The sequence below is a fragment of the Miniopterus natalensis genome, chromosome 7 (genome assembly GCF_054644295.1).
Source record: "Miniopterus natalensis isolate mMinNat1 chromosome 7, mMinNat1.hap1, whole genome shotgun sequence".
NCBI classification, from domain to species: domain Eukaryota; kingdom Metazoa; phylum Chordata; class Mammalia; order Chiroptera; family Miniopteridae; genus Miniopterus; species Miniopterus natalensis.
In genome coordinates, this window is record NC_142087.1 from 79,108,168 (window position 1) to 79,178,195 (window position 70,028).

A 70,028-nucleotide genomic window follows, 5' to 3' on the forward strand; every position below is an offset into this window, starting at 1 on the left:
TAAAAATGTATGTCCTTCCCAGGTCCCCAAAAGCTGCCTGTTTGCAAAGGTTGCCTTTTTGTGTAAACTACCTATTTGCTAGTGCTCTGTTTTATTTCCATCCAGGGAAGAGTGTTCCTGGAAAGGGAACAGCAAGGCAAAGGCCCAGGAGTGGAAGGGCACCTGCAGAGTGTGAGGAACAGGGGTGTCAGTGTGGCCAGGGGAGAGGGGAGAAAAGTGTCTGGGAATAGTTTCAATATTTCCCTAAGATTGCAGATAAGAGTGAATTTTGTCTTGAATCATCTCGACGATCGCCTCAATTTCCCGCTTCATTTTACTTTGACTTTCTTTAGGACATCCTCCTAAGAGGATGGTTGTGAAATTCTTAAAGAACCCAAACCCATACTTGTTTTTTTTTCATGGTAAGTCTTTAAAATGGGTCACTCTGCATGTCAGCTTTTTCCAGACAGAATTTTTAACTGCAGCTATGGAAAAGCAAATGGGCAGAGCCAACAGGAAATCAAACCCACCACAGTTCAGAAACCTGAAATAGTTGGGAAACTATTGTTAACAGGCAGTAGAAGCATTTCTTTCATTTTATTGATTGGACAGAGAGAGAAACATCGATTTGTTGTCCCACTTATTTGCCCATTCATTGTTGATCCTGGCATGCGCCTTGACCAGGGATGGAACCCACAACCTTGGCGTACGTATCAGGATGACGCTCTAACCAACTGAGCTACCCGGCCAGGGCTAGAAGCATTTAAGAACTGGTCCTTCGCCTGGACCTCGGGAGCCTGTGATCGAAACACATACATGCAGAGACTATAGCAAAGTTTCCTAGGTACTCGTGGACATTTCTTGGTGAATAAGTCCGAAGTTTTCATTAAAGTCTCCAATAGGTCCAGTGACTCCCAAAATATTAAGAAATATTGGTTTTTCTAAAGGTGATGGTTTTCTCTTTTATTTCATGGTTTCCTTCTGCCCACCCTTCAAATCCACAGTGTGACTGGGCAACGCTGCCACCAAGGACCCTTGTAAAGGAATAGCCATTATTAGTTCATTCCAAAAAGGCAGCAGAGAGAAGGGGCAGGTAATGGCACCTGCTTCCCAGTGAGGCTGGGAGACAAATGAGTCAAATCAAGTAAAGCACACAACACAGTGCCTGGCAGCAGCCGGCTCTCAGCACAAATTACTTGCTATTGATGATGATGATAAACCATACACGTGTTGGTTGTGTGTAGCCTGTGGCAGAGTTGCCTAGAGACCAGTATTCTAAAAGAGGAAACCAGGGAGGAAAGAAGAAGCATTTAGCTGCTGAGCTTCAAGGCCCACGCAGGCTTCACCGCTGAGTGTCACCAGCAGCTTCTGGGGGAAAGGTCAAGGGACAGGCGTTTGTAGTTAGATGAGACTCACTCGAGAAAGCCCCTCACCTGCGACTCCTACTCTCCTCTGTGTCCCTGGCCCCAGGACACCTTATACATCTGAGTCTCAGGTGTGTCATTTGGAAAAAAGAAGGTATTACAGCCCGACCTCCTGAGGTTGTTGTGAGCACAGAAGGGAAGAAGACCTCCACATCTTCCCCGAATGAATTTGGGGAAGGGCAGAGGTAGTTGCCCAAAAAGAGCACTGGTTTGGGAGTCTGTCTAAAGATCCTTGGGTTTATGCTCTTCTGTGTCTGATTTTCTGTCCAATTGAGGGAATAGAAAATCTTGGAACCCATTCCCAGCTCTCACTTACTAGCTGAGTGACCTTAAGCAAGTCATTTGACCTTTGCAGGCTTCTGTTCCCTCATCTGTAAACGGGATTTGGATAGTACTTATCATTTTCAGGGGCTGCCATAACTGGGTGTGTCGCTCCTCTCTGAATGAATCTGTGCTTTCTTTCTGTTTATGGAAGAAATGACTATGGAGTCTGCCAAAGACTCCTCTAGGCACTGAGGATAGAACAGGGAATAAAACTAAGTCCCTACCCTCATGGACTTCACAATTCTTGTGTCTGTCATAAGTATAAACCATAAGCCAATGAGGGACCAACTGATTAAAGGGTTTATTTTCGTTTAATTCCCATTAGTTGCAATAACAGAACACCCCATCATATAGCCCTTCAAGTTTTCATATGCACTTATTTTCTGTTCCCAAGGGAATAGTTTCAGCTTTTTTATGTTTCACCTTGGTCAACATGGTAACATTCAATTTTAACAGTCTGCCTTTCTCCTGATATTTATAATACTTAATGGAACAAATAGAGAGACTGTCCAGAGAATGAGAGCAGACGATCTTGGAGGTTAGCAGGGTTTTTATGAGGGATTTGAATTCTCCTTGTAGATACAATACAGCCTCTCTTGGAAAGGACATTTAAACATCAGTGTACCTTTCATCATTTTATCTGTGTCTGATAACTATATCTGCTTTTTAATAAAAATATTTTTTCAGCCTTCAGGAGGCTGTGAATGAAAAAATACATGTCCAAACTGTATGTAAAATATCACATATGTACAATATGCCTGAGAGTAACAGACAGTTTCAGGCTTTAAATAAAGGCTCTTACTCTCCCAGAATCACCTATTGTTAGATGGGCCGGGTACGGAAACCTGCATATTGAGAATCACCAGGGCAGGAAGCCCCAAATGCCTAGGAAGGGGCGAAACAGGGAAACAAGAACTTTAGCCCCAGGGTAACCTCTCCTCCTCCAGCACACCACAGTCAGGCGGTAGTGAGACTCCCCTGAGTGGTTCCTCCCTAAAGATAACATCTGTGCCTCAGTTGTATTTCAGCTCCAGGCCCAGATAAGCATTGAAACCAGACAAGTGGCACCACGGCTGCCTCAGGCCCAGCTACATTGACGCCCCCTTGCCCTGGCACCCACCAGTCAGTGGAGACCAGGACCCTGAAAGAGCCCACCTGGAAAGCTGATGAATAGTTTATTGAGACCCTCCCCTGAGGCCTCCCCTAAGAGTTCCACCTGCAAGAGAAAGATAAATGTGCTCAGGACAAAGGACCCAGCGCTCACGCTCCACCAGGGGAGCAGGCCAGTGCCATCTCCATCCCTCTGACAGGACGCCAGGAGACTTGCAGCCAGGGGAGCAATGGGCAGCGCAGCTCCTCCCAGGGGGGCAACGGGCAGTGGCAGCTACTCCCGGCTCCCCCCTGAACCTCTCTCCAAGGCCCCCTCTCTCTGACCTCTCAGGGGGCCAGAGCAGCCCAGCCAGGCTCTCCTGCTGCCTCTTCTATGCCCTTCCTTGTGTCACTGTGCCAAGTATGTTTTTGCTGACATCATGGACCGGATACCCTTTGGCTCAGTGCTTTGTAGCCCTTCCCTTTGGATACTCCCCGCCCCTTTTAATAAATTTAATTTTTTCTTTATTCACCCTCTGAGCCGGCTCTCCAGGCTGCACCCCGCGCTAACCTTTCACCTGTTACTTCATTTCACAGGATTTGCTGTGAGCGCTTAGGTCGCAGCTGGCGCTCAACAAAGATGCATTCTTCTTTCAAAAGCAGATCCATGTTAACTGAATAATAGGCTCCATTCCTATGCAGCACTAACTGCGTTATAAAAGCGGCCCCTTCCCGCGAGGCGCTCGCCGATGCCCAGACCGGCTGGAGTGGGACCGGGACCCAGAGAAGGGTGCTCCCGAGTCTCCCCGCCCCGGAGGGTGGGCGAGCGACCCCGACGGCGCAGCAGGAACCCGCGCCCACGGGAGAGAGGAAGGGCTGGGCCCGGCGGGAGCGGGGACACACTGCGCACCCAACTTAGCCCGGGAGCACCGCCGGCGTCCCCGCAGCCGCGCCGCGGGGCCACGCCCAGCGCTCTGCGACGCTCTCCATGGCAACCACGACTGGGCCACCGCCCCGCCCCGCCCCGCTGCGTGGCGACGGGCGTGTTGCGTCACAGCGGCGCGCCGGAAGTTACTGCAGCAGTCGCCAGAGACTCCGGAAGTTGAGTCCGCGGGGGATTGTTGTTGACTTTGACACCGGCTTGAGATGGGTTGTGACGGCGGAACAATACCCAAGAGGCACGAACTGGTGAAAGGGCCCAAGAAGGTTGAGAAGGTCAGCGATGTAGGCCCTCTGGACTGGGGGGGGGGGCCGGGAGCGAGGAGAGGTGGGGGTGGGGCCAGCGGGTTTCCAGACGCGTCTGCGCTCATTTATCCCATTTGTAGAACTCAAAAACAGTATTAACAATGGGCCTTTATTGCGCGCTTGCTATTGCCATTCACCCGGCAGTACCTTCAATATGGGGTGTTTCATGTAATTCTCACCTCGCGACATACCGCCATCACCCTCACCTTGCAGACATGGAAATGGGGGGGTGAGACGCTGGTGACAGCGCCAGATTTGATGCCTGTCTGCCACGGCAACCACGATACAGTTCGCTGCTGTTCACCGCGCTTTGTATATACATTAACATCCTTTCTCAGGGAAGTCTTCCCAAAACGTCCCCTTATCCCCATGAGATTAGGTCCTTCTCTTAAAACTGTATTGCCCCCCTGGACACTGCGTTCCTGTTGGTTGATGTCGGTCTCGGGATAGTAAGCTCCCGGCGGTAGGGTCCGTGCCTTTCCGCTCTCTACAAGTAGCACAGCTCCTAGCACACTAAGTACAGTATAATGAATTAGTGAATGAGTGAATGATTCCTAATTCTCACAGGTAATTGATGAAATTAGATGTAATTTCCATGCTACTGGCAGGGAAATTGATCCAGTAACATGACCAAGATCTCACAACCTGAAAGGAAGGAAACCAAGATTCCCATTCACTTATGTAGGATTTCAAAGTTAGGACTAGTAACTGCTTTTTAGTAATAGAAGGCACGTAAAGCACCTCATACAGCAAGCATTTCACTGGTGGCAGGTCTCTCCCTGCTCCAATAACTTTGATAAAAGCTATTTAAATTGCTCAAGTGTGGCTTCGGATCTGGGGAATGGATAGAATAACAATTGCAGGAGTGTGGGTTGGTTTGCTTTTGTATGAAATAATAGAGAGTCGTGATTAAAAGCATGGTCTCTGGCCCGGCCGGGTGTGGCTCAGCGGTTGAGCGTCGACCTGGGATCCAGGCGATCGGGCTTCAATTCCCGGTCAGGGCACATGCCCGGGTTGCGGGCTCAATCAATGACTCTCTCATCATTGATGTCTCTATCTCTCTCTCTCTCTCCCTCCCTCTCCTTTCCTCTCTCTGAAATCAGTAAAGATATATTTAAAAAATAAAAAATAAAATAAATAAAAAATAAAAGCATGGTCTCTGGAGCCAGCCTGCTCTTACTCTAGCTCCTTCATCTACTTGCTGTGTGACCTCTTGGTGTCTCACTTTCCTCAACAACAAAGGTAAAAATACTGACTCATCGGGTCTTTATGACGGCTAAAGGATTAAGTTACAGAAACTGCTTAGCATAGTAGACTCTTAAGCAGTTGTTGCTGCTGCAAAAATCAAGTTTAAGGGAATTTTTTTTCTATTTCCATTTTCTCTCAAATGTGCCATTGTGTTACATTATTCAGGTTTGGCATTTTAGTAGGGGGAAAGAATGGGACATTAAATATTATATAGGTAAAAATATCATTTGAAGGTTATGGAATGTCTTACATCTGGATTTTCATATTGTGGATAAGGGTTTGATGTGCCCCCAGTGAACAGTTTGCAAAAAACACATATGTTAAGTTGAAGATTTTATAAAGAATTAAATAATCTTTGTGCTGAACTTTTAAATAATAATGTCTGTCTTCTCAGTCTTTAAATTCTGCTAAAACTTTGGAGCCTTTCCCATTGTTAGAAATTAACCTGTACAGTTTGCTTTTTCTGTATGGCTTCCCTAACTTACTTTAAGATACAGATATTAATATTTATATGTACCTTGCATAAGAAATTTAATAACTTTATGTACACTGTTTCATCGTGGGTGTCATGTTTAGAGGGAACTTTATTTGACATACATAGTATTAATTACTTTTACTTTTTAAATCCCAGCTTCTTGTGTCACTATCTTTGTAAAAAACAAAAATCATGAGTATGATATTACTGAATAAGCCTTTCGATGTAGAACTGTGGACCATATGTCTTTCAGAAGTGAAAATTAATTAAAAGGATTTTTCCTTCTTTTTGTAGGTTGACAAAGATGCCGAATTGGTCGCCCTATGGAACTATTGTGCTCTAAGTCAAGAAATATTAAGGCGACCAATAGTTGCCTGTGAACTTGGCAGGTATGGTTTCTTAATCAAGATGTTTTTATTGAATGATTTTTAAAAGAATTTTAATGTGTAAATGCAGTACTTGATTCATCAAATGTGAATTATCACAAGCAGAATGGTGAAGCCTAGGTTATCATTCCCTGTAAACATAATTCTATACAACCTATTCAGTTTGGTTTATTTAATCCATGGGTTGAAAACTCGGGGGTTGATAGGAGTTGAGTTATAAACATAAATGCATGAAGGAGCCATGTGGGCATTAGGGAATGGTGGAGACTGGGAGAAACTGGAGAGTTCATGTCCTGTCTAAAGTGGTAGCTGCTCCTCAGTTCCAGCCAGTTGTTGCAGTTCAAGAATGTGGGCCTAGTGATTCTAGAACTTCTGGTTTTATTTTTTTATCCCGGAAAAGTTGAAAATGTGTACTTTCATTTTAAGTTTCCCAATTTTTGAAATCCTTGTTAATGTGACATTCAGCCCTCGGACTGACAGTTTGCAACCCTTGACTTTAAATTAGTTTCTTTCTTTGTATACTCTGGAAATAGTTGAGAGAGGATTAAGTTTACTTTTTTAATAAGGCTGGGCATTTCTGTTATCAATTTAGTACTCATCCTTTGTGCGAAGGTTAATTCTTGCCAAAATGTTTTGACTAATTTTATTGTTGCAGACTTTATAACAAAGATGCTGTCATTGAGTTTCTACTGGACAAATCTGCTGAAAAGGCTCTTGGGAAGGCAGCATCTCACATTAAAAGCATTAAGGTAAGACAGGTGATTCTGAAGTGCTCCAAGGGTCTCAGTGGTTAAGGTTTATCTTATAGAATTCATGTTTGTTATGAATTTCTTGTATGTCGTGAATTTCAGTCCCACCCAGCCAGCTATTAAAGATGTGATTTTGTAGCAGTCACTTAAAGCTCAAGCTGGAAGGTCCCACACCTGTACTTTGCATTATAAATCTGTTATGACTTAATATGGTGAAAGAGCTTTGGAAACTCTCAATGTGCTGTATAAATGTTGGGATGCCTATTTTTGTAGTTAAAACTCAGCTACTTGAATTTTTTATTTGGAAGACAATTTTAGAGAATTAGAGAATTTTATAGGTAGACCAGTGTTAAATCATTGTAGTTATCTCCTGCTGAATAAAAGTTCTGATTGGCAGTTAAGTTCTGTCATAAAAGTGGAAAAACAAGTTTTTTAGTAAAGGAAATTTGTTGAGGGGACAAAATTTTCAAATTTGGTCATTGGGAGAAAAATCAGAATAGTGAAGAATTTAAGAACCATCAAGCTTGTCAACCACTTGCTCTCACCCTCGCTGTAAATATCTCATTGGGGCCACATGGCCAGTTGGTGGGGCTTGCACAGGACCAGAGCCCTTACTTACCACAGGCCCTGGGTTTTTTCCTTTTTCCTTCTCTTTCTTTTTAACTGTTTTATTGTTATATTAGGCTTTTTGCTTGAATTCTTGGAGTGATTTAGGATACAGGATATGTTTATTTCAAGCAAATTAATAATTTTGAAATGTAGCTAATCATAGTGCTATAGAGATAACCATGCTGATTCTTGTCGTCTTTTGCCTTGGGAAGAGAATTCACTCCTAAAAAAAATCTTATCTTAAAAATGTGATTTTCATTGAAATTTACTTATATAATTTTGTACTTAAACCACAGTATTCCGTGTATGTGGTTGAACTTTTCATTTTAATGCTAAAAAAACAACCCTCTTTACTATCAGCTAATAGTCCACAAATACTCTGAGCAGAGAACTTGATGAGACATATCACAGCCGTAAACCAGCCCTATGCATCGTGGCTTTCCTTCTAAGGTACTTGGCTGCTCTCCAGAGTGTTGCAGTCAAAGTGTGTGATTAAATGTGGGAAATGCCTCAAATGCTAAAGTTTGGCTAAGTCGCTTCTTGAAAAGTTGAATTTTTTGAAAACCTGAATGGCTGATTTGGAATACAATAGTGTTCTCTAGCTTATATTGTGCCTTGGACTCATTAGACCATGGCCTCACATTTTACTATCTCCGACTATTCAATAAACATGTGTGGTCAGTAATACCGAATAGCCTCAGTGAGGATTCACGAGCAGGGAAACAGTGTTCCTCTCTGGATGAAATGGTTATAAAGCTTTCTCTTAGTGGAGTAATTTTTCATGTCAGGATTTGCTTTTCCTTAAATAGCAAAATATTTGTGAAATAGAAATTAACTAACTTATTTGCTGGTTAGTGAATTTTTTAAATCGTGTTTTCTGTCAGGATTTATGGTTTAATTTTATATCCATGTTAATCGATGGCCACAGGAAAGTAGCTAGGAAGAAGAGGTTTGAGTGGGAAGGGACTAGAATAACAATTTCTCTGTTGATTTAGGTGGTTATTAAGGCTAAGGGTGAGCCACTTATCAAATTAATTCTTAAAATGTGGGTGGTTTTTCACAGAATGTGACAGAGCTGAGGCTTTCTGACAATCCCGCCTGGGAAGGGGACAAAGGAAACACGAAAGGAGACAAACACGATGACCTCCAGCGAGCACGTTTCATCTGCCCAGTCGTGGGCTTGGAGATGAACGGCCGACACAGGTGAGTCTGGTTAAGTCACACTGGTACTGTTAGGGTTTGTGCTGGAGCCTGGTAATCACACAGACTTCTTTAAGGTGGTCTTCAGTTTGGATAGTTCACGCCTCATCAGCCATTTGTAACATGGTGTCCAAGTCCACTCACCTTTGTTGTCTGTGTCCTTCTGTTTTCAAGAACAGGAAAACCTGAAGTAAAGAGGGATTTTAACATTTTCTCATGTGATGCTTATGAGATTTGGGTTGGGTTATCTGATCTCTTCTGATGGAAGAGAAAGCAAAGGGCAAATGTTTCCTGTCAGACATCCCATTTCCTTGTCATTGCTAAAAATTTCACAGTGGAAACTGTTACAGAACATATCAGCTAGAGGTCCAGCTGCTAATAACTTCACTTGAATTTCTAGCTAAAAATCCTCTGGCCAGAGCACCAGAAACCTTAAGGTTGAGATTTGTATAGAAAAATATAAGTGACCTGTATGTTTCTCCCTTAAAAAATATGAAGTTGAGCCCAGCTGGCATGGCTTAGTGGTTGAGCATCAGCCTATGAACCAAAAGGTTGCTGGTTCAATTCCCAGTCAGGGCACATGCCCTAGTTGGGGCCTCAGTCCCCAGTAGGGGGCATGAAGGAGGCAGCCGATCAATGACTCTCATTGTTGATGTTTCCATTTCTGTCTCCCTCTCCCTTCCTCTCTCTGAAATCAGTTAAAGAAAGGAAAAAAAGAATGTTGAATGGGTTAGTATATGTCTTTGTATAGTATGTCTCTTAAGCCAAAGCTCTAAACTCTTTCCCCACCACTTAGAAATATCTTCAACAGCTGGTAGTCAAAACAGAATCTTTCATCTAACACACTGCATGTTGAAAAGTAATTTTTACTATTTTCGTTCAGGAAAGGGGGTAAAAGCACGTCAAGTAAGTGAAAACTTTTACTGAGCTGTAAACAACCACATTTCATCTGGAGCTTTCTGGCACACCTGTAGTATACATTCATTTAACAGACGTATGTGCTACGTGTGGCCAACTACGCCAGAGAGCATAAGCACTATGCTTTGAGATGGAATGACCTAAAGATTCTGTTCTTCACGTAGTCTCAATTTAAGTCACGTTGGCCTCGCTCTCCAACTTCAGCCATTAGTGGAGACTGTCAGGTGATGGGTGTGTTACTTAGCTTGATTGTGTTGATCATTTCACAGTGTATACGTGTATCAGATCATCAGGTTGTGCGCCTTAAATATGCACAATTCCTAGTCATCAGTTACACTTAAGTAAAGCTGAAAAATAATAAAATAAAAAGCTAAAATTCACCATTTGGGTCAAGCAGGAACTATTTGTGAAACAGGCTCACGTACCTAATTCCTCTCTTCCCTTGGCCCTTCGCAGCTACCAGCCTGCTTTCTGTCTTAATGGTTTTACCTCTTCTGGATATTTCTTATAAATGGAAGCATCCAGTGTGTGACCTTTTGTGTCTACTTTCCCACTTCTTTTTGAGAATACCATGGTTCACCCTAAAAGAGGAACTTAGCATAAACAAACTCAGCTCCAGGGTCCCAAGTAGAGGTTACCTGGAGCCTGTTGCTCTGGTTGTGGCTTCCTCCAGTTTTTCCTCTCTCATTTGTTCTTCCTCTTTCTCTCTTCCCAGTTCATTGGGCTTCACCTATTTTGGCTCTGCCCTCCTATTAATAGGGCCTTCACACTATAAAATAGATTTGTTTGTACATTTAGTAAAGTTTGTATAATAAAGATATAAATACATAGAAAAATAGAAATGAATTAATAGTATAGTAAGAACATCGAGCCAAATAGTTTCCTAAATCACTAATAATTAGTAAGCGTCCATAAAATAGGACGTTTTCTTTGGTCCTAAACAACATTTAATGAACTTAGTACGATGTTATGAATCCGATTTTCACTAGGGCAGTCCGCGGCACTAGTCCCTAGGAAATTGGAGAACCTTTCTATTGTGGCGCTTTTAGAGGAGTATGTAAAGTAAAATCTGAAAGTGCTTTTTGCCCGTTCCCCCCTATCCTCACCTTCAGAGTAGCAGGATTAGTTGTTCGGCGTTTAATGGCCCAGCAGCCCTCCCAATACCCATGTACCACGCTTCCCTACACCTCTGCCGACAGAAATATAAATATGTATTATTCCCATAGTCACGGAATCACATTATACATCTTGTGTAACTTCTTTTTTTCCTACTTCTCTAATTTGAGCATGTTTTCTTGGCCTCACAGATTTACTGTATTCTCCTTAGTCCTCACAGCCTACTCAGCCACCCCTTGCCGCTGGCCAGTTAGGTGGGCTCCTCTTTTACCCTGTCCCAAGCAGTGCTTTCTGTGCTGCACAGCTTCACAGGTATGTGGAGAAATTCTGGAGTGTGATGCTTACCTCACACTGACAGATGGTCCTCCTACGTGTTGTGCCGCATCGTATGCCCACCCAGCAAACGTGCTGTTTCCTCGGACACTTGCCAACTGCAGTCCTTCAGCCTCTTCCATTACTGCCCAAGAGGGAACAGGTTCTGTTGTTCTGAAGGGCATTTCTAAGAGTTGAGGTTGAGCATCTGTTATATGTGTTGGCCATTTATATTTCTTTTATGAGACGTGTTAATGCCTTTTGCCCATTTTTCTATTTTATTGCTTTATTATTGCTTTTTGATACCTCTTTTAATATTCACAAACTCTGAACCACATATATATTTAAAATATTTTTCCCTGAGTTCCTTTTCTGTCTTTTGACTTTAATGTTTGTTGTTTTTTTTTAATGTGTTTATTTTTATTTATAGGAGAGAGTTTATTCCAAAGGTGTGTGGGAATGGGACTATAGCCTATGTTCATGGTTTTAATTTATATATATAAATACAATCAAATGGAACCATTTTTCTTTGTGGTTCTTGGTCTTTGTGTAAGCTGAACAAATGTTAATTGATAATGTGGGTAATCGTTTTTTAATTATCATGTAAGTCATTGTCCACATTGGATTATTTCTCCAGGTTTTGCTTCCTGCGGTGCTGTGGCTGTGTGTTCTCTGAACGAGCCTTGAAGGAGATAAAAGCAGAAGTCTGTCACACAGTGAGTTGTTGACATATGTCAGTTGTTACTTCTTAGTGGCTGAGGAAACATGTTTGGGGTCCTTTCCTCCATGTGTGATTTCAGCATCCTCTACTTCTTTCTGAAATGTGGGTCTAATTAGTTTCTAATTAGCTGTTTCTCTGCTTACAACCCTTCCAGCAGCTTGTCACTGATGGGAGGACAGACCCAGGTGCCTCATATGACATGTCCTGGTGACTGCCCTGCTCAAAGCAAGCTGGGGCCACTCCCTGAGAGCCCCTCTCTGTCTGGGGCCTTTGTTCCTTCTGCCCCAACCTGCCAGCCTGGAGGATCCTTTCCGGGAACCTTAGTCCAAAGCGATCTTCCTTCCCTGGGCGCCGTCCTTTCCCACTGACCTCATCAGAATGTTGGTGGTGGCTGTGTGGTGGCCTCCCCATTGGACTGTGAGGGTTTTTCTTTTTTTTTAAAATGAGACTATTTTTTTTAGAGCAATTTTAGGTTCACAGTAAAATTAAGAGGAAAGTATGTGATTTTCCATATTCCCTCTCCCCCCACACATACATGCACAGCCTTCCCCATTCTCAACACCCCCACCAGAGTGAAGCATTGGTTACAATTGATGACCCTACAGTGACACATCACTATCCAGGGTCCATGGTTTCCATTAGGGGTCACTCTCGGTGTGCATTCTGTGGGTTTCGACAGATGTGTAACGACATGTGTCATCCATCATTACAGCGTCATACGGAGTATTTTCATTGCCCTGAAAATCCTCTGCTCCTGCTGTGCGTGTCAGAGGGCTGACTCTAGGACGTAGTGCAGGTCCTCAGTAGATGGTCAGACGAGTGAGCAAATGCTTGATGTGGGAGCTCTGCCCAGCTCAGCTGAAGGAGATGCTGGTGACTGCTTTCATGTGTTGCTGCTTAGCCAGAACATTTATGTGTCTGGTGTTCTGCTGGTTCATGGAAAGCCTGGCATTTAGTTTAGTATCATGGATGCCAATGGCTGTGGGCTGCACTTTCACTCCTGTTAACCCTGCTTGGACTTGGTTAGGCTTCCCTGTACTGTTTCTCCCTCCTGTGAACTATTCTTTCCTTCAGCAGCTTTTGTTGAACAGCTGACAGGGGCCAGCCCTGTCCTCAGCACTGTTTGCTGGCTCCCACAGTGGATAAGACTGAGCCCCTGCCTGCATGGGACCCACCGGCCCATTGGAGAGGTAGACACTCAAATGACTGAGCATGGCAACATCAGTTGTGACAGATGCTAGGAAGGAGTCACAGAGGGTGACTTCCCATAGGGAAAGAGGCCACCTTAGTGGCAGTCGGCAAAGGTACCCCTGGAGGTTTGAGCAAAGACTTTGAGGGTGCAAAGGAGGCAGCCAAGCAGAGTTTAAGCAAAAGTTCAGAGGTGACAGGGGTCTTTGCTGGTTCAAGGAACAGGAAGTATGGTGGAGGAGAGGCACAGAGAGGAAAAGTCAGGCAAGGGTCACCTCACATAGGGCCCGGTGGCTACATTGGGGCTTGTGGATTTTACTCTGAGGGCAATGGGAAGCCAGAGGCAGCTTTAAGCTAGACCAGATGGCATTCATTTTAAAGCGGTCCCTCTATAAAAGAAGCCAGGCATGAAGAGGACATCCTGGGTGATTCCATTTATCTGGGACACAAAGACAAGCAAAAGGTCATTGGTAGGAAGAAGTCGGTGTAGGGTGATTGTGAATAAAGCCATGGGAGAATTTGGAATCTGTGCCATTAAACTTTTACCAGAAAAAGTTCAAAGAAAGCATTCAGGAATTGATTCGTGCCATTTACTCACCAGTTCTTGCTGCATCTCCTGTATTGATGATGTATAGGTGTCCAAGGAAAACAAGGGTGTGGTGACAGTCCCTGTCTGTGCTCATGAGACTGCAGTCCTGCAGGAACATATGTTACCTGAAAAGTCTACCCTGTTCTTTGAGGCCAGGTACCAAGTGGATGGTAAAGATATCATTGGAGTTTAGGGGCTAGAAAACTCTTTTTTTAAATTTCAGAGGGCAGAAGTGGGTGAGGAGAGAAACATCAGTGATGAGAGAGTCATTGATTGGCTGCCTCCTGCACGCCCCCTACTGGGGATCAAGCCCCGCAACCTGGGCATGTGCCCTGACTGGGAATCCAACCACCATCTCCTGGATCCTAGGTCAACGTTAAACCCTGAGCCATGCCGGCCAGGCAGGAGAACTTACTTTTTTTTTTTTTTTTTGCCTGGCAATAAATATTAGGAGAACTTTCTTTCTTTTGACTAAGCTGGTAGAAAATGGCTTTATGAAGGAGGAGGTGTTTGTTCTGGGCCTTGAAGGCAGGGCCTGTTTCTCATCAGTCAGACTTGCCCAGAGGTTGGGACGGGACATGCCTGCTGGTGGGAGGAGTGCTGGTGTGGGGTGGTCCACAGACACTACAGCAAATAGCTGTCAGAGACAACACATTGGGATATAGTAACTCCCACTTCGGTGCTCCTTCGGGTCATCTACTTGGCCTTGAAGAGAAAGTCTCTGTTTGGTCCTAGTGTATTTTGGCGCCCCTCTAACTCTCAAGCTCCTGAGAGAGTGGACCTTGCGCTCAGAGCTGTGGCAGGCAGGTCTAGCGAGAGTGTGTGTGTTCCCTGCATCGTTATGCTTATTTTATATTTATTGCAAAGGGTACTTTTTTTAAATTCATGGTAGGAATATAAAGTTAACTTTTGAAGTAAATTTAAGTAGAAACAATGGGTAGATTTAGAGAAAAATGCTAGGATACTGTCAGTACATGTAGCAAGGGAATGCCTGAAGTGTGAGATGCTGTTGTCCATGGTATGCAGTGGGGGAGGGGAATGGGTGGGGGTTTTGTGAAGCGGAGGAGAAAGCAGCCACACTTTGGGGAGGAAATCACCCAGGCAGCCCAAGGAGATGGGGGACAAGGTGTAGTCACTGCAGGGGCTGGGTAGGACTGTGGGGCAGGGAGTGCAGGAGCTGGGAGACTGGGCAGAGATGTGAGTTGGACAGGTTGATAGAAACTTCTAGTGCCAGACTGAGGAACAGGTCCAGGTGGGAATAAGGTAGGGAGCCACTGAGGCAAGAATTTGACAGCAGGTATGAAAAGGGAGCCTGTGTGAGAAGCACTGTGAAGGAGCGGGAACTCGGGGAACCTGGTTAATGTGGAGCAGGAAAGGCATGGCATCTGCTGTGTTCACACGTGTATGTGTCAGCAAGCAGTGTGTAAGGTGGTGCTTCCGCGTTACAGCCATTTGCAAGTACACTCAGGAAGTCTGCTTGAAAGAATGTAAGTAAGAGAGGGGGAAATTAAGCTGACATTTATTACAGAAGACAAATATCCTAAATCAGTGGTTCCCAAACCAGGCTTTCCCTGTAGAATCACCACAGTAGTTTGATAACTACTCAGACCCCTACATCAAAGTCTTTAGGTGGATGTAGACCCACATGGATTCCTCCTTTTAAGAGTTTCCGGGATAATTCTAATGAGCTGCCAGTTTTGGGGGACTCTGATCTAAAGCAATGAAACGTTTTTCCTTCTACCCGTAATGGTGACCATCTCCTGGATCACTAGGCAGTTTTTCTTTGCATTGGCTGACACCACACATATTAGTAACTATGCAGACAACATGCATAACAGAGCTTTTACAGAGAACTTGACTGTATTTCATGAAGACGCAACATTACTCAGGAACTCAGAAATTGTTTTCTTGGTGCTTGGGAAATCTTACTGAACACCAGCAAACTTGAAAGTTCGTACCTTGAGCCTTTCAAGGGAAGGGAAGGAAGCAGAGGAAAGGGGAACCGACTGCGTCAGGGTTGCACAAGGAGCAGTGACCAGGTGAGGAGCAGGAACACTGCTCAGCCTGTCTCCTGAGGGGCCTCCTGCAGGCAAGACAGGCTGGCTATAATTCAGGAGTATCTCAGGGAGGAAACTGTTTTAAGCATAAATCTGTTGCCAGAAGAGCACTTTTCACTTACATAATCTACATAAATATTCCCTTTGCTTAACTAGATCGAATACTGTACATAATTAGCTTGCTAGGGCAGCCATAACAAGGTGTCACCAACTGGGTGGTTTGACAGGAATGTACCATCTCACAGTTCTGAAAGCTAGAAGTCTGAAATCACAGTGTCGGCAGGGTGGTTCTTTCTGAGGGCTGGGAGGGAAGGAGCTGTTCCAGACCACTCTCCCAGACTTGGCTTTGCTCGTGACACAGCAGGAATGGCCTGTCTGAACTGCTCTGGTGTTAGATTTTACATTTTTATTTGTCTGCGGCCTGTTTCTTTTAGGTGAGACTTTTAAATATCTCAAAAACTGGGTGGATCTGGTGTATTTTTGTATCTCTGATCCACAGTATTCAAGTCCGAGGGCCACACACAAGCGCACTATTGCAATAGGTTTTGTGTCTGCAATGGCTCCTGCGGTGGTTGGGAAGCTCCCAGCTGTCCCTGGAGGGAGGTGCTCAGCACAGGCACCTTCCGGTGCGGATTTGCTCTTGCCCTCCTGCCTTGTGTCCCGTGCGGATTTGCTCTCGCCCTCCTGCACTGTGTCTGCCGTGATTCAGGCGCGCGCGCACACACACACACACACACACACACACACACACACACAGCCCCCCCCCCCCCCCCCCCCCCCCCCCGCCTGTTTGTCCTTGGCTGTGACTTGTTCGTCACTCTCTGTTTCTTCTCCAGACTGTCTGCTCCTCTCAAGCAGCCATCTTCACGCTGGGGCCCAGGTGGGTGGGGAGTGGGCATGAATAGCCCCATAGGAGCCAAGGTCTAGCTTTTCAGCTCCATAAGTATTTCCCCAAAACTGTTGTCCTGAGAACTCTGCTGCAGTCAACCAGTTCTCTTCCAAACTTCTCACAGAAAAGGGACACTGCTCTCCCCCACCCCACCTTGCTTTTGTCTGTTGCCCTGGTAACTAAAACCCCTGGGACACCAGACAAAGGGGCAAAAGAATTCACAGTTCTTCAGGGAGAATCCCTGTGAGCAAGGCCAAAAGACCTCCCTCCCTCCGTCCCTCCTTCCCTCCCTCCCTCCTCTCTTTCCTTTCAGCAGGAACTACTTAAGAAACACCTTGGGGGCCGGAGTGCTCTGTGCCTTATCTAAGGACCTTAAAATTAAGGTTTCATTGCAAGAAGTTTGCTACAGGGATGCATATTAAAACATTTGAATCTTAAAATGTCTGATTTTTCAGAGGAAAAGTCAGTCTTCGGCTTGATGGGCTTGGCCATGAGGACTGCCTTTGCCAGTTAGACAGAATGACAGAGGTTGCCCATGAACTGAATGAGCTAAATTAAATCTGTGGCTGCAAGATGTCAATGAAAAACTAGTCACAGCACATACACAATGTATAGTAGGTTGGAAAAGACACCTTTGCAACATTTTAATCTATAATAAAAATATTTCCAGTTTCTTTTAAGGAACGCGCAGGCAGAACAGGTACAGATGTGAAGTTTGTTGCATGGCAACCTTCCTGTAAAGGCCAGGTAACTGCGATTCTGCCCTTCCTTGTCCTAAACTGTACAGCGAGTGGGCATGGCTGTGTTCAATGAAACTTCATTCATAGAAGCAGCAGCAGGGAGCCTGCAGGTGGTGTTGGCTGACCCCACTCCAGAGCAGATGCCCGTCTTGTTCAGTTTCTGTTTTAACAGAGAGACCCAGGGAGACACAGCTCATTTCTAATTGATGTTTGAGTTTGAATTCTAGGAGCAGGTGGAAAATGCTGATAGCTTAGGTACTTTCATCCTAAAACTTTAAGAGTTGCAGCCCTGTTGCATGTTCACTTTGGGAACCTTTATCAACCCCAATACTTAAGATTTGTGCACTTTTCTGGATGGATCTTATACTTAAATAAATAATTTTTAAAAATTGACACCATGCCAATTGGATCACCACTAATCCCAGCTTACTTTAAATGTGTTGGTCTTCACCCTCCGTTACCTAGGCAGTGGTTGTCTAGTTTTTGTAAAATTTGAAGGCTTTTTTTTTTTTGGTTTATCCCTGTGTTTACCTTTACATCCATCATGGACATTTTCCTCCTCTTTCCTCCACCGAGTGGCTCAAACGTTGCCTTTTCAGCCTGCGTTCGGCGTGGCTCCCGGGGCGTCTGTGCGGGGAGAAACCGACATGCAGTGTGGGCCCAGCTTCTCACTCTGTTGGTACAAGTGCTTATGCACTGTCATTTCCACTTCCTCTGATACAACCACTGCTTGACTGGTGGCAAAGCAGCCTTGCTGTCGTTGGGTGAAAGGCCCACTCTTGGGGGCTGGAGGCAGACACACCCTGGTGGTGGTGTTGGGGTGGACCCGAGCCTCGCCTCTCCATCTTCTTACATAGATTTCGTTTTCCATCCCTTCCTCCATCTCTCGTAACTTTGTGTGCACAGTGTGCTCTTCATGGTTATGGTGGGTTTCTCTGGATTCTGTTTTCCCTCTAAACCCTCTGACATGATTTGAAAATGAGATTTTTCTGTGGATATGAGAGATTATAAAAAAGTGCTAATCAGTTTCTGCTGGATTTATTGTTTGTGCTGTGTCTGGACTGATGAGCTTAGCTTTTCAAGCTGAAGCCACGGGATGTAGGAGCCAGTCAGCTTTTCACAGAGAGAAAACAAGACCATGTAAAGGAGGGCCCTGGCCTCCCCCCGCCTCCCAGAGCACCTCTCTCAACTATCCAACTTGCCACCAAAAAAGCAATAATTTTAATATAATTTTTCATTCTTTTTTTTTAAGATTTGTATTAATTTTTAGAGAGAGGGGGGAAGGGAGAAGGGAGAAAAACGTCAATGAGAGTGAAGCATTGATCGACTGCCTCTTGCATGCCCCCAATTGGGGATCAATCCTGCAAACAGGGCATGTGCCCTGACTGGGAATCCAACTGGCAACCTTTTGGTGCACAGGCAATGCCCAACCGAGCCATGCCAGCTGGGCAATATTTTTCATTCTTAAGGAGCCCCTAGCACAATGCCTAGTACTAGCAGGGTTCCACTAGTGTTTATTAAGTGAATGAAAAACTTTCCAAATATTTGCACTTAGAATTTTCTAAAGGCTGCATTTGATGTGTAAAGTGATCCTTTCTGGAGGGGGAACAGAAGCAGCCAGGTTGGTTTGGGGACAGGGTGCTCTCAGCCAGTGTCAGGCCCTGGAAATCAAAGACGCTCCAATGCTCCCCAAGTGGAAGGTCTTGCAAAATACAGAGCTATCGACCAAGCCACACCAAGTAGCTGGAATAGAGAGAATCCTCAGTTAAGAATTAACTTATCCTATTGCTACCTCTACTCTAACACCCAGCGTATTGCCAGACTGTTCTTACCTTCCAGTTGGTTCAAGGTCACCCAGTAGTGCCGCTTGGGGCTGTGGATATCTTTGTACCACTCAAGCATGTCTCTTGCATGGATGTCAGTCAATACAAGCTGTACAAACTTCCTTGTTAGTACAAAGCAAGGGCTTCCAAGATAAATTGTTACGTTATGGGTGGTTCTTCTTTGAATCCTTTGTTTGGAGATGCGTAGATATTTCCTTCAGGGGTGGATCCAGGATGATTTGGGCTTGTTGTGGATTTAATGTTTGCTGGTTGGATTACTCCAGGACTGATATTTTTGTCATTCCACTTACTTCTGATGTAGTGTATGATTTCTTTGTTGGTTTTGATTGGAAAATCCTGTCTGCAAAGGTTAATGACATACTTCCATTGAAATTTGGAATGGACTAGATCCTTCATATAGTTATTATCAACCTGTAGTCTTATAAAGCCCCTGTTTTGAAATATTTTCATTTCATCAGAGAGAGAGAAGGTGATTTTTCCAATCAAAACCAACAAAGAAATCATGCACTACATCAGAATTAAGTGGAATGACAAAAATATCAGTCCTGGGTTAATCCAACTGGTAAACATTAAATCCACAACAAGTGGTTATAACATATGCCATACAGAAATTGGCCTTTTCTGCAGACTGGGTCTGGCTGTGAAATGCAACCCCTGGGAAATCCAGGAGCATTTTCCTGGTGTGTGCAGTGGGTGAGTATTTCCTATCCATGAGGGCTTTTACAAAGTTGTGCAACTTGGGGGCCTGCCTGTTTGCCTTCAAAGAGAGCTGAACACAAGTCATCTAGGTAGAAGCCACATTCCACTGCTGCTGGGCAGGTGGGCTCCTCCTCTGCCTTCCTCCTGGGTTGGATTCCTTATGTAAAGAAAGATGGAGGTGCAGAGGGCCATGCCCACAAGGAGCCCGGGCTTGGTGGCTCGCAGCTGACTCGTGCTGTGAGCTCCAGCTGCCTCCTCATTGCCATGGTTTGAAATGGTTTTCTTTAGGCTCCCGAAAAGAACAACAGGTAGACTTTAGGGTGTTGCACAACCCACCCAACTTGATTAAAGTGCACATACTTGAAGCGTATGATTTAGTCAGCTTTTACGTACGTATACCCCCCGAGAGACCATTGCCACCATCACTGTTTCAAGCCTGACCCTTACCCCTCCCCAACCCTCCTCTTCAGACAGTCACCAGTGTGCGCTCTGTCACTGGATCCGTTGGCATATTCTATAACTTTACATAACCGGACTCCTATGTTATGGACTTTCTGCCCGGCGTTTTTTACTTAGGATACTGGTTTTGAAATTCTTCGCGTCGTTGGGTTTATCACCACTTCCTTCCTCTCTTGCTGGCCGGTATTCCATCGTGTGCGCTGGCCAGTGTGCTTATCCGTGTACTGTTGGTGGGCCTGAAGCTGGTCCCCGTGTTAGGATACCACGAGGCGCTAAAAGCATTTGTGCTTAAGTCTTTGTATGGACCTGTGTTTTTGTTTCTCAGGGGGTAAATGCTGGAAAGTGAAACTGCTGGCCACGGTTTTCCAGAGTGGCCGGACCATGTTACATCCACCAGCACATACAAGAGTTCCCATTTCCTCTGTAAACAGAACTTGGTTTGGTTATTAAACGTTCATTGATTGCCCCTAATACGAAACATTATGGCATAATTTTATAAACATTTCAATAAATTATGACTACTTTTTATCGACACAAAACCATCATTATAGTTAACACATTTCACATCTGGTCTCTAAACAAAACTACCCTGGCGAGTTTGGCTCAGTGGTTAGTGCGTCAGCCTGTGGACTAAAGGGTCCCAGATTTGATTCTGGCCAATGGCATGTACCTTGGTTGCAGGCTCCATCCCTGGCCCCAGTCGGACAAGTGTGGGAGGTAGCCAATCAGTCTCCCTCCCTCCCTCCCTCCCTCCCTCCCTCCCTCCCTCCCTCCCTCCCTCCCTCCCTCTCTTTCTGAAAAGCAATGGAAAAAATATCCTCTGGTGAGGATTAAAAATAATTTTATTAAAAAATAATAAAACCTTTATTATATAATAAAATTTTTTTATCATAAAAATAGAAATTTAGTAAGAAGGCAATACCTGTCGAAACAAAATGAAAGTAAGTTTTTAACTACTCCTCCTTTGAGAATGTTGGTGAACATGGACCATGGGCTGTCATTCATTACATTTGTTCTGTACTGTAGGTCAGTATGGGGAGGAGGGTGGGAGGGTTTTTGGTTGGTTCTCTTGGTTTTGCTTTTAAGCTTATGGTCAAAGTAAAACATTCTGGTCCCATCACAGAATTGTTAGCCCCATTCACTGACAGATTCCCCCCCATGTAATCCCAGAGCCCAGGGATTAGATATTTTCAGTAGTTGTAATGATTAAATGAAGACAAGCCTCTTGTGTAGCACACTGCCCTTCAGGGTGAAACACGGGCTAAGTGTGTTTCCCTCCCTGATGCAGACAGGCATGTGCGTGCTTGGGTTCACCCGCTGCCCTTCCCCTCCAGTTCTGTTAGCGCTGTGCTCACGGTTGCCCAACCGAGCCTTCCTTCCAGCTCAGGTTCACTTTGACATTTGGAAATAAGTGCGTGCTGGAACGCCAAGTAGCGTGGGAACTCGGGCTACCCGAGGTTCAGCTCTGTTATTGCCTCACCCGAGCTTCCAGGGCAGCCGGGCAGCCTGTGAACGCAGCCTCGGAGGCTCCGCTTTGTGGAGCGTGAACACGCAGGGCTCACGGCCACGCAGAGCGTTGGCGGAGAGTGGGGAGTTCCCGTGGGAATCCACTCTGCAGGGCCGGGTGGTTTTCCCTCTTGCAATAGTGGTGGGCACCATTTTCAGTTTTGCAGACATTTCCTAGCCTTGATTCTTGGTGATGTTGTTGTTAGTTTCTATATTGTGAAAGTCAGCTTTGTAGCCATAGTGAAAGTATGTTAAACGTGTGACTCTGTCACTGAATTCATTTTTAGGAAATTGAACTGTTATTTTCCAGGTGTGGGGAATGTGCAGCTCATAGAAAAGTAGTTCTACTGGTGTTTGAACAACTTTTTTCCTCCACGAAAAGTTTATTTATTTTAAAGGGCTGAGAGAGAGTGGCAGTTCTCTTGGTGTGTTACAGAGCAGATAGAAAATCTCTGCCCACCCAGACCTGTGCTCACCACCCCAGTGTCCTATTTCCTCGTGTATCACAAATGGTTTAAATGTAGATTGCGGAGGGGGGGCATTTAAGGCTTTTTTGTGTACTGTCATCCCTTAAACTTCCTGGGCTTTTATATACTTTAATAATCTTTAAATAATCATATGAGCAGCATTATTAAAATATATATAATGTACAGTAAAATTAAATGGCTTCCAAACAATGAATGACGCTTTGAGGATATCCATTCAGTTCACTGAAGACAGAACATCCGAGAGATAGTGTAGACTCTTTTTAGTAGAAATAATTACCAAAGTTATGGTTAAGGGTGGTGTTTTAAGTATTTTTCCTTTTTATACTGCTAGAATCTCTGCAGTAACAGAAATGGTGTCCAATTATAGTTCTCAGAATGGAATTGTTTTACATTTTATGCTTTTGTCCAAGCATACAATACTCTCAAGGGTCGTTTCAAAACATATCACTATCTTCATTACAGAGGCAATGAGTATGTTCCTTTCCTTTTCTTTGTCCCTCTGCAGTCTCTCCCTGCCCCCCACAAGCCTTAACTGCCAGAAACAGAAGTCAGCAGCATGGGTTTGGTGTCGTGTATCATCACCAGAACTCCTCATTTAAGGGTAGTCATTTCAGTTTTGTTAAGATAGGATTTAATTTGTTACAAAGACTTTTCAGGGGTATACGTATTTTTTAATTTAATTCCCATAAGTAAATAGATAATGAATGAGCATCTTTAAAGACAAACTTAAAATATTTTGCCATAGCTGGCATGGCTCAATGGTTGAACGTCAGCCCATGAACTTGGAGGTCACAGTTCAATTTCTGGTCAGGGCACATGCCCAGGTTGTGGGCTGGATCCCCAGTAGGGAGGAGTATAGGAGGCAGCCAATCGAAGATTCTCTCTCATCATTGATGTTTCTCTCTCTCTCCCTCTCCCTTCCTCTCTCTGAAATCAATAAAACACATTTAAAATATACATATATATTTTATCATATATTCTGGAATATTACTGTTTAAACCAATAACCTTAGCTTAACTGGATTAAACAATTTATTCTCTGTTTTCTGGTCTGCAGATAGGGTTTATGACAGTGTCTGCCTCACAGGGACACCAGGATGGGGGTGAAGGAGCAGATCAGTGTGAGCTTCCATCTTGGTCCAGGGTGGGGGGCTGCTTCGTGCCCCAGAACAGTGCGACCTCCAGACCAGGAGTGTCAGGTGCTCTCTCCATATACTGTATGTTTGTCCTAAAAACAATCACTCTTGCCCGGCCGGGCGTGTCTCAGTGGTTGAGCGACGACCTAGGATCCAGGCAATCGGGGTTCGATTCCCAGTCAGAGCACATGCCCAGGTTGTGGACTCAATCAATGACTCTCTCATCATTGATGTTTATCTCACTCTCTCTCCCTCTCCTTTCCTCTCTCTGAAATCAATAAAGATATATTTAAAAAAACAACAAACAAAAAAACAATCACTCTAGCCACAGCAGTGGAAATTCTGTATTGGTTATTTTCATTGGGCTCTGGGCTCAGAATGATGTCAAAAGCACCCTGCAAGCTAGCACAGTATTTTCTTGAGCTGTTTGGGCTTATAATATCAGACTGATTTTGAACTTGAAGACTGCCCTGTCCAGTGAAAGAGACATCTTCATCACAAATGCTTAATCCTAAAATGCATTCATATCTCAGCCACTTTGATGTGATATCCACTCAAAACCACTACAACAAAAATAACACCTTCATTACTGGCACAAAATTCAAACTGAGGGTTTAGACGTGGCCTCAAGGCTGACTTAGTTATTATCTCCCACGTAAGGAAGGACAGACGATGTCATTTAAAATTGTAAACTGCCCAGCCCCCTGTGCAGAGTTTGAGTGTCGACCTATGATCCAGGAGATTGCAGTTCAATTCCTGGTCAGGGCACATGCCGAGGTTGTGGGCTTGATCCCTGGTCGGGGGCATGCAGGACGCAGCTGATCAGTGACTCTCTCATCATTGATGTTTCTATCTCTCTTTCCCTCTCCCTTTCTCTCTCTGAAATCAATAAAAACATACATTTTTTAAAAATTAAAATTGTAAACTCTGACCTCATACTTGAAAACATTCCACTTTTCTATGGCTTGAATGAAAAGTGACTGTTTTTGAGAGAAAAAGATGCCTGCTACCCCTGCATTTTACAGCATTACTGATGTTCCAGTGTTTCTATTTAAAATCGTAAAGGGGGCAGAGAAAAGCATGTTTTATTTTACTAGCAGTGCCTCCTCAGCCCCTGGTAGGTAGTAAGACTTACAGAAAGATGCCTCTCCTACTCCGGTGGAACCCTGCCAAGTCCCGAGCTTCTCTCCTGCCAGTTGCTCCTCTTGCAGATTTCATTCCTGTTCATCCTGACATGTAGATTGAAAGGTAGCTGCTGCCGTGGGTCTGAGTGTTTCTTCAGGACCAGGTGGCTCCTTACAGATCAGAACCAGGCGACAACAGAAAACCCCTGTCTCAAAGGATGGCTGTGCAGAGGGCTGATCCTGTTCTGTGAGCTGGGCAGAGCCCCACAGTCCTGGGCCAGACTATTCAGATGCTTTTACAAACGGGAGGCCAGGTCTGGTTACCCGATCCTCTTCTATAAAAGGGATAATTAAAAGTTATTTTTAAATTTGCTTGCTTCCTAAATAGTGTTGGGAACAATCCCTGTGTCAGTGTGCTTTCCAGGGGGCCTGATCTCAGGGACATGGGAGCCTTACCCTGCCCCTGTCCTCCGGCTCCACTGAGGGTGCACCTTGTAGGGGCAGAGTCTGCGTACCTCCCCTTTGTCAGTCTTAGCATCCTTCCCTTTTCAGGCTTCGAAGGTTCTCTCCCTTGCTGGCACTCTCATAGGATTCTCACAGACACATCTGTTAGCATAGTGAAGCCAGGAGACGTGACCCACACCATAGGAGACTGCTGATCACTGACCCGAAGGAAAGGGGGCAGTGAGGAGTGCTGGGAAGAAGCTGCCGGAAGCCCGGAGTGCCCAGGAAGGGAGTGCGGGGCTGACTGAACCACTGGGCACAAACGCAGGACTCCTTCCTGCCTCTGGCTGTGTTCTCAGGAGCCTTATTGATGCCATCGCCCCAGCCCCACGGGGCCTTATCTACACTTGACTCCGTTCCCACAGGTCCCCTGTTCCCCCTCCAAGGATACCCTTCCCTCCGTGGAAGGCTCTGCCCCAGGCTCCCACAGTGTAGGGGGTCCCTGGGGACCTCCCTCCATCCTCGCTGTGTGATGGCAAAAACAGCTTTTCTTGAGAGGCAGTCCTGGCTGGATGCCGTATTGGGCACCCCTGTCATTGTTCTTATACCTTCTCTGTGGCACCGACCTCAAGATCTGTGGGTCAAAGGAAGATTTCTTCAATCGCGAGAATGTACCAGGCCCGCCCTAGAAAAGGAGCTGACCCAAAGTAGTGGGCTTTGGAGACAGAACCACAATAAATAGCCCAGTAAGGCAGCGGACTCAGGAGCTGGCTAAGCCATGATGCAGGCAGGGCAGCAGTGGGAATTTCCTAGAGCCGAGAGGGGGGGTCCGAGGGGGCTGCTGCCCTGGTGACAGTCTGTCTCGCTCTCTGCAGTGCGGGGCTGCCTTCCAGGAGGAGGATGTCATCGTGCTCAACGGCACCAAGGAGGACGTGCAGACGCTAAAGAGCAGGATGGAGGAGAGACGGCTGAGAGCCAGGCTGGGAAAGGTAACCGGGTCCCGCACGTCCCTCACCTGCCTAGTTGTGAGCAAGTCTTCAGGTCCCGCCTGCTGCTCCTCTGCTCCAGAGCCGATGCAGTGGATGCAGACCCCTGCACAGCGTTGCTGGCGGCTGCTTCGGGTTTGCAGTGACTGAGGCGTTTTTTGCAACCAGAAGGGCCTGGGCTCTGGAAAGATTCCAGGGCCTGCTTGGCCTCATGCTCTCTCTTCCTCGCTCATCCTCTTGTTCAGTGACTACCCCTGCATAGGATGTGGCGGGGGCGGGGCGGGTAACGGGACCTGTCAGGAGGGGGGGACTGCAGCTGGTGAGCCACCACTCTTACTGACTTTTTAAAGAGAGCAGCTGGCCCGGCCGGGTATGGCTCAGCCGTTGAGCGTCAACCCATGATCCAGGCGATCAGGGTTTGATTCCTGGTTAGGGCACACGGTCAGATTCCCAGGTTGCGGGCTCCATCCCCAGTCGGGGGCGTGCAGGAGGCAGCCAATCAATGGCTCTCTCATCATTGATGTTTCTCTCTCTCTCTCTCTCCTTCTCCTTTCCTCTCTCTGAAATCAATAAAGATATATTTAAAAAATAAAGAGAGCATCTGGCCCTCTGTATCTGCAGGTTTTCATCAGCAGATTCAGCCAACCACAGATCGAAAATATTCAGGGGGGAAAAATCCCAGAAGGTTTTAAAAAGCAAAACTTAAATACACTGAGTACTACACTAAATCCACACAAAGGAAGTGGTGTAGGCACTCCCTGCTGTAGCCTCTGTGCACATACAGGTTAAGTGCAAATACTTTTTATATAGATGGCATTTTTATAAAGGACTTGAGCATCCTTGGATTTGGGTACTGTGGGGTGTCCTGGAACCAATGTCCTGTGGACACCAAGGGAGGCTACCTACTCATCGTTCACAACTTGTGACATCAGGAAAAGTGCACCCGGCACATAAGCAGAGCCGGCTGCCAAGATCTGAGTGTTCCAGGTGTCACCCGGAGACCTGGGAAGCCCAGGAGCCTGTGTTCCCACCCACCCCAGGGTGCAACTCCTCCAGTAGTACCTTGAGTAGCATGGAGCTAAGCAACCTCCCCACAAATGGGAGCTGCCTCTCTGGTCTTCCTTAGCCCTAGGTTCTCCAGAAGGGCAGCCGGGGGTGGACACTGGCTCGTGACTAGAGCTCTGGGCGGACATGCAGGTAAGGGTCTTGTTCTGTGGCCCTCGGCTTGGATCCCATTTCCATAAGCAGTGACCTGACATTCCGAGCAGGCTCAGAAAAGCGTATCAGCTTAAAAATCTTCCAATATGCCATTGATTCTGGATCCAGCAGTAAATTTTGTTATTTCTTATGTATTTCCAGATGGTAGCTTTGGTCTTTTGTGAATGGCAGAATTTTCGTTTTTAAAAAAGTCACGTGTTAAAGACGAAGGCAGAAGAATGTAGTGTTAAATACTAGCTCCAGCATCCCAAGGACAGAGGTGTGTGGAAGGTGGCGTGTGTTTACAGGAGGTGTCGTGATGAAAGATTTTTCAGAGTTTATTTTTTTAATCATAATAGAGGAACAGGCAGGACCGTATCACCCGCAGGAATATATGTTCTTAGTCATGAGGCTTCGCAGGCGGATGCTGGGGACTCTGGCAGCAGTGCTGTAACCATGTAGGGATCCAGGGTTCTCAGAAAGAGCCAGCCTGTGCACTTCCTCCTCTTACCATTTTTCTTAGTGTATAAATGGTTCTGTAGTACAAGGAATTGTGCCCAAACTTTGTCCTCAGATTTAATACAAGTGTTCTGTGAAGCAGTCTCATAAGTTGTTAATACAACAATCGTGAGAAATATTTAAAGGGATGAGTGCAGGTTTAAAAGTAAATCTACATACGTGCATTCATTCCAAGTTGATTTTCTAAATTGCTGTGATTTCATTATCATGCAGAACACGACAGAAAAAAGCTTGAGATAGTTTTGACAAAGGACAATTACTGAAAAGGATCTGCCTGTTCTTCATTGATCAAGCTCAGTTTTTAAAAAGTGCAAAAGGGGTCCTGACCAGTGTGGCTCAGTTGGTTGAGTGTTGTCCCATGCATCAAAAGATCACTAGTTCACTTCCCCATCAGGGCACGTGCCCAGGTTATAGTTCGATCCCTGGGTGGGAGCATGCAGGATGCAGCTGATGTTTCTCTCTCACATCGATGTTTCTTCCCCCCCCCCCCCCGCCTCCTTCTCTCTTCCTCTCTCTCTAAAATCAATAAAAACATTTTTTTAAAAAAAGCACAAAAGGGAAAAATTGTACATTAGCAACAGCTCCTGGAAGATGTCCGAGTGGTCATTAATTTAACACTTGACTTTGGTGAGTTGTCTCCTGTCTTTCCCAGGCTTCCTGGGAAGTTGTTCATTGCCCGGGGGACTCACACACCCCTCTCCTCAAAGAGCTCCCCAGACCTTCTGGGAGTGCCTCTTAGATACTGCGACCAGGACACCAAGATTTTCCCCACAGACGCTCGCAGCTGGAGACAGACACAGCATTTCTTCCCGACTCCTTATTGCTGTGCTTTTCAAATAACCTCAGCTGTGAGCCGAGGGCTTGGAACTCAACAGTGGTCTCTATTTCTTTTTTCTTTTTTTTTAAATATATCTTTATTGATTTCAGAGAGAGGAAAGGAGAGGGAGATAGAAATATCAATGATGAGAGTCATTGATCCGCTGCCTCCTGGACGCCCCCGACTGGAGATCGAGCCCGCAACCCGGAATTGAACTCCAGTTGCCTGGATCCTAGGTTGAAGCTCAACCGCTGAGCCACACCTAACTGGGCTTTATTTCTTTTTTGAAGGACTAGGTATTATCCTCAGGTCTGAATGCGTGCCTTGTGTGTGTGGTGAACAGTTTTTATGTCTTGTACAAGTGTTACAAACCACATCACAAGTGTGTACTATAGGTTCAAGGCTACTGCCAGAGAAATGTCTTTTCCCTACATTGTCTAGTGATGGGAACCTTCTGCAGTAATTAGGCCATGTGTCTGTAGCGCCATCTTTTGGCCACTTAGGAAAATGGCATTTTTAAAGGAAATTCTCTGAATGAGTGGGGCCCTATTTCTCCTGTGATTGAATCAGTTCTAACACAGCTATGTGGTTGTAGGGTGTTTATTTCATTTCTAAAATTAAGAGCAACATAATCCCAGTGCTTAAAACTCTAACAGCAGTAATTCAGAGGTTAGGAGAATCGGCTAAAGTAGCCTTCATCATAAGCCTCAAGTCCTCATGGTTAAATAAACAAATATCAAAGCAGTTTGACAGCTGTGGAGGGTCCTGCTAGAGTGTATATCCTGGCTGGACTGTATGTGCCATGTGTACTTACGTTAGTATTCATTTAGCCGGTCTTCTGGGGACATAGTCACCATCAACGTCGATTTATCCCTGAAACCTGTTATCTTCATTAGAATTTTTGAGAATGTGGTTTATGGAACATACACTTAAGCAGATTCTACAGATACCATCTTGTGTGAGGCAAAGCATATACCTGGGGACATGTGCAGAGGGTCCAGGTCTGGAATTCATTACACGTTGGGCTGTCTTCAGAATGAGCACCCGCCGTGTGTGAACTGGACGGCCTGGCATTAGGCTCTCGGGGTGGCGGGCAGCCCGACACCAGTGTAGAGGGCATGCGACACATCTCCAACTCCCCCTTTCTCTCCACAGAAAACAAAGAAACCCAAGGTGGCCGAGTCTGTCTCCAGTCCGGACGTCAGGGAAGGTAAAATGTTCCTTGGGCAAAACCAGGTTGTAGGGCTATGTGCTGAGTGAGTTCGTGTCTGTGTTTTGGTTCTGTTTTGCTTACTTTGTTTCTCTTACAGAGCCTGCAGGGCCATCCAAAATTAAGATGGGGAAGCCTGAAGACTCCAGTCTTGACTCAAAGGAGAAGAAAGTCAGCCTGGCTCCCAGAAGTGCAGGTGGGTCCCACTGAGCCCACAGCAAGCTGCCAGAAAGCTGGAGGCCCTGGTGGCTACGCCACAGTTTATTGGCGTGAACTCAATAATTGAGGCTCATCCTAAGTCCTGTCTCTTGGTAGTTTACTGAGCTCTCTTGGGGACTAAGAAACAGTTAACATTCCCCAAAGCTGGAGCCTGTCAGGATGGATGGGTTCTGGGCATAAACGCTGATTGTTCACTTTTCCTGTTGAGCATATGCTTGGTGCCAGGCTAACGAGGCTTCATAGAACTGGACCTGACATCCCAGAGACTGGGCAGAGGGCGAGGCTCAGGTGCAGGGCAGGGATGTACCCCATCCCTCTCAGGCTGGGTTTGTGTGTATCCACATGGCGCTCAGACAGTCATTCAGCCTATAGTCCTGAATTCAGCGCATTTCTCCTGAAACCTACTACCTTTAACTAGAAAAAAAAAGTGTTTATTTCACAGAAACAACACGGGTTCATTAGGTTCAAGAATGTGTTACCTTGTGTTCCTTGTGTTGTGAATAGATCCACAGTGGTTATGGGTTCCAATCCCCACTCTATGTAGTAGCACCAGGCAAGGGGACATCACTCAGCTTCCTGGTGCTCCCTTTCGCCCCATAAAACAGGCAAATCCCACCACTTGTGAGGAGGGCCTGACTCATGTCAGTCACTGAACTGGGGTCAGTGTGAGCACATTGCAAGTAGTTAAGTGGTGTGATTTCAGGCAATAGATTTAAATGTTGTAGCTTCCTCTGTTGTAGGAGTTGGTGACTGAAACGATGAATTTCCACCTTCATCCCAAAAGAGGAGGAGGAGGAGGGAAATTCCCGGGAGTGACAGACTTTTCTCCCCTGGAGAACGTGGTGTTTGGAATGATCTTTAGTCCCAGCCGTAAAGTGTCTGGCTTTTCATTTTCCCAGCAGCTAATGGGAGCTCTTCTGGAAAAGTCGGGAAGCCTCCCTGTGGTGCCACCAAGAGGTCCATCGCCGACAGCGAGGAGTCCGAGGCTTACAAGTCCCTTTTCACGACCCACAGCTCCGCCAAGCGCTCCAAGGAGGAGTCAGCCCATTGGGTCACCCACACATCTTACTGCTTCTGAGCCCGGGCCACACAGGCCCCGCCCCGCCCCCCCCCCCCCCCCCAGGCTCGTTCAGGCTCCTGGAGGCAGGGGGTGTGGGCGCAGCCTGTGCCGGAGCCTCTGCACGGTCATCAAGTGGTCCCCCTAAACCTTGGTGCCAGCGTGGCCACTCTTTCCTCTGAGGCACGTGGGTTCCTGGAGAGGGCATGCTGGGTGACTGTGCTGGGCCCCCACGACCCTCCCCCCATCTCAGTGCCCCCATCCATGGCCCCAAAGGCCGTGCTAGCTGCACTTTCCATGCTTGAGATCATTAAAGATTCCAGATGCCTCGTGGATGTGTGGTTGGCTCACTTTGAGTAAAGTCCAAACGGTTCTGCTGCCAGCAGTTAATTAAATAGAAGGGATGAGCTTCAGACACACTCTGTCCGCAGGTCTGTTTGCAGGAGCACCTGAGAAGCTGGGGCTCGGGGTCGAGTACTTAGGGGCGGGGTGTCCCTTAGTTTATCACTTTGAAGATGGAAGAGATTGAGTTGGGCACCTGGCGTTTGATACAAAAATAAAGCAGTTGGCCTTTCTCTCATCTGTCTGTATTTTTCTTCTTTCTTCCATTCATGTTTTATAAGAAAATTTAGCAACAGGAGTAACTCCGTGACACCATGCACTTCCTGTCTTTAAATACATGTAAACGTTCCCAAATAAAAATCACATGGGACTAAACTTCCTGAGCGTTTCTGTGGTTTGGGGTCCTCTCTAAATCAAGGCTGCTTGTCCCTTACTGCATCACACCGTAGCCACCAAATGTTAGATCCCTGTCAGGGCACACGCACACCTGGTGCAGCTCAGAGGACTCCGCTGGTGTGGCTCAGCATCAGGAGCGACTCTCCCACAAGAGCGCTGGGTATGAGCAAGGACGGGGGACAGGTGTGATTGTAAGGACGAGCCCCCGAAGGTCACAGGCACACCCTCCACTCTGAGCCGTAGAAACCAGGCCAGCTGCTTCCCTAACGCGTGCATTGAGTCTCCTGCCCAGGTGTCTCCTGCAGGAGGCCCACACCGCTCCAGACGGCACCCGCCCCTGCCGCAGACACCTGTGCAGCACAGACCAGCTCCCCGCCCTGCCCTTCGCTTTCAAGTCGTCTTGCAGAACTTTTGTCACTGCCCAGAGCTCTACAGTTTGAGGGTACCCAGTGGGCCCTTGATTATATTCATCAGAACGTTTTATTCCTGGAGAATGAGTCTGAATCAGGTGACCCAAGGAGACAAGGATAAGTCTGTGTTCCATTAACTAGGGTTTCTTGTTTCATGTCATTTTAAAAAGCTGATGGCTTCAAACACACTGGCCAGTGAGCCCTAGTTAGATTCCTGGCATCAGCCTCGGCTGCCATACAGGCTGTGTGTCCTCACCTCGGGGTCCTCTCACACATCTAGGTGTCAGCTCCCTCTGATTGTCCCTCAGACTCCTCCCAAATGTCTTTTTCAGGAAGGCCCTCCTGCTGAACCTAACACCTTGTTCTGTGCTCTTAACACTCCTTGCTCTAATCACAGTTTTAATAATCCCCTTAACCCAGGGATTGCACACTTGGGTAAAATCAGTGAGTGCGAGGCGACAGGGAGTGGTGGGGACTATGGAGAGGACATGGCCACCTAGAGGGGCAGGTCCTATTGGGACCAGTGTTTTCAGATCTTCCATATATATGTATATTTATGCTCGCCTGAGGATATGTTTTCATTGGTTTTAGAGAGGAAGGAAGAGAGGGAGGGAAACATCAGTGTGAGAAGGAAACATTGATCATTTGCCTCGCATATACTCCCGGCCAGGGATGGAACAGCAACCTTTTGGTGTACCGGACGAAGCTCTGACCAGCTGAGCCACCCACCAGGCTCCTCTGGCTTAGGATCTTTCTCACTGGGCTGTCAGCTCCACAGGGGCACCTGCCATGTGTCCAACAGGATGCCTGGATTCAACAAACCAAAAAAATAAATGCCGGCCTCAGCCAACAGAGCGCGGGCGTGGGCAGAGATCCACCATGCCACCCTCTCTATTGCCCGCTGGGAACATCTCCATCTCCCTTTAAGTTTCCTCCTGGGCCACTGTGGGCCTCACTCTGCCTGGCGTCATCATAATGACCAGGTCCCCCCTGGCTCGGGCCTCTGTGACATCAATGATGGCTCGGCCTCGGGCCTCCTCCAGGAGCAGGGGCAGAGCGTCCCACCATGAGCAGCTCCCCGCCCCCTGTCGGCTCACCATGCGGACGCTGAGATGGGCCCTGTTCCTGCCCGTGTGCCTGTCGTGTGGCTGCGCCTTCATGTTTTCCTCCCTGAGGGAGCCGGTGAAAGAGCCCCAGGGGAAGGTGCCTTGCGGGGGGCACTTCCGGATTAGGCAGAGCCTCCCGGAGCACGCGCAAAGCTGGCTGGTCAGCAAATGGCTCTGGTTCCTTTTTGTGGTCATGCTGTACATGGTTCTAAAGTTTCGAGGAGAGAGTGCGAAGAGTAAGGTAAGGCGGCTCCGTTCCTCACCCCCGCTGCCTCCAGCTCAGGAACCTCGCTCCGAGGAGGACGCCCCGGTGCAGCAGGGCCTTAAGGAGAGGGATTTGAACGCAGAGCACCCAGGGCCTTAATTAAGGGGAGGGATTTGAACGCAGAGCACCCAGGGCCTTAAGGAGAGGGATTTGAATGCAGAGCACCCAGGGCCTTAATTAAGGGGAGGGATTTGAACGCAGAGCACCCAGGGCCTTAAGGAGAGGGATTTGAACGCAGAGCACCCAGGACCTTAATTAAGGGGAGGGATTTGAACGCAGAGCACCCAGGGCCTTAATTAAGGGGAGGGATTTGAACGCAGAGCACCCAGGGCCTTAAGGAGAGGGATTTGAACGCAGAGCACCCAGGACCTTAATTAAGGGGAGGGATTTGAACGCAGAGCACCCAGGGCCTTAAGGAGAGGGATTTGAACGCAGAGCACCCAGGGCCTTAAGGAGAGGGATTTGAATGCAGAGCACCGGCCTCGTGGTCCTGGGAAACCGGCGAACTGCTTTCCCGACGTAGCCCGAGGGAAGGCAGCAGCCCCCAGACCCGAGGCTGGGGCTGACGGTTGAGAACACCGTCTGCTTATTGGGTGAAGGGAACCTCGACTTGATATTTAGCCTGGTCAATGAGTTCGTTCAAATTAAGAATAGATTCAGGCGTGTTTCGGGTCCAAATTATTCACAGAGCCAGAGTCACTGCCCGATGTTTAATTTCCCTCGCCTCGGACTTAGTACAAGTTGCTGAACCAGATGCAGATGGCAACACTATCCCAAGTAAAGGCGAGGCCTGTCGTAAAGGGGCAGAGGTGTGGAGGGGTAGCAGCCCCTTCCGACAGCGCTGGACCTCCCCGTCGGGGGAAGAGACAGAAACGGGGCAGCTTGTGCTCTGCTAGGCGGGCCCCGCGCCTCCTGAGTCCGCGTCGGAGCCGACCCGAGGGGCTTGGCAAGCCTTTCTGTGCGGGCCCAGAGAGCCGACGTTCCCAGCTTTGCAATGAGCCAGCTCTGCCGCTTTAGTCCGAAAGCAGCCCCAGGCGCCACGCGTGTGAACGAGCAGGGCTGGGTTCCAATAAAACCTGATGTCCAGAAACAGAGGGTGGGCCACATCTGGCCCTTGGGCTCTGCTTTGCCCATCCCCGGACCAGGGCAGTGCTGGAACCATCTTCTCTTAGGTGAGCCCGACTCTCCTGGAACTGTGTCAAAACCCTGCCCCTCTCTGTTGACAGGAAAAGAGTCCTCCTGGCCTTCGAGGCTCTTCGGTTCGTGCTCCACTGAAGAAAAACCAGTGTGTTTCCCCCAGCAAAGAGTACGCCTTCAACACCTTAAGCCAACTCGAGATGGACCTCGTGCAGTTCGTGTCCAAGGTGCGGGATCTGAAAGTCGCCGTGGCAGCTGGCAGCAACCACAAGGCGCAGGCCGTTGAGGTGCCTTCAGACCCGCAGAACAATGTTACAATATATGAAATATGGGGCGACGAAGAGTGTGAATAAGGGGGGGTCAGAGTAGGACAGGGAAAGGCGAGGGTTCACACGCCGTATGCAAACTAGTAAAACTGTTCTGAAGAAAAATCTCGAATTTGAGATTTTTTTTTTCCCCTTTCGTTAAACTTGAAAAAATAAATGTAAGACCAGTGGCCTTGGCCGTTAGGGTTCTGTTTTTTGCTCGTCTCGCTCCCGCTAGAGCTATGGGTGGTGAGGCGTGTAACAGAGACGCAGCTGCATGGGTGACTCTCGGCCAAGATCCAGGGCCCCTGCAGGACAAAGTTTAGGAAATTTGGGATAAGATGTCAGTATCCTTTTCATATTTGCTGCCTTTAGATTAGCTATTTGTGCAAATGATGGAACCGATTATCTTTATGATTTATTACATTATAAAGGACAACTTTAATTATAGGTTTAAAATTATTGAATTAGGAGGGCTCTGTGTGTGTGTGAAGGGATGATGGATGGATCCTAGCATCACATGATTTTCTTACTACCAGAAAAGTCTTACTCATTTCATCTCATGATGCGTTGACTTTCTACTACCAATTATCAGTCCCATACGTCTAACTGGATTAAGAAAAATGGAGACTTGACTCATACTATCAGTGTAATTTGGGTACAGGTGAGCTAGCCAGGGCTTCCTTCATTACTTGATATGAATAGGGATTATTTTATAATACCTATTAAAAACATGGGTGTTTTGGCATGTTAATATGGCTAATGAAAACGACATTTGCTTAATAAGGCTGTTAAATTAGCTTACTGATCCCTAATCTAGGCCACCCTGATAGTCTTGTAGACGAGCCCTGCAGGCCTAGAGAGAGAGGTTAGCTGTGGGGCACCGAGGAAACTCTGTTTCCACTTCAATCCAGTGTGCCCGGCTACAAAAGGTCATTCCCACCCTGGCCGGGTGGCTCAGCTGGTTGGGCGCCATCCCATGCACCAAAGGGTCGCTGGTTCGATTCCCATCAGGGCACATGCCCAGGTTGCAGGTTCAGTGCCTGGTTGGGTTCACACAGGAGGCAGCCAATTGATGATGATTCTCACATCAATGTTTCTCTCTCTCTCTCTCCCTCCCCCTTCTTCTCTCTAAAAATCTATGAAAACGTGTATTTTTAGCAAGTTCATTCCCATTGTTTGAGCCATGTCTTCAGCATCTGTCCCACGTGCGTGGAGGAGTGAGACCTCGGATGAAAGCTGCCGGTCTCCTCCCCTCCTGTCACTGTTACTCATCTTTGAAAGGAGGCCCCGGAGCATGACTTTCTGTCTTCACTTTGACTTACAGGATGGAGGGGAAAGGAAGGAGCTGAGGTTACATCTGGGCTCCTTCTGTTTTTGAGTGAGACTCAGAGTTATTTTCACAGGACACTCTGAGGAAACTCAGAGAAGCAAAAAATAGTTTGGTTGGAACCTGTGAAGTCAACATGGGGCAGGTTTTAGATTAGGATGGGACCATCTAAAAGGCCAGTGGTCACCAAAAGCCATGGCTCACGGGCCAAAGCCAGTCTGCTGGCTGCTTTTGTAGGGCCCAAGAGCTAAGAATGACTTTTATATTTTTAAATGGTAGGAAAAAATCAAAGAATGAATAATATTTCAGGGCATGAAATTCAAATCTGAATTTGAATTTCATAAATATTCATTGGCATAGGGCCACTCCCATCATTCACGTATCATCCGTGGCAGCTTCTGGGCCCCAGTGGAGCGGAACAGAAATCGAGTGACGCAGAAGCTGAAAATATTTACTCACCGGCCCTGTACAGGGAAAGCTTGCCAACCTACACATATGCTAATCTCACGGATTATGTTCGCAGCCAGGAAAGCGTTCAGCCGTCAGCTTCACAAACATCCCATATTTGTTGAATGGGGGGAAAATGTAATTTCATAAATCATATTTTTTGTAGTTCTGTCCAGGTCACTGGCAACCAAAGACAGGGACCCTAAGAGCAGAACATCACAGTTGTTTTCTATGTTTTTGTTGAGTTTTAGGGAGAGGGGAAGGGAGGAGAGAGAGAGAGAAGCGTTGATGGGAGAGCAGAGTGTCTCCGGCACGACCCCTACGGGGGTTGAGCCTGCAGCCGGGCCTGTGCCCTGATGGAGAATTGAACCAGCAACCCTCTGGTGCACGGACGACGCCCAGCCACCCGAGCCACACGGGCCAGAGCCGCGTCACAGTCCCTCACAGCGAGCTGACCAAGGGTATAAGTGATAACAGAACTGGCTGTATATTTGGGTTTAGCCGTCATTCCCGGGCAAAGAGTGTCCCCGAGTCTTTGCCTAGCCTCAGGGCTCGGCCTGGAGAACCTGCTTCTTCAGCCCAGTCAGCGTCATGCAGTGTTTTCCGCCAAAATGCGTGCGATGTGGATTCAAGAGCCGGAGCTCCCCGGAGCCCCTCACTTCTGCTGTTAGAGCATAAAGTCAGATCGAACGCCCTCATGCCCCGCGGCTTCAGCCGGTCGCCGCAGGCGTCTACTCCGTGTCCCCCAGGAGGCTCGCTCGGCGCCGGGCAGGCTGCTTTTCCTGGCGGCGGTGGGGTGGTGGGAGCGCTGCTTCTCCAGAGCCAGCGAGGACAGGAAGACCCTAGAGCAGGTCTGCGCCGACTCTTACGGGATGTAAGAAAATCGTAGGGCTGACGGCCCATCGCCTCCGCCACGTCCACTGCTTAGGAAGAAGTCATCCAGGGGAGGGGATGACACCAGGGTGTGAACGTGAGGCCCGAAACCCAAGGCAGAGAGGGAGGGGATGGGGGACTTCATGGCGATGCTGCTGCAGACGAGTGGAGGATGGGGGGCACGTGCCTGTGAGGGTGACAGGCACAATTCCAAGATGAGCCCCAGGGGCACCCACCTTGTCTAATCTCCCCCTTGAGAGTGGCAGCGCCGTGGCCGTGGCCCAGGGACCTGTGATGGAATCGGCCCTCCAGGGGTTACCTTGCCCTACAGGAGGCTCCGTCGCGGCCAAGAGAGCCCCCTGGTGGCCCAGAAGCCGGGTGCCACACTGTGAGACGAGGGGTCACGTGGCAAGGAGGGGACGGCCACCTCTGGGACCTGAGAATGGTCTCCAGTCGACAGCTAGAAAAAAAGGGCACCCCCCCAAAACCAGTGGCCTGGAAGAGGCCCCACCGGATGGGACCCCAGCCGCAGCTGACACCTGGGCTCCAGCTGCGCGAGACCCTGAGCCGGAGCCCCGGCCTGTGCCCCGCCCTGACCCCGGGAACTGAGGGAATGAGTGGGTGTCGGCTTAGGCCGCTAAGTTAACGGTCAGCACGTCGGCACGCCCGCACCCGCCACCCGCTGTCTCGGGTGCCTCGATGCCACGGCCACTTCCCTCGGACCCAGTCGCCGGGCCCCTGGACCAGCGACACGGGCCCCAAGGAACGCGAGCCTTGAGCGAGGAGCGGAACGTCCTGCTCCTTCAAACCCGGGGCTCCACGCTGCTGGCTCCGGGACTAACAGCTCCCCCCCCCCTTGTTTCTTTGGCCCACAGTCTTTTCTTTTTTACTTTAAAAAATAATAATAATTATAGAGTCACGCAAAGTTGCAAATGTAGTAACAGTTTTGCTTCCTATGGTTTTAGACAATGGTCATCCAAAAATATTAAATGGAAAATTCCAGAAATAAACCATTCTTAAGTTTTAAGTTGCGGCTGTTCTGAGCAGGGTGATGAAACCGCGAGCGTCCGCGGGGGGGGGGGGTGATTTTCCTGCGTCGGGGTCTCCAGGCTCCAGACGCTCCCGCGTCGGCCACACGGCGGCCGCTTGGGTGTCAGAGCCACGGTCTCGGCGTCAGGGACAGCGTTGCTGGCGGTTCACACCCACAGAGGAGCCTGAAGGTGCTGCTTGCGGTGAAAAGGTGAAAGTCCTCAAAGTAACGAGGGAAGACACCGCGGCCGAGCTGCTGAGAGCTGCGGTCGGGACAGGCCTCCTGTGGGCGACGTGACGAAGGACAGAGCCAGGGCTGGTTTTCCTGTCGCACCTCAAACCGCGAACGCCTCTCCCGCGTGGGCATTTTATCATCTCACCGAGAAAGGGCGAGACAGCAAGACAGACACACGCGTGATGCAGACACGGGGACGCGCCCGCAGCCTGTCAGAGCGCCGTGGCTGCTCCGCCGTGTTGCTGGTCAGCGCTGGCGGCCCCTGACCGATAAATTAGCTTTACCCTCGGTAGGCGGGTGGACGGCGCGGCCCTGCCCGTGGTTCCGGGCGCCCCCTGGGGCCTCAGACCATGTTGCCCGTGGATAAGGGGGGCTCCTGCACAGAGGACCTCCTCGTACCCTTCACCCCATCTCCCCCCGGGGTCACATCTTACATAACTACAGCCCCCAGCCATTTTTTTAAAATTTTGGATTAGGGGCCGACATTTCACAATGAGGTTTCACGGTATATTCTAGTGAGGAGACAGTAAACCAAGAAGTTTCTGTAACATGCAAATAAGCACAATGTGAGCTGCCGCCGTCCTAGGCTTCAGCCTCCGGGCTTCCCTGCCGTCCTTGGGGCAGCTTCCGGCCCTGACCCTGGCCCACAGGTCCTGTGGGTTCCCACCCCGTCCCAGCTCTTGTCCTGCCTCCCGCCAGCTACACCACACCAAGCCCGTTTCTGCCTCAGGGCCTTTGCATGTGGCCTCTCCCCCTGGGTAAGTTTTTCCCCCAGATGGCACACTGCTGGATGCCATGCTGGATGTCTTTGCCCAGAAGTCACCTCCTCGGAGAAGGCTTCTCTGTCTGCCTTCCCCTGGCACTCTCACCACATCACCTGCCTTTGTTTTATTTTTTGGTGACACCATCACTGTGTGATGTTACGCTTTTTATTGATCTGTTTTCTGTTTCGAACCCAGACCCCACCAGGAGCACACTGACGGACTAGATGCCAGCATTCACGACAGTTCCCTGGCCCCCAGTCCTTCAGCACCCCTTCCAGGCTCCTCATGCGACTTTTCTCACCCGCCCCCTTCTGTGTGGTCAGCGATTCCTTGGTCACGTGCGAGACCCACCTGCTAGCGTTTCTCTTCCGTTTCAGGCCCCCCCACATCCTGGTTGGTTTTAACTGTTGGTTTACTTTGTGTGTATGTGGAAGGACGTGTAATATCACAACGGTTCTGAGTCAAACATTTAGAAAAAGACACACCAGAGAACTCCTTCCTCATCCCTGCTCCACGGGTCCCATCCCGCCGGCCCCCGCCTGTCCCACCAGCAGGGAATCAGCCTGCCGCTTGTGTCATCCTCCCTGGATTTCTTTTGCTCAAGTGAACAGATACGTGTGTATTTCCTTGCACCCCCTCTTTCTTACGGAAAGAATAGCATGCCACTGATATTCTTTCTCCCGCTTAACAGAATGTCCTGGAAATCACTCCATAGTGGCTCCTAGAGATCGTCCTAATTTTTTCTGGCAGCAGAGTACTCCGCTGGGTGGGTGGACTCTCTCCTATGCAGACATTCAGGCGGTTTCCGATGGTTTGAAACGACCCGTAATGATGCAATGAGTATGACCTAGTGCGTAAGAATTTCTGTGCTGTCGGTGGTGTTATTTTCAGGGCCGACACCTAGAGGCGGGGCTCCTGGGTAGAAAGGTAAGTGCACATGTACTTTGTGAGGTATGGCCATTCTCCAAAGGCTGCACAAAACAGATTTTCAAACCAGTGTGTGGAGAGAGGGCCAGACACCCCCGCCTGAAACGTCAATCTTTACATGTCGCGTGGCTTGCAGTTACCAGGATGCCCGCTAGGTGGCAGCCACAGCCCATCACAGAGAACAGCGTTTTTTAAAGATTTTCTGTCGGGGGCCCTTGATAACAGTAAGGTGCAAGTTGAAGTAATAGAACCCTCGACACATAATCATTTTATATTGAATGAGATTCTCGATTGTACCCTCTTAAAAATTTCCCTTTCGTCCTGGCCAGTGTGGCTCAGTTGGTTGGGCAGTGTCCTGTGCACCCAGGGGGTGCCAGCTGGATTTGGGTCCAGGCGCCTGCGGGGTGGGGTGGTCCCCTCTCCGTTCTGGGGGGGGGGGCAGGAGGCAGCCGTGGATGTTCTGCTCTCGCATCAGTGTTTCTCTCCCTCTCCCTTCCTCTCTCTCTAGAAATCAATAAACTACTTTTATTTTTATTTTCCCTTTGGCAGTGCTGTGGGCCTTCCTCAGAGGGAGCAACTGTAGAAACAGATGCCTCCAGCACGTTACTCTGGGACATGAGGAAATCAGATGCCGCTCGCTTTTGAAAGCCTATAAAAGGGAAATCTGATGAGAAGGAAGGGGACTCTGGGGGTGGGAGGACTGGGCTGAGGCCAGACCCCTCGAGGGGCATTCTCCCAGCATCACCCGCACCAAGGCGAAGCCAGGGTGACCTGTCCGCAGGTGGTGGTGTGGGCCCCGCAGCGAGGTGATGAAGGGGAGTGAGACTTGGGAGGCAGCAAATGAGAGACTGGCTCCCCGGGCAGGGCGTGTCCCCAGCACACAGCCTCATTGTCTGACCGCCTCAGCCCCCCTCCCCAGGTCCTTCACCCCCTGTCCTGGCCCTGCCAGCCCCTCCCTTGCTCCGGGCTCTGCTGACAGCCAGGCGTCCCCACCCCGGTGCACTCCTGGGGCTCGCGGGAAACAGCCCTGCCTTGCTGGGCAAACTTCTGGATCCATCAAACAGGGGAACCCGGGAGGCTGCTGGGCTCCTCCCCATCGCGTGTGTGGATTCAGACACCAGGCCCACAGCCGAGGTTTTGACTCTCTCGGACCAGCGCCATCAGCGGCCACCCCACTCGACCTTCTTATTCCAGAAACACCGTGTCCCGCTGGCTCATTCATTCTTCCTTCATTCAGCCACTTACCCGCTCATCACTCAGCTAATACTCAGCGGGCATCGCTGAGCGCAGCGGTGCCAGGCGAGCGAGCGCAGCGGTGCCAGGCGAGTCCACACAAACCTGGGCCCAGCCTCCCACCCACGAGAGGTTACTGTCACGGAGGCAGAAAATAAGCATGGGCGACGATGTGGGGGAATCGGAACCCGGTGGACGTGAGGTGGGAATGCAAAATGGTGCAGCTGCTATGGAAAAGGGTAGGGAGCCTCCTCAGAAACTTAAAAATAGAATTTCTGTAGGATCCAGCAGCTCCACGTTTGGGTTTAGACCCCAAAGAGTTCAAAGCAGGATCTCGAAGGGATGTTTGTACACCCAGCAGGAGTCATCAGCGGAGAAGTAGAAGCAATCCCGATGCCCACAGAGGGGCCACTAGACACACAGTGCTCTGCGCATGCAGTGGAATATTAGTCGGCCTCAAAAAATGCCGAGCACCCTCTGGGCGCGGGGAGTGCGGAGGTGACCGAATCCCCAGTGCAGCTGGGGCTGCCAGACCATGGGGGAGGCAGTGGCGAAGGTAAATACAGGCCGCGGGTCAGGAGGGGCGAGTGCTGTGAACAGAAACCCGCTAGAGGAGGACCCTCGCGAGCCAGGGGGTCAGGGAGGGCCTTGTGGGGACACTTTTTTTTTAATTCTCACCCAAGGACACTTTTCCATTGCTTTTCAGAGAGAGTGAGAGGGAGAGAGAGAAGCAGCAATGTGAGAGAGACGCATCAATTGGTTGCCTCCTGCACAAGCCTGGACCAGGGCCAGGGATCAAGCCTGCAACCCAGGTGCATGCCTTTGGCCAGAATCGAACCCGGGACCCTTCAGTCTGCAGGCTGACGCTCTGACCACTGAGCGATACCAGGGCTGGAGGACACTTTTGAGCAAACCTGTGTGAGGCGGGGGCAGAGCTATGGAAAGAGCCCTCCAGGCAGTTGGAAGAGTGTGTGCAAAGGCCCTGAGGCTCCCCTAGAAACCCGCTCCTTCCTTCTGAGAGTTGATCTCCGCCTCTCACCACACCTTCGTTTTCGTGGTGATCCGGTCCCCATGAAGGGGATGAGGATTCGCCACCACAGTTGCCGTTTTGGCACGAGGAGCATCTTGACCGAAGGCCCAGGAGCAGGAAAAGTTTTCTTCTAGGCTCTTCTACCTGAAGGCAGTGAGCCAGGCAGTGAGCCAGGGCAGGCGGAACAGGGAAACAGAGTTAAACAGTTTTGTGGCCGCCCAGTAAATCCTACTTTCCCTACACCCAGGACACTCATGAGTAAATGGTTTGCACTTCTCCTCCCAGCCAGAGGGTAAAGAGCTTAGATCACCCCACTCAGGGAGACAGACAGAGAAATCCAATTAGTGCCATTGCCGACCACACCCACGGACAGATATATTAAGAGAATAAGCCTCATTTTGGTACGTCAGCATAAAGCTGATGAATATTCTATTGAAATCCTCCCCTAACCCCTCCCCTAAACTCCCAGCCTTTCAAGCCCCTCAAAATAGAGGTCCCAGTGTGCACTCTCCCTCCCAGGAGCACGTCCCCTCCCCCCTTCTTTCCCCACAGGTGTGCATCTCCTAGACTCTAAGGGACCCCACGAGGCTTGCAACCAGGGCAGCAATGGGCAGTGACAGTGCAGCCCAGGCAAACCCCCCAAGCCTGTCCCCAAGGCCCCCTTTCTCTGGCTCCTTAGAGAGCCAAAGCCGCCCAGCCTCGGCTCATTTCCCCAGCCTTCCCTGTTTCACAGTCCCCAGCCTTAATGAACGTCCTCTAAAATTCACCTGGACTCGCGCTGTGAAACTTTTCCTGCACAAAGTCGAGACCCGACACACTACCCGCTGGCCCTAGGCAGACCCTCCAAGGGTCAGGTCGCCTTTCTGGTAACAGCAGGACATACATTTCCCACTGAGAAAGGAGTCTCCTCCTGCCCCTACCCGGGAGAAGGGTGACAGGTCTCATTAAAGGTGGTGTCCCCATCGGGGCGACTTTGCATAGACCACCTTACCAAAATAGCCCTTACCTTGCATTAGTCTCCCCCCCACATTTCCTAGTCTCTTCCCCACAATTCATCCCTGGAAACCCAAACCCCCTTCCCTTTGTTAGGATGGTATATAAGTCCCACATCTAACTGCTGCTTCGAGTGTCCCTTTTTTTCTGTAAACTCCAGTGCATGTCAATATTAATAAAAATTGTAGCCCTGGCCGGTTTGGCTCAGTGGTTAGAGGGCCAGCCTGCGAACTGAAGGGTCCTGGGTTTGATTCCAGCCAAGGGCGTGTACCTGGGTTGCAGGCTCCACCCCCGGCCCTGGTCGGGGCACGTGCGGGAGGCAACCAGTCGATGCGTCTCTCTCACATCGATGTTTTTTTTACTCTCTCCCTTCCACTCTCTCTGAAAAGCAATGGAAAAAATATCCCCAGGTGAGGGTTAAAAAATAATAATAATAAAAATGGTATGCCTTTTCTCCTGTCAATCTGTCTTTTGTTTAATTCACAGACTCCCGTTTACTGAGCCTAAGAGGGTAGAGGAAAAACTCACCCCCTCCATTTTCAATCCCCCCCTCAGTGCGTTTTGTCTGTTATTATTCTAGGGTTTGCGTGCACCGTGATTGAACCAGTTCTCTACTGATGGATGTCTGGGCCCTCCCCAGTGTTTCGTTATTACAAACACACACGGTACGTATTTCCCCAGGTTGTCAGGATCTGATGATCTCCACCTGTAGCAGCACGACCACCAGAGGCCCCCTTGGGTTTACTCTGTAGTCAGCCCATGGAGACTCTGACAACAAAGAGCCTGGGATGGCCGACACTTGACGGGCTGAGAATTCCCAAGACCAGTTTATGATGACTCATCCCATTTAAATTCAGAGCTGTTTAATGGGCCATCTGGTTCATCAGAGTATGAAAAACTTTGCCCAGAAACCTGTGAAATGACCCCAGAGGAAGACGAAAGCATATTTAACCCGTGAGAGTAAGTCCCGGGGAAGATCAGCTGCCTGTTAGCTCCGTGAGGACAGGAATATTGTCCAGTAATTCAACTATATCATTTCTGAGACTACTTTCCTGTGGATTAATAACTTTGTTTTCTGATTACAAAAGCATGAGCAACCAAAGAAAAATAGGTAAATGGGACTTTATCAAAATTTAAAACTTTTGTGCTTCAAAGGAAATCATAACAAAGTGAAAAGACAACTCAGGGAATGAGAAAATATTTGTAAACCATATGTATGCAAGGGTCTAGTATTAAGAATATATAAAAATGTACAGCCCGGCTGGGCGTGGCTGAGTGGTTGAGCGTCGACCTAGGGTCCAGGAGATTGAGGTTCGATTCCCGGTCAGTACACATGCCCAGGTTGCAGACTCAATCCCCAGCTGGGGCCTGCAGGAGGCAGCCAATCAATGACTCTCTCATCATTGAGGTCTCTATCTCTCTCTCTCCCTCTCCCTTCTTCTCTCTGAAATCAATAAAGATCTATTTAGGGGGGGAAAAAAGAAACATTAAAATCAATAAAAACATATTTTTTAACTGGGCAAAGGACTTAAGAGACTTTTCTTCAGAGAAGGTACACAGATGGCCAATAAGCATGTGAAAAGATGCTCACTGTCATTAGCCAACAGGGAAACTTAAATCAAAAGCGTAGTGAGGCCGGGCTTATCCTCACAGCCTGGCTGTCATCACAAGGACAGACAACAGCTAGTGTTGGTGAGGATGTGGAGACGTCGGAACCCTCACGCATTGCTAGTGGAAACGTGAGATTATGCAGTTGCTTTTGAAAAAGGGGTCTGGCATTTCCTCAAAATGTTAAACATATAGTCACCATATTCCATTCCTAGGTGTTTACCCGAGAAAAATGAAATGTGTCCACACGGAAAACTTGCATGTGAATGTTCATAGCACTGTTATTCATAACAGCGCAAAGTGGAAACAACCCCATCAGCTGATAGGTTGATACATAAAAGTGGTGCATCCACACATCAGAATATTATTCAGCCACAAAAAAAGAATAGAGGCTGACAGATGCTACAAAATGAATGAAGCTTTATAGCATTATGCTCGGTGCAAGAAGCCAGACACAAAAAACCACGTATGGCATGATTCCTGTTGCAGAGAAAAAACCTTCTCTGCCACCCTCTTAGGTTCAGTGCTTGGAGCCTGCGAATTAAACTCACAACTGTTCTGCAAAGAGCTTTGGGCTCTGGAGTTGGGCAGGGGGACTGGCTCTCTCACTTCCTGTCATGGGAACTGGGACTAGTGACCCACCTTCTTGAATTTCCATTTTGTCATCGGTGAAATGGAGGTGACAAGGGGGGGCCCTGAGGATCTGCCCTCCACCTCGTACCTATCTCTGTATCCTTCAACACCCCTAAATGGGAGTGGGGGCCAGACAGCGGCCAGTGTTGCTAAACCAGGAGTTAGAGCCAGAAAAGGAGGAAGGCGCATTCTTTCCCTTCAGGTTTTATCTTATCTGCAGTTTCAGTGACAATTTCAAAAAGGACTGGAGGTTCCTCATTCCTTCCCAGCAGGACAAGCTACAGTTGTGGGGCCTCTTATTCAAAATCCATGAATTTCACGACCACAGCTGAGCATTACATCAGTGCAGGGCCCTTCTGAGCACAGGTCCTGTGCGGTGCACACCCGTGAAACCAGTCCTGTCCCAGGATGTGACACAGCCCCTTATATTGTCACCTGCTCTTCAACAGGCATATTCTCAGTCCCTCGCCCAGGCTGTCAACAGGACAGCAAGCAGAACAGTTCCTATGCAGAGACTGATGTCGCTGGAAATGACAGGGACCGGTGTGGCTGGGAGATGGGAATTCCCTTCCCCTGGCCCCATTGTCGCCCCTCACCCTCTTAGTCCCTGGTACCTTCCCTGGGTGGAGCTGGGAGGGTCCTCAGAGAAGGGGCCAGGCCGTAGAGACAGCAGTGGTGAAAGGGGAAGTGTGGGCTCCCCCCTTCTGCGCTGTGTGGAGAGATGTGCCACCCAGGGACGAGGGGCGATGGAGACCCAGCTCTCCACTCCAGGCCGGCTCCATGGAGGCACAAGGCTTCGCCACAGGACGGTCGGGGGGAGGGCCGTTGCTGTGGCAGTGTGGGGCAGTGGTTACAGGCTCAGACATTAGAATCGGGAGGCCCTGCCTCCCTAAACCCTGCACTGCCTCTAGCCAGCTGTGTTACCTTAAGCAGGTTCCTTAACCTCTCTGAATCTCAACAATGGGGCTTGCAAGGTGGGGTGGCAGAGCAGGATCACTGGAAAGATTCAACAAAATACCACAACAAAGCTCTTAGCAAGATGCCTGGCACACAGTAGGCGCTTAGCAATAGCACTATTATTACACTGAAAAATGCACTGTGGATGCCCAGGGAGACAAAGTCCTTGAGTAAAGGGTTAACAAATTTGAAACATGAGCTCTACATATGACCTATTTCCCTGCCTTTGGACAGAGTCAACTGGCCATCTTTTAACCTTTTCTGACGACACCGGGTTGTTACTTACAATACAGAAACCCTGCAGCCCAAAGCCTGCCTGAATATAAAAATGAAAATTAGTCTTCACCTGGCCTCCAGCACTTGCCCCAGTACTCACGACCCCAGGCCGCCGGGTCCCCTGAGATGCGTGAGAGGCGCCGGAATCATGGTGAAACCTCGGTCAGCAGTCACTCCTCACAGGAGCAGGGGGACACTGTCTGCTCTCACTGCACCAGCTGCAAACGGCTGTTTCTGACCTGCTGGGGAGAAATCCAGACACCCCGCCGGTCATCCCGTCACAGCCGCCAGGGGCCGGCCCCGCGCGAAGGCCAGGGAGGGTGATTAGCTGGCCTGAGGACACGCACCTGAAGCGCGTCACCAAGGCTTTGAATCAAAGCTCACTCTAGACTACGAGCTTTCCACTTGGGGAATTTAGCAACTAGGCGCCCAGGGTGCCCACTGAAGCTTGAATTTCTGATAGACAGTGACTAACTCTGGGTGTGAGCATATCCCACGCAATGCTTTAGGCGGGCTTAAACTTGTCGATCTGAAATTCAAATTGATCTGGGCACTGCGTATGCCACCCGGCAACCCCGCTGCCCCTCTCCGGCGCTGGGCGGACACAGAAGCGGAACCTTGGCAAAGGGGGAGTGGAACAGCCTGGAAGCGGCGCCTGCTGGTCCTGCGGATTGAGGGTGAGGTCCCTCCGCAGGGAGGCCGTGCGAGCCGGGGCAGGAGGGCTCTCTGCTCCCGCTCACCCGCAGCGTGCAGGTCACCGGTGCGTTTTACACATTCACTTATTCACGCATCTGTGGTCGATCCTTGTACGTGCCCTGACCTGGGACTGAACCAGCAACCTTGGCGTATCCGGACGGTGCTCTAACCACTGAGCGACCCAACCAGGGCCATTTTAAACGTTTCCATCACCTCACGTAGAAGCCCCATGCCTGTTAGCGGTCACTCCAGGCCTTCCCAAGCCCGGGCACCGCTGACCTACTTTCTGCCTAGATTCCCCTCTTCCCGCCACCTCATTTAAAGGAATTCCTGGAAGATGCGGCCTCTGTGTCCGCAGCAGGTAGCAGGACTTCGCTCCTTGCGGCTGAACCACGCTCCCTCGTGCGGACAGGCCACAGTTTGTTTATCCATGTGGCCACGGGGAGGCCTTTGGCTCGTTTCTGCCTCCTGGCCACCCCCGCCCCCTGGCGACCACGTCGCCCTGCTTGCTTCCCGCCGCCCGGCACGCTCGTCCTTCCGTCCGCAGGGCACCTGTCCCTTATCTGCCTCCCCCTGCGCTTGGTTCTCTGAATCACCGCTGCATGCCTGGGCCACCGCTGATGAACGAGTGACTGGAAATGGCCCTGCTGCCACTGACTCAGGCCCTGGGACCCGAGGGCATGGTGCACGGTCCAGAGGAAAGTTCCCGTCATTTCCAGGTAGGAAAACCCCTCAGGTGGCACCCTGAGACTGCGTTCCTCTTGGCCGCGGCGCTCCGGGCTGTCCCTCTCATCCTCTGAATCTTTCACATAAAAGGGAGGCGTTGGGACAAGTGGTGGAAATGGGCCTGGGGGGGTGGCCAGAGAGTTGGGGTGGGAAGGGCCACCGACTTCTGGGAACCTGTTCTCCACATTTGCTGGTTCCCCCAAGCTGCAAATCCTGCAACAGCCTCGACGGCTGACCGGCTCTCCCAGCCCACTGGACGCCGACCAACCCCTCCGCTCAGCTTTTTGTTTATTTCTGCAGTTTGGGGGCATTTTCCAAGTATACACTCTTCTGGCAAAGGAAATTTTTATCTGCCCGTGTGAGTCAGGATTTTAATGTTATTCATTCCTTCGGCAGTTCTTTAATCCCACCTGTGTTGGATCATGACCAAGTTCCTTACACTGTGTGGCTGGACACCCAGGCCTTTGCTCCCTCACGGCTCTGAAGGCTGGGTGTCCAAAGCCAGGGGTTTCTGCAGCCGTGCTCTCCCCGAGGGCTGCGGGAGGGTCTGCTCCCCCCTTTCTCCCAGCCTCTGGCGGCTGGCGGCTGGCGCAGGAGAGCCTTGGCGTTCCCTGGCTTGTGGACTCCTGGCTCCAACCTGTGCCTCCGGCCTCAGGTGGGGCTCCCCTCACTGCGTCTCTTCTTTTCTTATAAGGACCCAGCATATTGGAGCAAGGGCCCACCCTACTGCAGTGTGACCTCCTCTTAACTTACATCAATCACATCTGCCAAGGCCCCTTTCCCAAATAAGGTCAGATTTGCAAGCACTGGGGAGCAGGACTTCACCATATCTTCTTAAAAGATATAATTCATCTCACAGCATACTCCCTCCGAGAAAAAGGTCCTGCTGGAATTTGAATTAGAATTGTATTTGATTTATATGATAACTGTTACTTTCTCTTACTCAAGGGCATGGTAGGTCTCCTTCTTTGTTCTATTTTTGTGTCTCGTCATCAATAAGATTTCATTGTCTTGCTCATAAAGCACCCTGCCTTTCTTAATTAAGTTTATTTCTAAGTATTTCATTATTTTTGCCTCTCTTGTGAATGAAAATTTTCTCTTCTTTTCATTCCTAAATGTTTCTTGCTCGGGTGTAGGAAAGCTGTGGTTGTGTGTTTGTCTTGAACCCAGCCCCCCAACCAAAACCTTTCATTTATTCTGGGGTGTACGTTGTTATTGTTGTTCTAATACTCACCTGAGGATAGTTTTTCCATTGATTTTTTAGTGAGAGAGGAAGGGAGGGGGCGAGAGAGGGAAACATCGATGTGAGAGAGACGCACGATCGGCTGGCCCCCGCACGCACGCTGACCCAGGGCGGGGGATGGAGCCTGCAACCGAGGTACGTGCTCGTGGCCATGCTCGAACCCGGGACCCTTCAGTCCGCAGGCCGATGCTCTAACCACTGAGCCAAACCGGCCAGGGCAGGGTTTTCTCCTTTTTAAAGACTGAATAATACTCCATCGAATATACATTCCACATTTCCTTTACCCATTCATCCGACAGTGGACACCGAGGTGCTTTTCATGTCTTGGCTTCTGTACATAATTTTTAAGTTAACACAGAAACGAAGAAGTGAGACTCTGATGGGGTGCGCGGCTCTTCAAGCCAGGTCGGGAAGGGGAGACACGAGCGGGCCCGGAGGACACGGGGAGGACCTCTGGCTGCTGGCGCCTGGGGTTTTGTTTGCAGGCACCCGGGTCCGTCTTGGAAGAGCAGCCCAGTGTTTCTTCAGAGCCACCTCTCTCCCCCCCACCCCCTCGCCTGCACTGCCCTCTTTGTTTTTGTGTCTTTGTTTTTACTGATTTGAGAGAAAGAGAGAGAAACGTCGACTCATTGCTCCACTTATTTGTGCATCACTGGCTGCCGCTTGTGCGCGGCCTGGCAGGAATGGAACCCGCACCTTGGCGGGTCTAGCCCGCTGAGCGACCCGGCCAGGGCCACTGCCCCCTTCTTGGCGGGACCTTCAGTGAAGACGCCCTGTCCTGCTCCTCTTGAAGTCTGACCTTGAGCCAAGGGCAAACACATCGGCAGCCCTGTGAGCCCTGGACAAGATCGCTTCTTACCTGGAGATACGTTGGCCAGAGTCCTGTCTGAGGGCGGTGAGGGAGATCTTCCTTTTCCTTTGCTATTTTCAGCCTTCCAAATATATTCCTTTCTGGCCTACATTAGCCAGAGACTGTTTCTACTTACAAAGTACTGTAAGTGGTCTTTTTTTTTAAAAAACGAAACTGAAAATCTTCCACCATCTTAAGCACCTTGCACAGGACATAATAGCTCTGTGGGTAGATGCTGTTTGCCGTCCCATGTTACAGAGGAGGCCCGGCCGGCTGTTGCTTTGCCTGGCGAGCGGCAACGCTGGGATTCAAACTCGTGCCTGTGGGACTCCAAAGTCCATGCCTGTGGTCACTGTCCTAAGACTACTCTGGGATAGCAGGGAGTACAGAGACCTAAATGGGTGTCACAACCCAAACACAGTTAAAAACCTGTACACAGTGTTTTATGCAAACACCAAAATGGAGAGTCCAAACAAGCCTGGCATGGTGGGGGGGGTTCAGGAAGGCTTCCTGGAGGAGGTGGCTGCCATCTGCGCTCAGCCCTAGAGAACGAGCAGGGGCGAGCCACGTGAACCACATTGGGAAGGGCATTCCGGACAGAGAATTGTGTGCGATGTGCTGAGAACTGGAGGCGGAGCGTACCAGTTAAGACTCGTAGTCACAACCCAAATACAGCCAAACAGAATGAAAATTTAATTGTCTCAAATAACTGGAGAGTTCAGAGGTGGGCAGGCTCGGTGCCAAGGACACAGGTTACCGCATGCTGTCCTCTGGATCTGGTTTCTCTCTCTCCACTGCTGGCTTCCTTTCCATGATCTTGACTCTATTCTTGGGCCTTCCCCTGTGCTTGTGAGATGCTCTCAGGAGCTCCTGGGGCCACCGCCCTGGAGAGTTTCCTTGGGCTTCCTTGTGGATTTTCTCAGGGCCTCTTACTGGCTCTTTCTAGAGCATCTGCTCCTCCCTCATCAATCACTGCGGCTAAGGCGAAGCAGAGTGCTGACTGCCTTAGGCCTAGGACACATGACTCACCCTTGGCCATGGAGGGTCAACTTGGAGACCTGGGCTAGGAGAAGGGAAGTGGGGGCCCCTGTGGGAATGTAAGGTGAAAGCTTGGAGCAGTGGAGCTCAGGCTCAGATACAGGTGGGGCCAGGTAAGGGGGCCAAAGGGAGACAAGCTTAGGCTGAGAAGCAGCAGGAGCCTGTGAGCCAACATCCCAGAGAGTGCAAGTCACACCCACGGTCTCCGGGCCCCAGATTGCCGCTTTTGCCCCTGAAAGGACATCTGCCCAGGCTCCCTGGCCCAGGGGGTGGTGGCTGGGGGGCTGGTGGTTTCCATCTTTGAGTCAATTCTCTCTTCTTGACAATGATTACAGGGTGGGGGTTCTTCAAGGAGGCTGCTTCTCCTGAGTTCCTTCCTCCAGTTGGTTTGTCATCCACCCAACATACTCAGAGGTCCACACGCTGGTTCTGTAATTGCCCAGGAACAGTAACCGTCTGGGGCTTTGTGGGCCATCTGGTCTCTGCCACAACTACTCAGTTCTGCTGCTGTAGTGACATGCTGCCTGCGGCTGCTTCTGGGATCACAGGAACCTCAAGCCTAAAACTTCTATCTGGCCCTTCACAGGAAACGTTTGCCAACCCGCCATATACCAAGAACATCTTTTGAGTCAGTAAATACCCTCCCTGCATTTGGCTTCCCTCCCGCCAACGTTTCCAAAGCTGCTCTACGGCGGGCATCCGCTTCCCTGGCAAACGTTCTTGAAACTGAGTTTGCCGAGGGAAGACACCTGAATTTGGGAAGCAATGGGCGGTGTCCCCAAAACCCTGCCTGACTGCTCTCCCAGCCCAGCCCTGGTCTCTAAGAGGCTAAAAAACATTTTTTGTCATTTTTCCTGACCCAAGATTTTGCAACTTTGCAAACCCATAAATTAGCAGGCCACCTGCTGAGGAATCTCGTTGAGCCTGTCCTGAGAGAGTCCAGGAGTCCCTTTTGTTCCCTGCAACCTGGTCCCATCCACAGTCAGCTACTTTTCAGCTCCTTGACATCTTTTTTTTTACCCCCTTAATTACAGTTTACAGCTGGTCCTATTGGCGAAAAAGCTCCCTCAATTGCCTGGGGTCATTATACACCAAGCTGGGCTGGGGGTGTCTTCCTGCTGAATAAATGTGGGGAAGGGAGGGCTCAAGACAGAGAGGCCAGTTTTTCTGGTTTCCGGGAACTCTCCCCAGTCTTCTGGGGTTTACTTTTCTTAGGTAGAAACCCTGCCTGGATTTGCAAATGACATGGGGCTCTTTGTCACCGCAAATCCCTTGGAGGCCCATAGGGAAGTCAATTGTTTAGAAAGTGTTGCCTCTTCGGCTTTACTTTTTTTATTAAAAGAGGCAGGATAATCTCTGCTCCCTGTAACCTTGGACTTCTGCCAAGTTCCCCGGTAGCATTTTCACCTGATAAACAACTTGGGCCTTTCTCCTCCTGAGCCAGAGGAGTGCTTCTCCTGCCTGTTCCAGTAGCGGTAGCGAGGTGTGGAAAGCAAAGCTTCGCAAGCCTTGTTAGACCCCTGCATTTGTCATGTCAAACACCCCACATGCAGATGTCTCCTCCCACCCAACTTTCAGGCGAGTTGGTAAAGCCAGAAAAAAACAAGAGGTAATCGTTCTGCTCACTTTTCAGATTTATAGCATTGCCTTTTAAAAACATTTTGGGACTTTCGTGTGTGTTTTAAAACATTTGCAATTTTATTTTTTGTTATTATAAAGCGATCCATGGTCTTCAGACTGGTGCAGCCACTATGGAAAACAGTGTGGAGGTTCCTTAAAAAATTAAAAATGAAACTGCCATTTGACCCAGTGATCCCACTTCTAGGAATATATCCTAAGAATCCTGAAACACCAATCAGAAAGAACTTATGCTCCCCGATGTTCATAGCAGTGTAATTTACAACAGCTAAGATCTGGAAACAGCCCAAGTGCCATCAGTAGATGAGTGGATAAAAAGCTGTGGGACATTTACACCAGGGAATACTACGCAGCTGTAAAGAAGAAGGATCTCGTACCCTTTGGGACAGCCTGGACGGACCTGGAGAGTGTTGTGATAAGCCAGTTGGAGAAAGAAAGTATCACATGATCTCACTCCCATGTGGAATGTAATGAACAAAATAAACCGATGAATAAAATAGATCCAGAGACATGGAAGCATGAAACAGACTGAGGGCTCTCAGGGGAGGTGTGGGGGAGGGGGGAGGGATCGATCAAAGAACTTCTATGCAAGTTGACCCTCCATGGCCCAGGATGGAGCCACAGTGACTGAGGGGGGAGGAGCGGATGCTCTAGAAAGAGCCAATACAAGGCCGTGAGAACATCGACAAGGAAGCCGAAGGATGATCTCCATGGCGGTGGCCCCAGAAGCTCCTGAGAGCATCTCGCAAGCACAGGGAAGACCTGAATAGAGTCAAGATCATGGAAAGGAGGCCAGCAGTGGGGACGGAGACCTGCTGGGGTCGGGAGCTGCCATTTTGAGGGACAGTGACCTGGCCCATTAGCAAATTGTATTGTTCAGTGTCTTAGAATTTAACCCAATCAGATTTGTAAGTCTTTTTCTCTGAAGGGTAGAAGGTTGGAAGGACAAGATTTCAAGTTGGAAAATCCCAAAGAAGGGCTCTGATTGGCTCAGCTTGGGTCATAGGGAGGAGACAAGCAGCGAGAATCCCAATGGGCCACCTGCCCGGTGCATTCTAGGTACATAAACGATTCTTCCAAATACCTCCTTACTCATCTTAAGATGCTGTGACATAATAAGAAATGTGTATTAGGTCTCTGCCCCCCTGCTTCAGGCACACAGCTCCTAAAACCGATGGAATTAGCAGAAGTGATGTGAGTGGCCAATGAGATGCCTGTGGCTGGGGCCCCTGGACGGCCTCTGATGGGGGCTGGTTGCCAGGGAAACCAACCTTGTGCTTAGAGGGTTGACACTTTCAGCCCCAATCCTGCCTTTTGGGGAGGGGAGAGGGGCTGGAAGTTGAGCTAGTAACCAATGGGACCCCGTGACAGCCCCTGAATGGGGTCTGAGAGCTTCCAGGTTGGTGCCCGGGTGGAGGTGCTGGGGCGGGTGCCCTTCCCCGTGCGTGTCTGCACCTCTTGCAGCCGGCGGTGCCTGAGTGGGACCCTTCATAGGGAACTGCTAACCCAGGAAGACACTCTTTTCCTGGGCTCTGCGAGCCTTCCGGCAAACTATTGAACCTGAAGAGGGGGGCATAGAAAACCCCGATGGGTCAGAAGTACTGGGTGCCGGGACGTGTGAGTGGTACCAGAGCTGCGCTAACCGGGAGTTCGCGTCATAACTGACGCTCAGCTGGTGTCCGGGGAGGAGGACTGACTGATGCGGGAAAACCTGCCGTCCGCCTGGTGTGCGCAGGGTGTGGTTGTAGGGAAAACACAGTTTTTCCATCTTGATGCTCTTCATTCTTCCTTTCTTGAATGTGTTCAAGTCTTTATTTTACTATTAAAAAAACTTTCAAGGGGTCTCGCACTGTGCACTGGGGGAGGATGGGAGCCAACGGAACGAGGAGGAAGGGAGCGGAGGCCGACTGCGGCCACTGCGCTCGGCTCTCGTCTCATTCCTGGGCCACTGAAAACACAGCTTCAGTTGTTTGGTGAAATTTCCAGAATGGTGACCTAGAAATGTAGCGAATACCTTTTATTATTTTTTTCTTCCTTTTGGGGAAGTTAAGGTTTCTTCCAAGAGTATCTTCAAATAGTTCTTGCTTTAACCCAAAATGATTTTAATTTAATATAATGATAACAGCAAAAAGCAAAACAAAAACCAGACTGACAGTTCCTGAAACTCCGTGGGTAAGAGAAGGAAGGGTGAGGGGTGGCGATCTCCTGGGAATGTCGGGAATTATCATAAAGCAGCGTCTTCTTAGGAAGCACTCTCTTTTTATGTGTGCGTGGGTTGGTTTGCTATGGGGGTGCTGGTGGAGAGGGAGAGGTGGAGAGATGACCCCCAAATAATAATAATAGCTGAATAGAATGTAAGTACTGTGACGATGCTTCTGCGTCCTTTGTGAGCATGAACTCATTTAAGCCTCCTAAGAAGCCGAGGAGGCAGGTCCTTTGCACAGCTGGCGAGATTCGGTGACCACCAGGCGATCCTGCCTCCTTGCCTTCAGGGAGGCTGGGGTTCAGCATTTGCAGCTCCCTGGCTGGGCGAGCTTGGGCATTTGCCTTCTTTGAGCCTTGGTTCCCCACCTGCAGAAGGTGGGTAACTCCGGGTGGTTGGGAAGCATTTCAAGCGCCTGACTTTGGTGCTCAATAGACGGAAGTTGTGACCTTGTTGCTGACTCGGAGTTCGGGAGGGCGTTGTGCCAGGGTTTGGGTGTTGCTGCATCTCCACCGTGAGCAGGGCCGGGCCGAGGCTCCATGCGGGAGCAGCGGCGATGCCTCAGCCTGCGCAGAGCGCGGCTGATGGGGAAGGAAGGGACAGGCACTCCGGAAGCTTCTCCCCCAAACACCTTGACATCAGGAATCTTCCTCTTTTGCTTCCCTTTCTTCCCTCCCTCCCTCCCCCCCAACCTCCCTCTCCCCCCCCCCCCCAACCTCCCTTTCTTCTCCAGCGCCCGAGCCAGTGGCCGTGTTTTCCTAAGCGCCCGGCTGAGCAAGACAGGCCCGGGAGCTGGGAGCTGGGAGGCGGAGCCGAGGTTGGCCCCGGGCGGGATTCGGGAGGATCAGGGCCCTTTGTCAGTTTCCAGTCTCCTCTCTGCAGGGTTCCCCCGAAGCCTCGCTGAAGGGCTCCCCTGGCCCGGTGGAGCTCCCGCGGTGCGCAGCCTTCGCAGGGAAGGAGCCAGGCGGCCCCCAGCCGGTGAGCCGGGGCATCCGCATGGGGTGGCACCTCCATTCCAGGGCCAAGGCGACTCACCCCTTGGGCCAGTTGCCTCAGACCTTGGAGACAAGCCACGTCCTGCCGAGAGACGTCTGCTCCCCGACTCCAGTGCCAAGGGGGCGGCCTGCCCTCCGCGCCCAGCCCGCGCCTCCGGTGTCCCTTTCTCTTCATTGCTCCCAGTTGAGGGACGAAACAAACCCGCTCTTGCAAAAGGCCGGTCCTCCACTGTGCCCCGGGTCCCACTCTTTTTGACCTTCTCAAGGACTTCAGTCTTCATTCTCTCCTGAACTTTCCTCTCTCCCCGCCGTTCCACTCGGCAGCCCCCAGAACTGCTCCCATCTTGACGGGGAACAGACACCGTCAGGTGCCACCAGCGCCCTCCCTCCTTTCCCCACGTTGAGGCACAAACTTCCCCGTCGCCCCCTCTGCCACCCATTCTCCAGCCCACTTCGGTCTGGCTTTGGCGCCCCCTGAATTTGATCTTCCAAGGTCACGTTCACGGAGACTTTCAGATCTCGTGTTCGGGGCTCCCCAGCTGTCCCCGACGTAGCTGACCTCTCTCGTCGCTCTCCCTCCCTGACACGCTCAGTCTTCCCTCCCCCGCCACTCCTTCTCGGGCTGCTTCCTGCCTCTAGGTGTCGGTCCCGCGTGGGCCTTCGCAGCTGGGCGCCCACGGAGCGTCCCCTCCGTCACCTCCATCACCGGGTCTCAGCGCCACCCAGGGGCTGAGGAGCCTCACCCTTAGGCCTCCAGTCTGTGGTCACCTCACAGTTCCGTTGGAAGGTCTCTAGGACATTCCACGCTTGGGCCTTAACTTGTCCCCATCTTTTCCCCTGTCTTCTTCAGCTGCAGGGATGGCGCTGCCCCCCAGCCCAGCCACCCGGGCAGCCACCCTCGGTCCTTCACTCTCCTCCCTTAACCCTCCCGCCCAGTCACCGCCCAGTTTGCCACCGGCGGTCAGTTCTGCCCCCAGATGTCCCTCAGATCTCACTGTCATCATCTTCGTCATCTTCTTCTGCATTTTTTTCTCTTTTAAAAATTTTCTTATTGAATTTATTGGGGTGACATTGGTTAATAAAGATGTCGCTTTCTTCATCATCCCTGCTCCCGAGGCCAGGCCGCGTCCAACCCACTCGGAGGCTGCAACAGCCTCCGAAGGATCCCCGGCCCGCGTGCCTCACACTGCTGCTTTCCAGAAGGAGAGCTTCAGATCCCTTGCTGAAAACCACGGCACGCTCCCCCCCTCCCCCCTCCCCCCTCCCCCCTCCCCCCCCCCCCCCCCCGCTCCCCCGGCGAAGTCTAGCCGCCTGACCCCGGTGTACACACCCCTTGGGCTGGCCGCTCCCCGCCCCGGCCCCGGCCCCAGGCTACCCTGCGGGTTAGTGCGTGTGCGGGTTAGTGAGTGCGTGCTCTGGCCCGAGACGCTGCCAGGCTCTCGGGTCCCAGAATGTTCTCTCCCTTCCAGGCCTTTGCACTTGCTGCTCCCTGCTTGGGGTGCCCTCCCCTCTCCTGCTCCCCAGTTCTGCTTGGCTTCTATTATCCTTCTATCCTCGGCTTAGCTTGGATGTCCCTTCCTCCAGGAAGCCTTCGCTGACCCGTTCTCCCAAAACAAAAAACAAAACAAAATCAAATCAGATCAAAAGAACCGAGTCACGCGCCTTCCTCCCCCGAGGAGAGATGAGGACAGCTGTGTGTAACGCAGGCACGTCCTTCGGCCTGCCTTCTTTGTTACGGCGAGGAGGAGTGGGTAACGATAGCGTCCAAGTGGAAATAATTACATACGACCAGGGAAAGACAAGCCTTTACCTGGGGCCAGCTGATGGGGACGGATCTCCAGAAAATGAAGTAAAAGCAGAGACTCGATTCATGACATGTGCACTCCGCTCACATAGAAATATACTTAACTGGGTTTTATAGAAACCATTTTTTTCCTTCCTAATGGGTGGTCGATCATTCCAGTGACAGATTAGAGAATTGGCTGCTGCCTTTCCCATATTAAATCACAACACAATCTGTTGGAATTTTAAACACACCCTTGGCTAATTTTGTTTTATTTATATTATTATAATTATTATTATTTGGGATGGTTTGAGGGCTCTAATGGGTAGAAAGCTGGCTGTAGCATATTTGTAACTTTTTTTAAATTTATTGATTTTAGAAAGAGGAAGAGAGAGCGAGAAGCATCGGCTTGTTGTTCCACTCATTTCTGCATCCTTGGTTGGTCCTTAGATGTGCCCTGACCAGGGTCAAACCCGCAACCTTGGTGCATTGGGACGATGCTCTAAGCAACTGAGCCCTAGCATAGTTTTGAGGCCCCGCGCCATCACTATTAGTTGTATCCAAGTGTACAAGTTGGATCAATATTGATGAGTGAAATTACTCTCACGTCAGAATTTTACGTTCATGTTCTAGGTCTCCAGGGGTTAATTTCATCGGCACGCACTGGACCAGGCACAGCCTCACTCTCTGAATCACGGAACCGCGAACGAGTGACAAGATGGCAGGGTTCCTGGGTACCCAGGGCCCCTCTTCCAAACGTGCCCGTTGATTCAGCCGAGCCCTTGCTCTCAGGCAGTGGTCGCAGAGCGGGCAGGCTGCCAGCGCCCTGCAAGAAAGCAGGGGGGCGGGGGCGGAGGGCGGGGGGGGGGGGCTCTTAAAAAACACATCACCTGGTCTGATTTCCTTTTTGTTTGTTTTAAAAATCACTGCAAACCTCTGGAGAACCAGATCCAGAACTGGAGAGGGAACGTAAGGTGTGTCAACACACATTTGTGACACCAGATGAGGCCCCCCCTCCCTGCACCCCATTAATGGCAATGCCTAGAACCCGCTTGCCATCTTGTGGTCAAACCTAGGGACTGCACCCTTCCCATCTTGGCTTCCAGGGCTCCTCGCAGTGGTGGAACCAGGGTTTGGACCCCAGTCTGTTGTCCCACCAGAGTCTGGGGTCTAAAGGCCTATGTTCAAGTCCTGGTTTGACCGCTCCCAGCCATGATCAAAGAGGACTCCGTTTTCTTCTCTGAACTGTGGAGGGAGCCACCCTCTCATCTCTCCGGATAAAGACCCGATAAGAAATGACACTGTCACTGTCACGGGCTGGCCCAGTCTCCTGTGTGTGGTTGATGGGAATCGTTTTCTGGAGTTGATGTAAGAGCACTTTTCTTCAGTGTTGCCTACCTTAGAACAAGAAGGTAAGGTGCCTGGCTGGTTTGGATGTCCAGCCCTGGAAGGGCTTCGGGGGTCACCAGGGGGGTCTCCTTACTTTAGAGAAGAAGCCGAAGCTCGGGGAGAGAAGGAAGTAGGAGCCAAGGCTCTCCAGGCTCAGGCTGCAGAGTGCGGACTTGCTCCCCGGTTCCACAGGGAGTCGAGAGCTCGGACTTCAGGTGAGGGCACTGCAGGGCAGAGGGTGCCAGGTGGGCACCCCAGATGGGGTTCAGGAATGGCCCTTTGGAAGCCGAGCCCCCTTCTGGGCAGACGGGGAGGCACCCAGAGAACCTGAGAGTGGGGCTCGGAGCTGCCGGGCAGCACCCAGGTGTGCAGAATTGCTGGCATTGAGTGAAGACCGTGCCCAACACCCATCACTCCGCAGACGCGAAGCTGAGGCGCAGGGAGGGAGGACGCCTTGTCCAGGCCACTCACCGTTGCCGGCAGCTGTTCCGACCCAGCAAACTGTGCAGCTGCCCTCGCGGCCCTTTGTCTCATTAGGACCAAATACCTATTTTCTTAGAAGGACCGTGGAACTATGCACTTGATAACATTATTCCAATTCCTTTCCCCAGCAGCCTTGCAAAAGGTTTCTTTCCATTTTACAGATGAGGAAACCAAGGCCAGGGAGATGATGTGCTGTGCACTAGTGAGTGCTGGGGTCCAGAAACGAACCCATCTGCACTCAGCTCCAACTGCTGGGTTCACAGCCACTAGTGGGGCCAGGGCCACAGGACGCTCTGGCCTCTTGGCGGGTGTGTGTGTGTGTGTGTGTGCGTGTGTGTCTGTGTGTCTGTGTGCGTGTGTGTAAAGAGCAGGTGAGGAAGGACGCGTTCTCTTAGGAGGGCCGTCTTCAGAGTTTACTTAGATTTACTCCGGGACCTGGAGCAAATCCATCGTCCTCACGCATCACACTTTGGAAAACGGAATAAAGGATATAAAACGGCAAACGTAATGTCCCTGCTCAGGCCCACACCCAGGCGGCGGCCCCCTCTGTCCCACCCAGCCCCCCACGGCTGCCTCCCCGCCTGCTCAGGGCCCAGGGGAGTGAGGCGTCCAAAGCCAGGAAGGAGAGACATGCGAGTGGCGCTGGGGATTCTTCCTACCCCCCAACAGTGCACCCGTGGGAGGGGGAGCAGGGACATCCCTTGTTGGAAATACCCCAGTCCCCGAGGGATGCTGGCCACCCTGTCATTTAATGGGAATGAAGTCTGTCCCAGGAGTCCTGGGGGAGCCTGGAGGGGGGGGGCATGGGCAGGCAGGAGGTGGGGGAGATGCCACCTGAGGCTCCTTCGTCCTGCACCCCCAACAGAGGCCGTTCCCAAACCTCAGGCTGGCCTTCCCTGAGCAGCCGCCTGCTGGGCTACCTGGTGTGAACCCAGAGACTGTACCTTGGGTCATCCTCTCAGTGTCCTCAACCCAACAGACAGGAAAGTCCCCATTTGATTCTGCCACTGTTTTGTGTTTCCTCGGGAGTATTTCTAACTAAGCCTGGAGATCAGAAACAGTGGACCGGACCTAGAGGAAGGTGCCAGTGAGTAAACAGTGTGGGGTGAAGGGTTGAGGAATTTGGGGGCTTTCTTTCCAGTGCCCACTGTCTCTAGGTTCCTTGCAACCAGGGTCATCTTTTACCTCCCACAGCACCTCCCGTCTGTCTCACACTGTCTCAGTCTCTGGGATCCAGCTGAAGGAGTGTGTGGGGCTCAGGTACTCATGCGCTAGTTAGTGCCACCCCACAAATCATGGATCATATTAAAATGCACCCACTGTACACATTAAAAATATTTTATTTGGTATAAATGAAAAAGGATTTTACAACTGAGTTTTGCCAGAAACAAATTGTTTACTTTGTCCTTGTGATTCAAATTTTATTATGTTTACATGCAGCACATAATGAAAACCAAAACAGCTATATACTTGAAAATTTAAAGACAAATCTCTAAATCATTCATAAGTTAAAGAGGAAATCACGATGTAAATGAGAAAATATAACTGAATAGCACACCCCACCTAGTTAAAGGTATGAGTGCAGCCCAGGTAGTGCCTACAGGGAAATATGCGGCCTTAAATGCACATAGGGAGTGAGGGGAAGAGGCTACCATTAACGAGCTAAGTGTCTAATGCAGCAAATTAGAGAAAGAACAGCAGAGTAAACCCAAAGAAAATGGGAGGGAGAGAATGATAAAATAATAAAAATTAATTCGAATCAACTCCAATATCAACAAACTAAAAGTTGGTTATTCAAAAATAAAAACCAACTTGGCCAGGCGGTGCTCAGTGGTTGAGCATCAACCTAGGCTCCAGGGGACCACTGTTCGATTCCCGGTCGGGGCACAGGCCCAGTTTCAGGCTCCATCTCCAGTCGGGGGCATGTAGGAGGCGGCCGATCAGTGAGTCTCTCATCATTGATGTTTTCATCTTTCTCTCTCCCTCTCCCTGAAATCAATAAAGATATATTTTTAAATAAATAAAATAAAAACCAGTAGATAAAACCCTGATTATAAGACTTATGGGGGAAAGAGGAAATACAAATTTTAGTTATGGCAAGAGGTACACTACAGGCACTGTAGAGGTTATAAAATAAGAGACCACTGGGAGCAGCTTTATACCAATAAATTTGAAAAATTAGAAGAAACTAAAAATTTTCTGGAAAAACATAACCTTTCAAAATCACTTAAGAGGATTGCCATACACCTGTCTCCATTCCATTGCATCAGTAGTTTTAACATCCAGAGACCCTGTAGACCCTGATGATTTCACAAGAAAGTTCTACCAAAACCCAGATAACCCTTAGATTGTTCCAGAAGATGAAGAATGAAAGCAAACTGCCCACCTGATTTTATGAGGCTAGATGTACTTTGATATAATACCAGAGAAGAACGTGTGAGAAATTAAAACCATGGCCAGGAACATTTGAGGTCTTTCTCCCCAGCATATGTCATCAGTTTGGCTCAAATAAACTCTTACAAAAATTCACAAAAACCAGAACCAAAAAACCATGGCCAAGAGCCAACTCTTTGAGCACTTGCTCACCTGTGACTCCAGGGCATGGTGCCATCTCCTCAACTAATAAACTCTTACTTTCTTCGCTGCAACAACAAAAAAACATGACCAATATCACTTATGAACAAAAATTCAAAAATCGTACATCAAGTGTCATCAAATCCAATGGAACTAAACATGTAGAATATACATGAGGATGGAGCCCTTGCGTGGAGGCCCTTGGACAAGGTGGGGCACAGCCCAGCAGCTGATGTTCACCTAAGGCGGGTGTGTGAGAGCCGGCAGCCCAGTGATTAGTTTTGCTTCACGCAAGCAATTGAGAAAATGTGTAACTTTATTGAGAATAACATGACCCATGCTTCTTACTACTAAGGAAAAGGGATCCAAATACGAAAGGAGGGGCCCTGGCCAAGTGGCTCGGTTGGTTAGAGCATCAGCCCGATACATCAAGGTTGTGGGTTCGATCCCTGGTTAGGGCACATACAAGAATCAACCAATTAATTCATGAATAAGCAGAACAACAGCCCTGGCCAGTGGCTCAGTTGGTTGGAGCTTCATCGCGTACATCAAAAGGTTGCAGGTTCGATTCCCCGTCAGGGCACAAACCTAGGCTATGGGTTTAATCCCGGATCAGAGAATGTGTAGGAGGCAACCAATCGAAGTTTCTCTCTCACATCAATATTTCTCTCTCTCTCTCCCTTCCTCTCTCTAAAAATCAATTTTAAAAAATGAAACAATTAGCATTGGAAGGATTTGATATGAATGCTTGTTTGTCTATAGAAATATATATGCAAATGTGTACACACACGTTTCCTATCTTGTCTACAAAGATCCTGGGAGCAGTGACATCCCTGTAGCAATGAGCACACCTAGCTCCCAGATCTTGGTGTCTAAATTTCTAAATACCACTCTGCACTAAAAGAAACCAGGGCTGCATGGAGAACTGGATGCTTCTAAGGCTGGGGCAGAAAAGAACAAGATGTTCCTGTGACTTCTTTTTACGTCGCAAAGTCAGAAAGCTCTTCAAGGCTGATGCAAACATACAAAACCACGAAACCCAGTTTGAATGGACTCCCACTCCCAAATCTGGGACACCTTAAACTTCAAAATAAGTAATGACAAAAATGGACTACAACCTACTGAATCAAATAGGAGTCCTTGAGTTCACACTGACATAAACTAAAGAATGAATAAATAAATAAATGAGGCAAGAGAAAGCTCTTCCTTACACTGTACTGTAAACTCATAAATGTAGAGAGGATGATGGAATTAGAATATCACTATTTGTCAATCATCATAGAAATAATTCAGACAAGAAACATGAATGGATGCTAAAATCAATGGGTGAGAGTGGAATAGAAATAGGAAATTAGGTCTTTCTCCTCTGAAATATTTACAAAACAGAAAAAGGGGAAAGTAACTTTATTATGGAGAAACTTGGCAAAAGCCACCCTAATTGAGAAACCAATGCTAACGTCACCAGTAACAGGATGAGTCAAAATCACGAGCTCCCTGACAGGCGACAGCGAGAACAACACATCCTCTCTGCGAAATTCCAGGCAAAAGTGTAGCCTGGGTCTGTCTAATCACGAGAAAATGTTAGATGGACCCAAACTGTGGGTCCTTCCAGAAACAAGGCCGTGAAAGTCCAGAAAAGACTCAAGAACCGCTCCAGTGGAAGAGACTAAAGAACTGTAATAACGCCCGGCCGGCCGTGGCTCAGCGGTTAAGCATCGACCTAGGATCCAGGCGATCGGGGTTCGATTCCCGGTCAGGGCACATGCCCAGGTTGCGGGCTGCAGCCGATCAATGACTCTCTCATCATTGATATTTCTATCTCTCTCTCTCCCTCTCCTTTCCTCTCTCTGAAATCAATAAAGATATATTAAAAAAAAAAAAAAAGAATTAAAAAAAAAAGAACTGTAACAACTGGCTGCACAGTGGGGTTCCCACTGGATTTCTTTATATGAAGAATGTTGTTATTTAGGGTAACTGGCAAAACTGAGCAGAGTATAGGGGAGTGCTTATACTATCCTCGAAAGTTTCTGTAAGCTGGAATTTGCTTCAAAATAAAATAGATATGTGTATGTTAATAGTATATATTTTAAAATCTTGACCAAAAGGCATGAAATGATATTTAAATAAATAAGCAAATATCATGATTGTGGTGGCTTCAGAGTGAGTTAATCTGGCTCGACGGGACTTCGTTTCCCGCAGCTCCCTTCCCTACGTTTGTGGTTAGGATGGCCCAAGAGATCTGGTTCAAGGCTTGCAGGTCAGAAGCAGCGGCCTTACCGTTTTTATGCTCCTAAGGTCGGGCCACGGTCGCCAGGCAGGTCTACAGCTCATGCACCGTGTCACCTACCTGCTGGCACGCCGCCACCTGAGTCGGGCTCCGGTACGGGCTTGTTTGCTTACAGGTCCCACTGGACTCTGACTTCCCAGGAGACAGGGGCCTTCTCCCCGCCTCCCTCCAGACCTTCAGCAGCAGGACCCCAGCGTTGGGCAAAGACCCTAGCACACGGTGGGCACTGGGATTGGCAGGGGGGCAGTAATCGGACCCCGGGCATTGGCTCCATTTATGAGGACGGCATGGTGACTAAGTCAGGCACCTGCTGAGTGCCGGCCCGCAGAGTCCTAACCCTGCAGAGCCCCGGTTGCAGACCAGTGGCTCTCAGAATGGGACCCTAGACCCGCAGCGTCAGGACTGCCCGGCTCCGCGGCCCTGCCCAGACCTGCCCAATCAGAACTCTAGGCTCTGCCCAGCAGCCTGGGTTAAGTCTCCCCAGGGGCTTCTCATGCGCACTAACGTTTGAGATTCAGGGCTCTAGAGTTTCAGAAAGGCCTCAGTTAGGGCAAATGGGTCCATTCCCAGCAGGAAGAAGGAAGAACCTCTCTTGAGACCAGGCAGAATCTCAGCCCTTTCCAGGCTGATGGTGCCCCTTGGTCTTCCCACTGGGAGCTGCATTTTCAGTTGCCTACCTGGGGGGTTGGCCCAGTTAAGGCTTAAGTCAGTGTTTCCCCTTTTAAATAATCTCTGCTTTATTGATTTTTAATTTTTCCAAATGGGACTTGATGTGGTTTATTGGATAAGCATCCCATTTGTCACTGAAAGGAAAAGACGCCTGTTATATCAAGTCTATGTGTGTACTTGTGTTCATTCCCCTCCCTCCCCATCTTGTGAATTTTGTCTTTGAACTAGGGGATGATTTGTGTTCAGGAAAATCTTGCTTTCAGAATAATGTTAAAAATAAGTATTATTTCAGCAGAGGTGCCAGCATTTCAAAGGCAGCAGCGCCCAGCCTGGGGACCAGGAATGGGGAGAGGTGCATCTGTTCTCCAAGATTCTAGGTGGTCCTGACCCACTCTTTGGAAAGGTGGGGCCTCCTGGTAGTTGTGGGAGCCAATGTGAATGAGCACCGCCTCCCTCCACCAGCTTCACAGCGAGCTAGTATGAGATCCAGGCACCAGGGACCACCGGGGGTTTGGGGGTTTGCTGGCACACACATCACGGTCTCTGCCTCCACGGAGCCTGGCTAGGCCACCCGCCCTCCACGGAGCCTGGCTAGGTCACCCGCCCTCCAGGGAGCCTGGCTAGGTCACCCGCCCTCCACGGAGCCTGGCTAGGTCACCCGCCCTCCACGGAGCCTGGCTAGGTCACCCGCCCTCCAGGGAGCCTGGCTAGGTTACCCATCCCCATTTTAGGAACCAGCTATGAGACCTAGACCGAGCAGGAGTCCACATCTGAGAGGAAACAGCGAAAGCTGGAGAAGATGGGACCCATGGGGCTCCAGCTCCCTCAGGATCTTCCAGATCTGAGACCCAGGACTTTCAGGGGTTCAGACCCTCCTAAGGAACATCTAGTGGATAAACTGGTCTTTTCTCAGGAGAGAAGAGGAACCCAGGAACACTAGGTTTGGCACCCAGTGTACCAGCCCTCACCGCTTCCCAAAACCCACCTTCCCAGGTTCTAGGTTTAGAAATCATATCTAGAAACAGGCTGCGTGTGTGTGTGTGTGTGTGTGTGTGTGTGTGTGTGTGTGTGTGTGAAAGAGACAGAGAGATGTAGTGTAATTTACTTGGCAATTTCCTGTCCAGAATACCTACTTTAGAGAATTTCCTTCTGTTTTTATTAAGTCATTGAACTTTGGTTTCAAACCCTTTGCACTATGCACCCCTCCTCTACCTCCCCCCGCCCTGAAATTTCATGTTCCTGCTGCTAACTGGAAATGCCATTCCTGCCTTTCTCCTCCAAGGTATTTGGAGGAGTGCAATAGGTGGAGTGCAAAAGGAGGGGGAGGGGGAAGAGAGGCGGGGAAGGGAAACTAGCCACCCCCAGACCCTGCCTTCCCCTCTGCCTGGCATGTGTCCTTCTGCACCTTGCTTCATGCTCATACAAAACACATACCATATATATATATATGTATGTATGTATACATGCACACACACATATATATGTGTATATATAGCCACTTAGACAAACAGGCAACGTATTCATGGAGGTCATTTTTGCAGCATATGCTACCGGTTGTGTGAATTAAGAAACGAAATGTCAGGCCCTGGCCAGGTAGCTCAGTTGGTTAGAGCATTGTCTGGATATGCCAAGGGTGTGGGTTTGAGCTCCACAACTTAAACAACAGCAACTAAAAACAACCCAGATGTATTCTCATACAGTGCTGGAAGGCAGAAGTCTAAAATGGGTGGGCAGGGCTGTGTTACCTCTGAAGCTTTAGGGGGAAATCCATTTTCTTGCCATTTCCAGCTTCTAGAGGCCTCCTGCATTCCTTGGCTCAGGGTCCCTTCTTCCATTTGCAAAGCCATTGCTGCCACCGGATTCTGACTCTTGCCTCCCTCTCCCTTTATGATTGATGACACTGGAACCACCTGGGTAATCCAGGATAATCTCCTGCCTCAAGGTCCTTCACTTAATCACACCTGCAAGTCCCTTGTGCCATGCCAGGCCACACGCAGTTTCCCAGGATTTGGACACGGGCATCTTTTGGAGGTCATCCTTAGGCCTACAACACTTGGTTGTTTCCAATTTCTAGAATAACAGAAATCGTTTCTGAATGCCTTCCTAGACCTTAATTCCATTGATTTGACTCCACCAGAAAAACCTGTTGATCCATCAAAGCTGGGTTTATTAGACCTCCCTCAGGAAAGGTCATTGGGGGTATTAGGGAATGCGATTTGTAGGGTTGTAGGGCCCTGCCTGGGTGATTTAAAAGTAGGTCAAGTAAGACCAGGAACCGGTCAGGACAGGGCAGTTACTGACATAACAGCTTTGGAATGGTGGGCCCAGGGAGTGAGGTTTTGAAGTGAGAGCTGATGCATAATCTTATCTTCCAGAGGCAGGTATTTCCTGGAACAAGCAGTGAGGCGACTTTTGCCAGATCCCAGGACTGTATTGCTTAACAGGGGGATTGTGTTGGTTTTAGTTCTCAAAATTGCAGTAACAGTTCTCCCCCCTTTTTTTGAGTGCCCCCTACAGGCCAGATAAGTTGAATACATTTTGGCAATTACTACAACCCTAAAGGCAAGTATTTCAACCCAAGCTCAGTAGTATAACCTAATAATTCTCCTCTTGGATGTGGGAGTCAAAAGGTCCCGTATAAAAATCCTGGCTTCCCCACCTACTTCCTGGGCAAGCACGGGAGTAAACTCTGGAGAGGGGCCCGTTTCTTCAGCTGTGAAATCAGGATAGCACTTCCTGCGCCGAAGCCAAAGGCCGTCTCGCACCTGGAGCCCCGTTTGCCCGCAGCACGCCTGGTGCACGCCTGCCTTCTCGGCGTCACTGTAAATAGCGCCCTTTTATTGCTTCTAGGTGTCCTTCTGTGTGTGATAAATTACCCAGGCACAGTTCAATACAGTGAAACTACGGTTACTGTTTCTACTCTCCAGGAGAAAGGGGGAGGTTCAGCCCGGCCGGGCGTGGCTCAGCGGTTGAGCATCGACCTAGGATCCAGGAGATTGGGGTTCGATTCCCAGTCAGGGCACATGCCCAGGTTGCGGGCTAGGCAGCTGATCAATGACTCTCTCATCATTGATGTTTCTATCTCTCTCTCTCCCCCTCCTTTCCTCTCTCTGAAATCAATAAAGATATATTGAAAGAGAAAGAAAGAAAGAAAGAAAGAAAGAAAGAAAGAAAGAAAGAAAGAAAGAAAGAAAGAAAGAAAGAAAGAAAGAAAGAAAGAAAGAAAGAAAGAAAGAAAGAAAGAAAGAAAGAAAGAAAGAAAGAAAGAAAGAAAGAAAGAAAGAAAGAAAGAAAGAAAGAAAGAAAGAAAGAAAGAAAGAAAGAAAGAAAGGGGGAGGCTCAGAGAGGTTAGGTGACTGCGCGAAGCCACACTGCTGAGAGGAAGAACTGTCCGGGTTAAAGGTGCTCAGCAGGCCAAGCTCTTCCTTCTGCCCAGACTAGCCCCCCACCCCCCACCCCCAACAATGCCACACTCTGTAACTATATATCTGTGTGATTTTAAAACTTAAGTCCTTGTCCCCATTAGATCAGGGGTCCCACGGGACCCCAAAGGAGGTCGGTCTCATTTATGCCTGGACAGCGGGGAGTTGTGTCATTTGCAAACACGTGCTTAGCCGGCCGCCGTGTAAGTGTTCAGGAAAGGGGGTGTCTGTACGCAAGGCGGCTTTTCCCTCCCTGAGACCCGGCCTCAAAGCTGCCACCCCAAGGTTCTGGGAGGGTCCATCGCCCCAGCCCGCAGGAGCGCAGTCGGGGATGGACAATATCTGCTCCCCCCGTTCATCGTGGCGCCCCGCAAACACCTAGGACTTGGTGAGAAGCAGAGCATCCGTCGTTGTCTCCACCCAAAGCGACTTTGATGAGCACCCCTTCCCTAGCCTGTGGACACCGCAAGTGAGACAACTGTGCTCAGGTAGTGGGCTCCCAGGTTTACGAGGTGGGTGGGCCCTGACCACAAACGTCCCCAACAAACTGGATTTTCTCCTGTAATTACCATACTTCGGGCTTGGCCTTTACAAGGTTATCACCATCCAATCAGGTGGGACTTCTTGGCTCTGATGAAATAGTATCTGCTGTTAGCAGATTAAGGAACGCTTTATGCAGTGGTCTTCCCGATGAGGGTCTCCCCTGAGGAAATAAGCCCAGGGACAGTTATAGAGTCAGAGGGCGGTCAGCTATGGTCCTGGTATTAAAGCTCC

The 70,028-nt window shown here is 49.4% G+C and overlaps 3 protein-coding genes across 4 annotated transcripts; 2 read left to right on the top strand and 1 right to left on the bottom strand.

Annotated features, from left to right (window-relative positions):
• The first annotated feature begins 3,915 nt into the window (after positions 1-3,915).
• Positions 3,916-31,011, top strand: RTF2 (replication termination factor 2). Of its 2 annotated transcripts, none has more exons than XM_087819184.1 (9): positions 3,916-4,031; positions 6,079-6,173; positions 6,826-6,919; positions 8,592-8,731; positions 11,712-11,790; positions 25,833-25,946; positions 29,632-29,686; positions 29,787-29,882; positions 30,805-31,011. In XM_087819184.1, the coding sequence occupies exons 1-9, from the start codon at positions 3,963-3,965 to the stop codon at positions 30,981-30,983; spliced, it is 921 nt and encodes a 306-aa protein (XP_087675310.1). In that variant the 5' UTR covers positions 3,916-3,962; the 3' UTR covers positions 30,984-31,011. The 2 variants fall into 2 exon arrangements, with proteins under 2 accessions (XP_087675310.1, XP_087675311.1); XM_087819185.1 differs by having other exon boundaries at positions 30,808-31,011.
• LOC107538080 (putative beta-1,3-galactosyl-O-glycosyl-glycoprotein beta-1,6-N-acetylglucosaminyltransferase 7) lies at positions 17,336-21,919 on the bottom strand. The gene is given in 9 exon segments (XM_087819270.1): positions 17,336-17,418; positions 17,790-17,885; positions 19,091-19,252; positions 19,255-19,609; positions 19,671-19,732; positions 19,735-19,794; positions 19,797-19,938; positions 19,940-20,090; positions 21,741-21,919. Coding segments are annotated over 9 exon segments (1,290 nt in total).
• Positions 31,012-33,208: 2,197 nt separating the features above from the next.
• LOC107538072 (protein FAM209-like) lies at positions 33,209-34,971 on the top strand. The gene is made up of 2 exons (XM_016214210.2): positions 33,209-33,457; positions 34,708-34,971. Exons 1-2 carry the CDS (start codon positions 33,209-33,211, stop codon positions 34,969-34,971), a joined length of 513 nt encoding a protein of 170 aa, XP_016069696.1.
• The last annotated feature ends 35,057 nt before the right edge of the window (positions 34,972-70,028 follow it).

What these genes read in the sequence shown, in the direction of transcription:
- RTF2 (XM_087819184.1), top strand. Translation starts at nt 3,963, where the DNA reads ATGGGTTGTGACGGCGGAACAATACCCAAGAGGCACGAACTGGTGAAA. An exon ending in CTCACATTAAAAGCATTAAG is followed by an intron (nt 6,920 to 8,591) that starts GTAAGACAGGTG and finishes GGTTTTTCACAG; the next exon opens with AATGTGACAGAGCTGAGGCT. An exon ending in AAGCAGAAGTCTGTCACACA is followed by an intron (nt 11,791 to 25,832) that starts GTGAGTTGTTGA and finishes CGCTCTCTGCAG; the next exon opens with TGCGGGGCTGCCTTCCAGGA.
- LOC107538072 (XM_016214210.2), top strand. Translation starts at nt 33,209, where the DNA reads ATGCGGACGCTGAGATGGGCCCTGTTCCTGCCCGTGTGCCTGTCGTGT. An exon ending in GAGAGAGTGCGAAGAGTAAG is followed by an intron (nt 33,458 to 34,707) that starts GTAAGGCGGCTC and finishes CTCTGTTGACAG; the next exon opens with GAAAAGAGTCCTCCTGGCCT.